This window comes from Marmota flaviventris, chromosome 18 (genome assembly GCF_047511675.1).
Source record: "Marmota flaviventris isolate mMarFla1 chromosome 18, mMarFla1.hap1, whole genome shotgun sequence".
NCBI lineage: Eukaryota > Metazoa > Chordata > Mammalia > Rodentia > Sciuridae > Marmota > Marmota flaviventris.
This window is the reverse complement of record NC_092515.1, coordinates 61,517,981-61,578,928: the sequence shown is the minus strand read 5'-3', so window position 1 is coordinate 61,578,928 and position 60,948 is coordinate 61,517,981. Positions and strand designations below refer to the sequence as shown.

General features: G+C 62.6%; 1 protein-coding gene across 1 annotated transcript; it reads right to left on the bottom strand.

Moving 5' to 3' along the window:
* Nucleotides 1–2,147: 2,147 nt before the first annotated feature.
* On the bottom strand, nt 2,148–50,156 carry Jph3 (junctophilin 3). Its single transcript, XM_027933240.3, has 5 exons — nt 49,775–50,156; nt 33,638–34,415; nt 11,100–11,224; nt 6,410–7,290; nt 2,148–2,228 (listed from the first exon to the last, which is right to left on the bottom strand). Exons 1-5 carry the CDS (start codon nt 50,154–50,156, stop codon nt 2,148–2,150), a joined length of 2,247 nt encoding a protein of 748 aa, XP_027789041.3.
* Nucleotides 50,157–60,948: the final 10,792 nt, after the last annotated feature.

Here is a 60,948-nt window from a genome sequence, read left to right as displayed (position 1 = left end):
CCTGCCTGCTGGCGTGCTCATCTGGCCCCACAATGGCCCACCAGGACCCTGTGGGGGAAGTGGGGGTTCTGGACAGGTGCAGCCACCGGTGCATGCACCAGCTGGAAACCAGCTATCTAGACGCCAGACCCAGTGGATCTTGGCCTTGCTCAGATCCTCGGACTGCACCAGGAACAGGGGAGATGGCTTCCCCTCTGCAGTTGCTGCAGACTGCAGACAAAGCTCTGGGCAGGGTCTGGTCTGGTCAGTGGTGTCACTGGCAGCAGAGAGTGCTGTGCTGGCCACGCATCTGCGAGCATGGGTGTGGAGGCACATGTGCCCCTGCCCAGCCTCAGGTTTGTGCTCTGCTTCTCACATACCTGTGGCATGGCCTGCAAGGAACCACCTGCGTTTGTAGGTCCCCTTTGTGTCATGCAGTTACTGGAATGTACAAAAGAAGTCTCATTGTTTTTACAAAGAGTTGCAAACAATTACAAAACACATCCCAACATGGATGATTCTTAGAGCTGCAAAGAGCAGGAATCTTTATTTGGTTCACTTCAGGTCTGCAGCAACCACTTGATATTAAAAAAGAGGAACGGAAAGATGTACAAAAGATGTAATATCCCTTTAGAAAGGAACATTGTCAGAAATGGATCATCTGCTGAGCATCCCTCCCTCACCTGTGCCCCCCAAACCAAACTGTGAGAAGGAACGGGGAGTGAATGGATAACGGAAAACAATAGAAACTGAATGTGACTGCAACATGCTCTAATCTTTAGTTTATTTCTGGTTAAAAATATAGCAATCCAGTGCAGTGTAGTAAAGAAGCTCTGCTCGAAAGGCAGCAGAGACGGCTAACGTAAGCAAAGCAAGGCAGGGTCCATGAGACGGACGGAGCGCCGGCCTCCCAGGCATGCGCGCAGGCTCCTGCCTACGGACACGCCTGGGCTGCCCTCGGCCACCAGACGGTCTGGCATCCCTCGTTTGTTTGGATAATGGAACGACCCTGGTAGAGAAGGCAGAAACGTAAGGAACCTGTTTTTGTTTGACCGAAACGAGTTGAACATTGCACATGGGGGAGGTGTCAGGTATGCAACAACGTCTAGGAAAGTCAAGCCACTGGGTTTCAATGACATTCCTGTCCCGGGGCCAGAACTGCGCTGGAGTAGCACTGAGGCATCTGGAAGGAATATGCATATCTGTTGGGGAAGTGGAGGCAGGCACAGTACAGAGACGTGAGAACCGTGGAGGTAACAGCAAGAGGTGACAGCTTCTGGGGCGCCACTGCCAGGGACGGAAGCCTGAATATACATCCTGCATACTAAGTGCAAAAGTGCCACATGCTCAGAGCCCAGGCATGATGTCAGACTGTCCATGGCACAGTGGGCCCCAGCCCTCACGCCTGGGGCACAGCCCCGCAGCACTTGGCTGTGCCAGCCACATCTGGGTCACCCCGGACGCCTGCAGCACAGCCTCCCTGTGTGTGCTGAGCGGCCGGCCGGCGGTGATGGTGAGAGAGTGGGGTGGGGCAGGGAGGACTCTGTGTTAAGACTCGGTGTGGGGAGGTGGCCTCACAAGGAGGCCATGGGGCAGTGCCAAGAGGAGGGAGGCCGTGGTCTGGTGTGTGGGAGAAGAGAAGCGTGGTTCTCCTTCCCCTTGAGGATGCAGCACAGATTTGAAGTAGAAAAAGGCCTGGGCTGCTCCCAGCAGGACAGGACACCCTGCTCCCCATGCTTGGCGCCCATGCTCAAGGCCAGCTGTTCAGACAGAGGAAAGCAAAGTCGCTCCGCCTTCCGTGTTAGCCTGGCTAGCTGGGTACCCTGTGAGCGCTTCCTCGACCGCCACCTCCGTCCACACCCAGCGGGAAGGGCGAGGACCACGACTTCTCTGCCGCTGGTGTGCCGGATCCCTTCTCTTTCCACGTCAAGCGGGAGGGTCGGCGTGCTGGCCTCCTTCTGCCATGCCACACAGCATAGTGTTACACAAGCAAAGAATTTTGGCTAAAATCCAAAAAACATTACCCAGAAAAAAAGGCAAACTGTGAGTAATACCCAACCGTGGTGTTCTTCTGTGAAAAGACTGGAAGTCCCGGGGCTGTCCGAGCGGGGCGTTCCCTTTCCAGTTCCCCCTTTGCATACCGGTGCTTCTGCGAGCGGGACAGTCTCTCAGATGAAGAAGTTGATGAACAGGATGGCGACTCCAATGTTGAGCAGGATCACCATGGCCACCAGGATGGGAGCTGAGCCCTGGAAGAGAGCACAGGTGGGTCACCATGTGTGCCGGCGTGGAGGGCCAGGACAGTGAGAGCCCTTTTCAAAAGCCCGGGCTCCCCAAACACCCTGTGTCACAGTGGTTAGTCAACAGATGCCTCCAGCTGCTAGGACATCGAAGCATGGTGTCACAGCACCCGCCGGTTCGCGGTGGCCAGCCAGCACCAGCTGTGCTCCCACGCCGAGTGGCCCTCAAGTTCAGAGCCCTTCAGCAGTCCTCCGTGAAGTCACCTTCCCATTAATTCACTCACACTCACAAGCCACTGCCCCCGAGCAACTGCAGCAGCTGACTCTTCTAGGAGCCCAGCTTCCAGGCTCCATTCAGGGTGCTTGTCTCAGGTGCAGCCCAGCCCCTCCCCATGCCCTGCATCAGTGCCTGGCCCTGGCCCTTAAATTGCAGGCTGCCCCTGTTGGGCAGGGACAGGTGGAGGCAAGGCCTCTGAGGTAGACCTCAGGAGAGGATGCTGGCAGCTCTGTCCTGTGAGGCTGCTCCTCAAGACCAAGTGTCACCGCAATGCTGAAGGCACAGTGACCTGCTGCACCGGGGAAGGGCGGGCCACCTCCTGGAGGCGGGCACAGCAGCCCAGCCCCGGGTGTGCCCATAGTGGTGGCCTGATCCCAGAAGACCTCTGCCCGCCCCACCACCACATACACACACTGGCTACACCCAAGTAAAGAAGTGGCCGGGAGCCTCCACATCTCCTGGAGTGGAGATGACCTGCGCTAGGGTCCCAAGCTGCTTCCCTGCCCCTCTCCTCCCCTTGTGTCCAAACGTCAGAGCCATGATGAGGTTGGCTTTCCCAGACTGAGCAGGCCCTGGTGGCATCAGGCTTGCAATACAGGCAAGGGAGGGGGCTGGAATGCCTCTCCCCAGAAAGGAAACGGCTGCTCCTCTCCTCTCAGATGAGGCTGGAGGAGTCTGGCAGTTCCCCCAAGGGTTCCCTCCTAGGTGAGGACCCAAGAGAAATGAAAATGAAACGCATCCATGCTGCTCGTGGCAACAGCACACTGGCCAGAAAGTGGCAGCACACCATGCGTCCCACACGTGAGCAGCCACGGCAGATGTGGCTGCCCGTGCAGAGGGTATCCACAGGAAGGAGTGCAGCTGGCGTGTGCCCCAGCAGTGGACCGGGTCTTGATGCTGGGTGAGGCGAGGCCAGCAAAAAGCTGCTCACCATATGATCCCATCAGTGTGAAACGTCCAGCAGAGGCAAGTCCCAGAGTGGGGACAGAGGGACGGCCCAGTGGGTCTGCAGTGTCTTTATAGAGGATGGCAGTAGTCTAGAGTCAGACAGTTGTGATGGGTACACAGCCTAAATACACTAAAACCACCAAACTGCCTGCCCTGGACAGGTGAGCCGTATGGTGCGTGAATTCTCAACATAGCTGTCAGCTAAAACGATGGGTACCCCCTCATGGAGGAGGTGGCTCCTTCAGAGTCCTCTAGATGCAGCCTCACAGGGCCACCTGAACCCTGGGGTGTCCTGGAGGCACAGCTGCAGCTCCTCCCCATGCACATGTGGGCTCCCCACCCCCAGCTGCAGAGGAGCAGCCTGATCTTGCCCTCGCCTTCCTCCTGTCTGGCTGCCAGCCAGCCTATAGCTCTTTCTGTCCCCAAGTCAGGCAGTTCTCCCAGCTGCATGGCCAGCTGAGTGACATGGTTGTCCTTGTGGTCAAGGAAGGTCCATCCCTGCCCCGGCTCCCGGTGCTCACCTTTCCAATGCCTGGGTGGCCAGGCCCTCGCCCTCCCTCTCCTGGCTCACAGGGCTGGGCGTGCCCTGTTATCCTGTCAAAAGGCTGCCTAATGCTGCTGGCTGTCACCCTGTGGTGACACAGCTCTTGCAGGGCCTGGGACGCTCTGTGAGGCAGGGTGCTGGTGGAGAGCATGCCACCACGCCGCTCCTCACGCAGGGTCTGTGAGAGCTGGACAGCCATCTCACCCATGATGGCAAAAGATGCCCTCAGAGCCCAGCCTCAGGTCTCCGGCCCACTTAGCTCTGGAGCTGGGCCTGCGTGGCCCCCAGATCCACCGGCCCACTGGGCTCCATCTGCATTGCAGGCAGGGGCACCCTGGTCTGGCCGCCTACCCTGCCCTGCAGCTCACAGCCTGGCATTGAGTTTGCTCACTGGACTCCTGGCAGCAGAGATTTGCTGGGGGGAGGGTGTTGGGAATCAACCAGGTTGCTGAGCCTTAGCTGTCCCCTGCTGTGGGGGAGTCCAGAGCTGGCACCTGTGCCACAGCCTTCCTTCTACAGGGAATCAGGCCCAGAAACACTCAAGGGTCTAGTGGAGGCTGTGGAGTTCACTTGCTGGCAGAGCCGGAGGGAAAGCCTGGACATTCCTGCCCACGATAACTTCACCCTGAATTGCCAGGACCTGGGGCCTTCCATGGCCAGGTTCCTTTCCACCCCTGCTGCCCTCGCAGCAAGGAACCCTGGACAGCCCCAGAGAAGCAGGTGGAGCAGATGCGTTCATCAGGGCGGGGACTGCCATTCTGCCCACTTACCCTGACGGTGGTAAGGGGTAGAGTCCCTGGATGAGGGGAACGCTGCTGGACAGGACATCCCACCTCTGGCCCTGCTGCCAGCCCAGAGCAGCCTGAACTGTGGAGAGCTGTGCCCCAGGGAGGGGATGCAGCAGGCCTCGGACCTCAGCACCCACGTCACCCCAACAGCCACTCACTTCCCCACCATGAATGTTGGTGGAGCAGGCCACCTCCCCTCAGACCCAGTGACAGCCCCCAGAATATGTCCCCAGGTTGTGGGAGCAAGTGAACAAGACCCTGCCTGCTTTGGGCAGGAAGCTGGGACCCCAGGGTGGGCCCTGGAGTCTCCATCTTGGCTCCTGGGGCTGAGGGGGAATACCAACCATGGCTGGGCTGCAGCCCCTGCCTCTGCCTGCAGCCACCCCACTCCAGAGCTGGCCGAGGCTGGCCCCACGTTGGCACGCCAACCAGAGGGGGCTTAGTGTCGAAAGCACCCAAAAGAGCCAGTGGGGCTCAGTGGGCTAAATATAGCGTCGATCCGCACCTCCCACCCCTGCCCATCACTCCTCCATCCCAAAATAGCCCCGCGCAGGCACCCTGCCTGCTGCGACAGGGAGGATGAGCGTGAGTGCCAGCAGGAGCCACGGGGGCTGCTGTGGGTGTCTAAGGAGGGGAGGCACTTTAGGGACCTGCGGAAGTGGCCTCGCAGGCCACAGTACCTTTGGGGGTACCAGAGACTATCGCTCAGGAGCCCTGCTGTAGCCACGGCAACACACCTGCAGGGGGCCCCCTCCTGAGCCCACACTGTGGGTCCCACCCCCGCCTGGGTGAGCCCATCTCCTGTCTGCCCTGTGGAGCAGCAGCCTTTAGAATTTTTTTTTTTTACCAGTGAAGAAAGAAACCAAGAGGTCTGGGCATTGCCTGTGCCTATGGGCAGGCAAGCTGGGGTCCTGCCGAAGACCTCTGGCCTTCTCCATCTTACCTACCCTGCATCCACATGGCCCCCAGCCAAGGAAGCAGGTCCTGGCTCCCCTCTGGGTATAACCTGTGCAAGACCCTGAGACCCCCAGCCCCGTCTGGCTCTGAGGCAGGGGCTATTTCCCCTCAAATGCCCACCCTCCGCAGGGAACTCAGGTGGGGAAGATCTGCCCGGATGAAGCAGGAGTCTCAGGTGAGGTCCTCAAATGGGAGCACGCCCCGGCCTCCCACAGGGTGTGAGCAACCTGGGTGGTCTGAGCCTGACCCCAAAGGCCAGGATGGGGCCTGAGAACCTATGGGGTCAACGGGCACTGCACTCCAGGGGGCACTGCACTCTGGGACTGTGCTGGGAGAATGGGGAGAGCGTGGCTGCAGGGTGAAGGAGGTCAGGAGCGAGGGGGACACCCAGGGGCTGTCCTTGGACTCTGGCTTCCTGGGAGCAGCACAGACATCTGCTTCCTCCCATGGCCCAGTGAGTGCCTGGCCCTGTGTCCGGCACAGATGAAAGGTCTTCAGGGCCAGCCCACTGAGGCACTCTGTCCTGGTCCTCTGCCTTCCTCTCGCCACTGACCCAGAGCAATAGGAGACCCACCCCTGGAGAGGCGCTCGAGAGAGACCTGCAGGGGGCCACAGGTCAGAAGCTGGGGGACAACCCTGGATTCCCACCCCTGGGGCCGGGGAGGCGGCCACTTACTGTGCTGGACTTGAGGTCATCCCCGTTCTCCTCATCGGACTCCAGTGCGACAGGCAAAGACTTCTGGGGTGGGGAGAAGGTCAAGTCCCAGCGCAGCAGCCGGGGCTCAGGCCGGTCCCCCAGCCGCAGGCTCTCCAGCTTCTGCACGGTAGGCTCCACGCAGGAGGCCGGCCGCAGGTTCTCCTTGTTCTGGGACTTGGACCTCAGTCTCTGCAGCCCGAAGCCCCGGTCCTCGGAGCGCCGGTCGCCCCCCGCGCCCCGGCCGTGGCGTCTCCTCTGGGGGTGCGGCTCTGGTGTGCAGGAGTCCATCCTCAGCAGGGGCTTCATCTCCAGCTTGTAGTTGCTCAGCTGCTCCTCGTCGGGCTCCTGCAGCTTGGCACCCCCGGAGCCAGGGTTGCCCGCCCGGTGGTGGGAAGTCCACGAGAATGTTGGGGGGGACTCCGTCCTCCGCTCCCGGGGCTTGGGGTTCCCGGGCTGCTTGTGGCCCGCGCCCCGGGTGCGGAAGTCCTCGGTGCCTTGGCTGCTGCGCAGGGCGCTGCTGCGGACGCCCCTGCAGCCCCCTGCCTTCTCCTCACCCCAGCTGTTCCGGGTGTAGTCCCCTCCCCGGCCCTCCAGGAGCATCTGGATGTCCCCGCCTCGCTCCTCGTCCACTGAGACCTGTCGTGAGAAGTGGGCCGCCCTGCTCCTGGAGGGGGCCGGCGGAGGCGTAGCTGCGGGGCTGGCGGGGAAGCTCTGCAGCGGGCTGTCATCCGGGGTCAGGTCTGAAGGGGTGGTGCCCTTGCGGTACAGCTCGGGGCTCTCCTGTTGCAGCGGTGTGCCGGTGGACAGCACCTCGATGTCATCGCAGGAGCCCTGCTGCTTCGGCCTCTGGTACTCCAGCCCTTGGTGACGAGAAAGAGACACAGTGGGGGTCACCCTGAGCCTGCTCCTCCAAGGCCCCGGGGCAGGAAGGCCCAGGGCAGGAAGGCCCAGGGCAGGGTGCTCCCTGCTCAGGGGAGGCGCAGGGGCCGAGGGAGAGACTGGTAACAGGGGCTCCCAGGGCCCTTTGGTGGGGCACGCTACCCACTGTGCACTCTAAGGATGCCTGGGCGGCCCCAGGTCACAGCAATGGCAGTGGACAGCCCTCAGCCTGGTCCCTCATCACACACTGGCTGGCCTCCTACAGGTCCTGAGGCTTGGTGACGCCAGGCGTGTCACGGTGTGTCACTACCAACCCCACTGCCTCAGGCGTGTGCCTTCCCCTGGGATTGGGGCCAGCATGAGGCCAGGTCCGGCCCCTCCCTGCATTGCTCAGGCCTCCACAGTGAACAGACATTTGCCTCAGTCGAGTCCCAGCCCGTGCCTGGAGGCGCAGACAGCCCAGGCACCCACACTTCCTTGGCCAGCAGACCTCCGCAGGGCTGGCACCCCAGCCTCTGATGTCTGTCCTCAGCCCCGCACAGGCCAGGCCCCAGTGACAGTGGCACAGTCACTTCACATGTCAACACAAGACTGTGTCCCTGATCTCATCTCAGGTGCCCAGGCAGCAGTGAGCAGGGCAGGGTGGTGACCCTGGCATGTGGCCCTGGACCAGGGACAGCCCCCTAGATTGGTGTCCCCGTGAGTCATGGGGATGTGGGCCAGGCAGTCTCCGAGCCCCTTCCAGTGACTGGTCCTCTGTGGTCACAGGGCTGGGGCTACCATGGTATCCACACAGAGAGCCAGGCTGGGGATGGGTCCATGCAGAACCACACCAGACCCGTGCGTCCACCTCCCAGCCTGGGTTCCCACCTCGCCTGCTTCTCTTCAGGGCCCCACTCTCAGAGCCCCCATAATCGTGCCTCACCACACCACCCCCTTGGTTGGGGTTGGGCTTCTGAGGGCCACCAACCCTGTGCCCAGACACCAGGGGTCTGGCAAGCTGGGACACTGAGTCTGCAGATGGCCCTGTGGCCTTTCCTGTGAGGCCTAGAGGAAGGCTGGCACCCCAATTGCCAGTACTGCCGTGTGGGGAGGTGGCGCTCAGCTCAAGCTAACGGCACAGAGCTGTGGCTCCTGGAGACGTCATGAAAGGATCGAGTATGTGCAGCTCAAGGCCAGAGCCTTCATCTTGTGTCCTGCTCTTTGGCTCTGGAGCATGGGCAGCATCACAGGAGCGCTGTGGGCACTGGACACTGCCCGGCAGAAAACCAGGCTCCTGGTTTGGATGTCCCCACTTCCCCGGTGAAGGCTGCAGGTCCTCCAGGTGCAGGCGGCTTATATGGGGTGGCCCTCTCCCCGGCTGAAACTCTGGGATTTGCTGTCCGAGCAGGTGCAGCTCAGGGTGGGGAGCCAGGCCCTGCTCTGCCTCCTGGCTTCCAGGACCTCGGGCCAGCTACTGCGCTCAACCTTGGCTTCATCTGCCAAGAGGAGATGCAGCTTCTGGTTGTGAGGAGTAGCTGCAAGATGCCCAGTGGCCTCAATGGCCCCCAGTCCCTGGCCTGGGCTCATTTGCCTGTAGTACTCTCTACACAGAAGACTCAGCACTAATCAGAGATACAGGATCCAACTCCTGGCAGGAGGCACTGTGGAGGGAAGGCCCAGGAGGGACAGCCAAGAACCCCAGAGGCTCCTGGAAGCAGGACCCGGTGGACAGGAAGGGAGGGCAGGCCCGGGTCCTCCAGGTCCCTGGGCCAAGGCCGGGCAGTGTCCAGTGCCCACAGCGCTCCTGTGATGCTGCCATGCTCCAGAGCCCAAGAGCAGGACACAAGAAGAAGGCTCTGGCCTTGAGCTGCACACGCTCCCAGTTTGGCCTCGATCCTTTCATGCTGTCTGCATGGAGCCCGGGCTCAAGCTGCCTCAGCAGCCCTAGCTTCAGTCCTGTCCCGAGGAAGAGGGACGCTTCCAGGAGCCAGCTTCTGGCCCGAAACAGCAGCCAAGGCCTGGCCAGCCGGACCCATGGTTCCGGGCCTAGCATCCGCCTGCCAGGGCTCCAGGGCCCACACCAGGGTCACGGGGCCACACACTATGCACAAAACAGCAGACGTTCTCTCTTGGGGGTCTGAGGGGTGGGGTTCTGAAGCCAAGCTGCGGGTGGGGCTCTGCCAGGGCGCTAGGGGAATCTGCTCCTGGCCTCTCTGCGGCTTCTGGTGAGCACCCCTGGGCTGTGGCCACACCCTCCTGGCTTGGGTGTCTCTGGGCGGTATTTTAAGAAAACTCCAGGCTGGATTTAGAGCTTTACTGATCCAGGATGATCCCACCTCCCCATCTTGGCCTTAACTGCATCTAGGTAGCCCTTCCTCCCAACACAGTCGCCTTTGGAGCCGCAGGTGGACGATGCTCCTGGGCCATTCAGCGCACCCAGGAGCCTCAGACACTGTGGCCCTCCCTTTCCCTCACAGATGGAGAAACGAGGCTCTGAGAGGCCAAGAACAGCCCCAGCAGTGGAGTCAGCTCGCGACCTGTGCAAGGGACCTGGGCGACCCATGCGTGGGGACTGTGCATTAAGTCCTCCAGGGTTCTTCGTGTGGCTGGTGTCACCAGGCGCCTAATGGTCTGAGCACAGGGCTGGTGGCCTGTGTCCACCCGGCTCACACACCTGGGCCCAGTGTGTCCAGAGAAGAGGCTGGGGTTGGAGGACGAGGGGTGGGCAACTCACAAGAATGCAGACCTGTCAGGACGCCACTTCCTAGCCCAAGGTCACAGCTGAGGTCCCATCAAGGACAAAGCAGAGCCCACCGACTCAGCCACAGGCAGTGGGGACCAGGGGTGCTCTGTGTTCCTGACTGTACCTCTAGCTAGGAGCAGCAGGCACCCAGCCAGGGAAGAGTGCGGAAGGAGGACGGCCACATTCCATGTCTGGGCCAGGAGCACCTGGGGAAGGCGCCCTGGGGCCAGTACAGGCAGGACACCAGAGAAAACAGATAGCGAGGACCAATTTGTCTGCTGGCCCAGGGGACCGTCCCTGCCCCGAGGCCAGGAGGCAGCTCAGGGCTGCAGGGTTGGATCCATCCCCAGACGCCAGCAGCTTTCCACTCAGCCCTCCCGTGTGCTGGTCAGAGGTGCAGACAGGAGGGAGCCCTGTCCCCTGGCTTCCCAGAGAGGCCAGGTTGGGAGCCAGTGGGCCAGGACTCTGTGACCTCTGCCAGCACAGCCCCTCCACCACACACCACAGCAGGCCTTCATGACCCTGGGCCTGTCGTATGGAGTCCAGAAGACAGCACACGGTCCACATGGGCTCCTGCAGGGAAGGCTGAGGTTCCTGAACCTGATGGGACATGGAAGGAGCTGCTGTCCAGTACTCAGAGCCTCACCTGCCAATGCAGCAGCCAGTGGCCACACAAGGCCATTTGCATCTAAAAGCAGACAAGTTAGGACTGAATGAAACTGGGCCCAGCTCCTTAGTCTCTCTCACCACGCAAGGCTAGTGGCTGCCACGTGACAGCAAACAGACGGAGATATCCATTATCACAGAATGTTCTAGAAAGACGGCAGCAGACAGGGAGAGGCAGCACACCTGGAAACAGACACATGGACCCTGGGGCCACCTGAAATTTTTGAGGAGGCCCTGCCGGGACATGCAGCGCCAGTAAAAGCGGTGGCCACCAGCAGGATGTCAGCTTCTGGGGCAGAACCCATGTGAGTCCAGCTGGCCTGGGGCACGGGGACACATCTCATGCCTGACCGCCCGGCGTGCACCCAGCCTTGGAAGCCTGGGGGGCAGCAGACTCACCGTTCTCCCGGTGCTGGAAGGAAGGAGAGAACTCTTTGGCAGTGATCCTGGCGATCCGGGCTTCCTCCTGCGCTTTCTGAGCCGCGGTGAGGGCGGCCTCAGCCTTGGCCCGCGAGTGGGAGGTCCTGGGGGAATACGGGAGGAATGAGAAGGGGGACGGGAAGCAGAGGTGGTGGGGTTGAGGCCTCGTGCCCACGATCCTGCACACCCAGCAAGACCGAGAGCGGAGGCTGGTGCACTGCGGCTGCCTTCGGCCCTCCGGACCTTTCTCATTCATTCAACAAACATCACTGGCACCAATCCCCCGGCCCGGCTTGTCAGATGTGCTGCAGAACGTGTGTGTTCTCGTTATCGACCAGCGTCCTGCATGTGGGCACAGGGAGCCCATGCCAGGGTGCCATGACAGGGGACACCAATGAGTCCTGCGGCAGGAGTGCCCCGATGCCCTCCTGTCAGTCACCCCCCATCAACTCTGGCCCAGGATGACCCTAGGTGTGGGCGGCTGTGGGCTGCCCCCAGCTCTGCTCTGGCGGCCTCTTCCCACTCAGTCCTGTCGGCTGGCCAAGGCCACAGTGGCCAAGGCACCACTGCCCCAGTCTGGGGACTGCAGGTCTAAGATCAAGGTGCCAGCAGGCTCCACGTCTGGGGAGAACCCGCTTTCTAGCGCACGGATGACACCTTCCCACTGCGTCCTTGCATGGAGAAAGGGGCAGGGAACTCTCTGGGGCCTCCTCTTAGAAGGCGCTGATCCCATTGTGGGGTCTGCACCCTCATGACCTGGTCACCTGTCAAAGGCCCTGCCCCTGACACCAGCATGCTCAGGACGGGGTTGGACGCCTGTTGGGGACACACTGAGTCCTCTGTAGCCCTAAGCTGCCTGATCCCTCTCCCTGCAGCACCTGTCACTGGGCGTCCACAGGCTAAGCCTGGAAACCCTTGAATCTTGGGAGAGACCAGGTTTGCTCTCTTCAAAATCCCTCGGTGCTAACAGGAACAACTTTCCCAGAGAAGGTGACTCTGTCATGTATGCAGACACAGAAATATAAACCGCCACCAGACATGCTTCCAGGAAATGAAGCAAGCTGCAGAGGGCCCGTGGGCTCCAGGCATTCCTGCCCTGGCTCCGCCGTGCTGGGAGGAAGCCCCAGAGACCCGAGAGAAAGCCCTGGGCCGGAATTTAGCACTGGCAGGATTCTGTCCTCGCACAGTTTTATTTCTTGGAAATGGGAGAATCTGTAATTTCTCAACATAGTTATGGCTGCATGTCCCATGGAGTATGAGGACCACCTTCTAGAAGATTCCTTGAGAATCTGGTGTTTGTGATCACACAAAATAGGGGCAGGGAGTCAGAGATAAACCTGTCAATTAAGCACTAATCAATACCTGACTGACTATCTCTGATGAGCCGGTGTCAAGCCATTGCTGCAGGCCTGCTGGGTGCAGATGATCAGCATGTGTGCTGATCATGGGGCTCTCTGCTGCAGTCCCCACCTGGGGACTTTGCGGGACATCTACACTCACCCTAGTCTGGCAGTCTCAGGGTGGCCACCCCTGCCTGCCGCTGCTCAGTGCCTCCTCTGATGCCCAGATGGACAGCCCCACTAACCAGCAAGAGCAGCGGGGTGCCCTGAGGTCTGCAAGGTTGCAAAGTGGACAACGCATTGGTCCAACATGGCCTGCCCTTGTGGAGACACCAGGCCCGGCTGGAGCCTCAGGGAGCCTGGGTGGCCAAGGACCCGGGGCAAGCGACGCACCCCTCAGTTCACTGACAGCCCAGCCGGGCAGCCTCTCCCTGCCATGGTCCCTGGGTCTCCTTGGCCACAACGGTTTCATTGAGAAAGAACCCACAGGCCTGCACCCGCCTCAGGGTGGTTCCCAGGCACGCAGAGCTGTGCCACTGTCCTGGGTGCTCCTGCCCCAAGGGGACCCGTGGCCTCTATCGGTCACCCCCTCCCAGCCAACAGTCCGTTTTGTCTCCACTCCTTCTGGAAACCTCATGCCAAATAGACTTTTGTTAAGGTTTTCTTTCTTTTTACTTTTCCCTCACCAAGTGGAAGTCACATGACCTGGAGGGACACCACCCACTGGCCTGACCAGGTGGAAGTCACATGACATGGAGGGACACCACCCACTGGCCTGACCAGGTGGAAGTCACATGACATGGAGGGACACCACCCACTGGCCTGACCAGGTGGAAGTCACATGACATGGAGGGACACCACCCACTGGCCTGACCAGGTGGAAGTCACATGACATGGAGGGACACCACCCACTGGCCTTCAGCGCGGGTGCAGCCATCACCCCCAAGGGAGACCCTGTGCCCGTAACTTTCCCTCCAGTCCCACCAGTGACCTGTGAGGTTCTAAGCCACCATTCAGTGCGGACAAAACACCTGCCACTGTCTCAGGACCCAGCCCCTTTGCTGCGCGTGAAATGCTGGCGCTGGGCCAGGGCTGACCTCAGGCTGCACCGCACGGCTGCTGGGCAGCTGGGCCCGGTCCCCTCCACTCCCGGGTTCTTGCTGGGAACTCCTGCCTCACAGGGTTGTCAGTTGGTAAGGGAGACTTGAAGCTGCCCAGGAAGCTCCCGGTCACCTTTGTCCCAGGGTCTGGGGTAGGCCCCCAGCAGGAGGCACACAGTGATCAAGAGACTGAGCACTGGGGAGGTGAGGCTGGGGACTCCGAGCCCAGGCTGCAGAGCAGAGGAGGCCCTTCTGGAAGAGCCAGGGCTCGCCGTCCTCGGGCTGCTCACCCTGCACTTGGCTCAGAAGAGGGGGCAGCCCAGGCCCTGACCCGGAGGAAGCTCCCCCGCCACAGGACTCCGGGGCTTCCTCACTGTTACTAATGCACACTCACTGTACAAATGACGGACTGTGGGGATTTCTGCGAAGACCCTGATGGGGGCTGCTGCGGCCACAGGAAGTGAGTGCAACAGTGTGGGAGGCCAACCTTACATGTGACTGAGTTACACTTCCCGGCTGGGTGCTGAGGCGCTCAGTCACAGAAATGGGTATGTCTTGCTACAGCCCCATGGGTGAAGCTATGCTCACCTGTTCCTTTGTAATACAACCCCTTGCCCTGTTTAGGATAGAATCTTCCATGGAAGTGCCTTGTGTGTGTCCCCTTCTCTTACTGTGCCCTTGGGTGTGGCCTACCCAGGTGTCTGTCAACCTGCTGACAGTGGACATCATGAAGATAGACTCAGCCCCCTGAAACCTGACCCCTTGCCTCATTTGAATAGCTTCTCCTCAATAAAAGGGGTCAGCGAGTGCTCTCGCTCTCTCTCTCTCTCTCTGCGGACCCTTAAGGTCAGAGGAGCTGTCACAGCAACCCCAAAGAAAAAGGTATTTGTGGCTCTTGTGAGGTTATTTCGTGCAGCCCAGTTAGCCCAGTTTAACTGGAGTGACCCCTGAGCCTTTTAGTCACGAGAACAGAAACCCGACACAGCAGAATCCACGCAGCAGGGCCCAGTGTGGCCCACGGAGGCACTTTCCCCGGTGGACCTGGATGGTGTGGGGCAGGTGGGGTCCAGCGTCTTCTCTGACAAGAGGCAGGGCGAGGCACTCCATGTGGCTGTGTTGACAACTCTTCCTGCTCTTCGTGCCCTGCACACAGGCTGATCATCTGCGCCCAGCAGGCCCTGTGGGTGTGGCCCCCATGACCAGCTCTGCAACCTGGAGTGGAGGTGGCCGCCAAAACTTGGAGGAGCTCCGTGACCCCGCTCTCTCTGAGCCACACTGTGGGAGGAGATATGCCTGGGACAGGTCTCCCTGCCCAGCTGGGATGGTGTGGGCTGACGTCCACAGCCAGGAGGAGGCACTTTACTGGCAGAGGCCAGCTGGGGCTGGGCATCCAGTGGGCAAAGGCAGCTGGGTCCTCCTGCAGGGCGCTGCACACACAGGCCAGAACAGGGAGTTCCCAGGCACAGGCTGGCCAGCAGGGAGGCCATGCAACCAAAGGAAGCTGAGGATGGACGATCGGAATGGTGTCCAGCTCGGACCAGAGCCAGGGGACCTGCACCCCAGGAGGAAGGCGTGTGTTTGCACAGCTAGTGTCACTGAGATGCCAGCACCTCCTGCGCCTGCACTGGGTGCCCTGTGCACATAGGCACGAGGCGTGTGACCACAGATGCGGGCACCATGAGGAGAACCTGTCTAGGACAGTGACAGAAACAGCCACGCAGCCCCAGAAAGGGTGCCAGGGCAACCAACGTCCGTCAGACACAGACTCGATAAAACGCTGCTGGAGACGCGGGTGCCCCGGCAGATGAGGGACGGTCGACCCCAGAGCTGGGCTGCGTGCACCAGGGGTCACCTGCCGTCTGCAGCTCTTGCCTGTTCCTGAGGGGTGCCTGTTGGAAGGCTGGAAGGAAAGGAGCCCCCAACAGGGGGCAGCCCTGCCTCCACCCTGCTGTTAGTCCAGAGAGACCTTTGACTTTTGCGCCTGTGGTGCTGGGGACGGAACCCAAGGCCTGGCGCACGTGAGGCAGGCACCCTACCGGAGCTACACCCAGCCCTTTTTATTTTGGGAGTTTGCTAAGTTGCCTAGGCTCGGAGAACCCATGATTCCCCTCCCCGGCCTCCCAAGTAGCTGGGTGACGGGCTGTGCCGCTGCGCCCGACAGAACCACGGGAGAGCAAGTGTCAGCCCAGCCCTTGGTAAGTGGCAGTCTGTCGGCACCCAGGAAACTTGGCGCCCTGCACCTTGGCTCTGCCTGGCTCTCCTCCTGGGGCCAGGCTCGCTGTGGAGGCTCAGGCTGGACTCCAGGACACCCGCCCAGGCCTTTAGGATGGGCAGAGGGGCTCCTGCCTCCAGTGCCTGCCCAGCACAGGGAGCAGGTACTACTTGGGGGCCAGGGCAGACCTGGGGGTCTCTGGCAGAGGAAGGCCCCGGAGCCACAGCGAGGCTCCAGAGGCAGGAAGTCTGCTCCAGGCGCCTTCAGAGTGCCCTCTTCACCTCCGGCCCCGTCTCCTGTGCCTGCCGGGAAGTGGCTTCCTGGTGGGAGAGGAAGGGATGCCCTCCACGTCTGTTCTGCACCTCTGACTTCGCTGCCACGGGCAGCACTGGCAGCTGAGCATGTGGCTCTTCTCCACAACAGCTATACCCCCTGGGACGTTAGAGGGAGGGCACACAGTGGCAGGTGTGCGGCCACGTCCTGCCTTCCTCTGACCACGGCAGGCACTGCTAGTCAACCGCAGCACTTGGGAGCCCACAGACCCCTGAGTCATGCTCCAGGGACAGATGCCTTCGTCCTCATAGATTTGGCCCAGGCCTCCCGCCGAGCCATGCAGGCCGGTGGCTCTTCCTGGACCCACTGCTCTCTCCCCCTCTCTGTCCTCCTCACCTGGCCTGACTCAGCTCTCCCTAAGACCCAGGTGCCACACCCCCACCCAAAGCCTCCGTGCACCTGCAGTTGAGGTGAGATACAGAACCGAGTCCCAGGAAAGCAGGGCCACCCTGACTGCGTCCCCATGGACTAGACGGTGGAGGGACAAAGCATCTCTGGGCACAATAGATAACGCCTTTCCCTTGAAGAAAAGCTGGCGGGCGAGAGCCAGGTCCAGGTGAGACAAGGCAGGGGCCAGTCCCTGAGCAGGGTCCTCTGCCCGGCACTAGCGGAGCCATCCACCCTCTCGCGGGCATTAGTCAACACCAAGGAGCTGCTTCCAGCTGAAGAGCTGCGCGTGGCCATCGAGGGCGCTAAGTGGAAGGAGAGCGGCGCGAGGCCAGCGCCACCTGCCTCCACCCAGGCTCCCGCTGAGGCTCAAGGACACCAGTCGTGGCCTCAGGAAGTTAACAAACACCAGCGTCCCTCACTCTCTTCTCATGTCACTGTCCTGCTTCGACCTCCTGGCCAAGGACTGCAGGGGACACCCGGGGAACCCCCTCCCTGAGGCTGCGGGGGCCGCCTGCTCGGCTCAGCCCCTCCCACGCAGCCCCCCCCCCCATGGGCTCAGGAATGCCCGCATTTTGCAAATGAGGTTAAGCTGCCTGCTGGGGGCCCAGGAAGAGTCCAGGACCCAGGGCAGGTGAGGGGCCATAGCTGGACAGTAACAGGGCCACCTGGAGGCCAGGCAGGGAGCCTCTGACGGTGTCCTAGATCCAGGTTCTCCTTCCCTCCCCATCCCCCGCATCTGTCCCCCTCATCCACACCCATCTGGGTGAACACGTGCCGTGACATCCCAGGGCTGGTGGGGGACAGCCGTGGACAGAGCATCGTGGCTGACTGGGAGCCCAGCCACGAGGGCACACCAGGAACGGGGCCACTGGGGGCACAGGCAGGGGGTCGAGTCCCCACAGCCCCCCGGGTGAGGAAACCGAGGCCCGTGGAAGTGAAGAGACGCAGCAGGCAGGCAGGAGGTCAGGCTGCAAGCAGAGGGACTCGTGGCCCGTCACTGCAGGCCCAGCTCACCCCGGGAGGACGGGCTCCATCTGCCTGTGGCTGCTCTCAGGTGGTACAAGGGGCGTGCGAGACTCCCAGGGGTTGAACTGTGCCCCAGGACAGACTTGCTGGGGCCCAAGCCCACGTGCCCACACGGGGACCTTGCTCGGGGGTCGCGCGGCTATCAGGGCAGATGCTGACCCCGCGTGACTGGCGTCCTCATGGAAAGGGGGGTTTGGACCCAGGGTCAGACCTGATAGGGCAGGCCGAAGACACGGAGCCAGCCGCCACCCGGGAGAAAGGACAGAGGTGGGGACAGGCTCTCCCCAGCCGCTTGTTTCCTGTTTGGTTTTGGCCGTGGTTTTGGCACTGGGGACTGAACCCAGGCACTCTACCACTGAGCGCCCCGTCCCCCATGTCCTTGCTAAGTTGCCCAGGCTGGCTTTGGTGTTGTGATCTCCCTGCCTCACCCTCCTGAGCACTGAGGTCATAGGCACATGCCACCATGCGTGGCCCCCAGCCTCCTGAAGACCAGCCCCACCAACACCTGGGTCTTGAACCTCTGCCTCCTGCGCACCCCCAAGGGGGTGTGAACCCATAGTGTAAGCCCTGCCTGTGGGGCTTCGCCTCAGCAGCGTGGGGAAGCCAATAGTGGGTGGTCTCCACAACAGTGTCACCTGAAGCCACTGCTCATCCTCAACTCTCCCTGGGTCCTTGGCCTCCAGCCAGCCCCGTTAACCCGTGGCTCAGCCGGGCTCTGACTAAACCAAACTCCAGGGCAAAGACGAAGAGTCCCCTGCCCGGTCAGGAAGCCTGGCCTCCCCGAGACTTTACTGGAGACCAGGAAACTGTCACCTCCCTGGATTGCCAAGGCGACCCCGCCTCCTGGAGGGAGGGGGCAGACAGTCCCACACAGTGGGGGTCAGGAGAGCAGCAGGCCCTGCCCCATGCAGATGCCCAGCCAGGAGCCCAGGGCTGCGGGGCCTGACAGAGGTCAGCCCCAGGGACCCGGATCAGGACTCCCCAGGCCCTGCAGGCCAGCGTCAGCCAGGGCAGATCCTGCCATGGCCATCTGCAGAGCCAAGTGCCAGCCCAGGGCCCAGGATGGGCAAGTGCTCCCCAGGCTCACAGCTGGCCAGCCACTGGTCACAGCAGGTCTCCCACAAGAGCCCCCATCTCTGCACCCCACACAGCTTGGAGCACAGCCACCAGCTGCCAGTGTCTGACCCAAAGGTCCACAGAGCTGGACCTCCGCCCACCGTGCTCTGGCAGTGATCCCCACATCACGGCTTCATGTTACCAGCCAGGTGCCGAAGCCAGAGATGGGAAGGCCTGGGTCTCAAGTCACTCATGAAGCCATCTTGCTTGAGGGCCGAGCTAGGGACAGGTGGGGACAGACAAGCCCAGCCCGGTGAGGAGCTCTGAGGGGAGACAGCACTAACGCACATGGACGGGGTTAGTGTGCAGGGGCAGCAGGGGGCTCACCCTGCTCGGGGAGGGCGTCCTAGAGGGGGCAGCAGTGAGAGGGTGGTGAAGGCCGGGGAGCCAGTGGGTGGAGGCCCAGGGGCTGGAGCAGAGAAGGGCCAGGCCAGCCTCTGTCAACAGGGTCCCCCTCCTCCCCCAAGGCCAGCTGGGGGCCCTGGAGGGCTGTGGACAGGAAGGGACCAGCTCAGGAGCAGTGGGCCTGAGGAGCCCTCGGCTGGCCGGGGATGGGCTGGGGTGAGCCTGCAGGGGCTCCCCAGCCGTGGCAGCAAGACTGAGGCGCTAGACACTGGCCCGAAGCGGAACTCCTGGGCAGCCCACACGAGTGGCCCGGGGCCCTTAGCACAGCAGCCAGGTCCCAGCCCTCCACAGCCAGCGCCCCCCACAGACAACCCACAGCACGTGTGCCCTCACCCTGGACAGCACCTCATGGCCCACCACAGCGTGCCGGCCCTTCCCACCCCTGCCCAGCTGGTCCACAAGGACAGGCGGGGGGAATTGTGGTGGAGGGACAGAGGATGAGGCCAGGTGCGCTTTGCACCAGACCTTTTCATGTTTATTTTGACACAGGACCAAACCAAGTTGTCCTGGCTGGCCTGGAACTGCCCCTGCTACTTCAGCTCCCAGTTGGTAGGGGTCACAGCGTGGCCACCTCATGCAGTGACGGGCAGGATTTTCAGAATATTAGGAAAGTAGAACCTGTCTCAGAGAAAAAGGTGTAGAACAGAAGCACAGGTCCCTCGTGCCATTACTGTGATGGCATTTCCCCAAGCGCATCCTGGGGCTCCTGTGTCCATCGCTGAGGGGCTCCTGTGTCCATCCCTGAGGGGCTCCTGTGTCCATCCCTGAGGGGCTCCTGTGTCCATCCCTGAGGGGCTCCTGTGTCCATCGCTGAGGGGTCCCACTTGACACCAGCCCGACTGCTCCTGGTGCTCTGTGCCTGCCCTGGGCAGCTGAGCTCCCAGTCTAACAACCTGGAGCCCCAGAACCTGCTGTCTGAGTGCTGGTCGGCTGATGGGACAGCACAGTGGGAATATCCACGCTGCACTCACGTGTCGCGTGGCCGTGACGACACGGGCTCCTAAGACTCTAGGAGGCTCCCTTCAGGCCACGTGAAGGTGCGCGGGTCACAGATGAGCTGCGTATTTCAGTCTCCCTGTCTCCAGAACACCTCGTTGTGCCGTGTGAATATTTAAAAATCGGACAGAATCTGAATGAGTGCGGTCAAGGTCCTCAGGATGAGGAAGCTCAGCCCCCCACCACCCCATCATGCTGAGGACCCCAGGTCTCCCGCCCTCAAATACCTGAGGAACTTGGGGCACAAACGCCACCACACCGTCACGTGCTCTGTCTCGGGTTTGCACCTTGGAGACGGTTCCACGCCAGCGATCGCAGACCACCACAGGGGTGCCTCAGGTCACGGATTCTGCCCGAGCTGAGAGGGGGCAGCTCTCTGTCATTTCCTGCCACCTGCAGTCATGGCCTGTGCAACCTCGAGGTTTGACCTTTGGCACAAACCTACCTTCAGGATCGGTTCCCAGAAGTGCGACTGTGAGTCCGAGATGTCCCTCGGCCTGCCCTTTGCTGGCAATGCCAGTGTTCTGCTGGAGACTGTGCCCATTTCTGTCCCCGGAGGGCCGTCCCCCACACCGTCTCCAGTTCGGTGGACTGCGACCTTGTCTCCATCTTCCAGCGCTCCCTGGGTGACAGGAGAGTCCACCGTGGTCGCGGCTGGCGGTCCTGCTGTCGGGATGCGGTGGATTCCCTCTTGCTGACGTGCAGGGTTTTCACAGTAAGGAGCCGGTCTGTTCCCTGCTTCCCATTTAGGCACATTGTCTCTGGGCGTTTGTTTCCGTGTGAGGCATGAGGTAGGGATCCGACGTCCTTTTCGCTCAGTGGGTCCCCGTCGGCCTGACACCACCTCCTGGATGTCACCCTCCTCGATGGGCCTCCTGCTCCTCTCAGCTCCTCCTGCGTGCGGTGCCCTCTCGCCACCACACAGAGCCTCCCTGCTCCACGGCCCCTGATCAGGGACACCCAGGGCAGACTCGGGAGGCCACGGCAACTCTAAAGAAAGCCACTTCTCCCACAGACAGATGTCACTGAGGGTCAGGCTCCCTCTGCCTGCCGGCTCTGCTCAGCATCCTGTCCCCGGACGTGAGGCTCACGGCCATCCTCCCCCATGCCACAGGTGAGACGCCAGGCCTCAGGAGACGGAGCCCTTGCCCGGCGGCTGATCACCTCTGGCTGGGAGCCCAGCAGCCCAGAGAGGAGGCCCTATTAGGGCCAGCTGCACTCTAGGGGTTGGGAGGGGGGGAGAGGGATGCATCCCAGTCGCCATGACAACCCCCAGGGCTCCTGGTGCAAACACTAGTTGGTTTTCAAACAGCCTCCACCCTCCTCCCCGGGCCTCCCCTCCCCTCAGCCTGCCTGGACCTAGCACCCCCACTTCTCCCTCACCCCACAGCGCCCCATGCACCAGGGATTGCAGGCAACTGCAGCTTCAAGAAGCCCAGGGACCCACTAAGCAAGGGGCTGTGTCTCCACTCGCCAGGCTGGGCCCAGGCCACAGGAGGACAGGGTCAGCTGAGGTCTTGGGCTCGAAAGGGGAGGCTTCCCACTCACGGTAGAGCACAGGTTCATCTAAGACAGCCCTGTCGGCCTGCCTCTCTAACATCCACCCGAAGCCTGACGTTGTATGCAGGAACCAGGGACGAGTCCCCACGGTGTCTGCAGAGGGCCCAGGGCCGCCCGGGAGGGACAGCTGTCCCACTGCCAGAACCTCTCACCAATGGCGCTCTGAGAAACCCTCCCTATGCACCCCTCAGCACAGTCAGACCCGGGCTTCTATCCACGTCTGTGTTCCTGGGTGAGCATGTCACGCCTGACAGATTCCACACACGCGCCAAGCGCGGGCCTGGCCGGGACGGCCCCACGGAGGTTTCCACCGAGGCTGCCTCCTCTGGTGGCTTGAGACCAAGCCCTGAGGGGCTCAGTGTCCTGTCAGCAGTGCCGGACGGACAGTGGGACCCCAGCGGCCCGATCTGGCCAGCCTGTGAACCATACAAGGCTCAGAAGGAGGACCACAAGGCTGACCTAGGAAGGGCCTCAGGTCAAGAGCCAGCTACTCCCTGGAAGGCCGGGCTGGCTGCAGGGACCTGGGACAGCAGGGACAGCAGTGAGAACCTGCCAGCCTAGAACTCTGACCTGCAGTTTGCTTCTTGGAGGGTCTTGAGCCCGGGGCAAATGGAGGTCTCCAGGTGGGCATCATCCTTCATGCCAGAATGATGCTCCACCATGCTGGTGGCCTGGCGGAGTCCCCTGGCCACTCCCTGCTGCCCCACCCTGTCTGCTCTTAGAGGTCTAGGAAACAGTGCCCAAGGTGAACTCCAGGGAAAGAGACCCACCATGTCTCCATGCCTGGGCGGCCAGACTCGAGGAGCAAGCCTGGGCCTGGACCCAGCCCTTGGACAGCAGGCAACACGGTGCCCACACCTGGGGCTCCAGACAGCCTGGCCTGGGCTCCGCCTGCTGCTCAGACACTCACTGCGAGACAGACAGGGGACCCCAGCCTTGCTGGGCCCCAGCTCCCCAGACAGAGCAGCCGGTCCCCAGGGCCCCCGCCCAGGTCACCCACAGGTGGCAGCTGACTGTCTCACCACTGTGCCCTGCTGCTCTGCTTCCTGCCCTGAGCAGGTGGCCCTCCCACTCCTCATGCTGCTCACCACCCCTCAGTCCCGGCTTCCTCCTCCCCCTGTGGAAAAGGTGCCCAGCAGAGAGAGAGCTGGGCACACTCCATCACGCCTCCACACGGGCCACCTGTGGGCCACCCTGCCTTGCAGAAGAGCTCTGGGAGGCCCCAGGAGGCCAGCCCTCTCCAGGGCGCAGCCCAGGGGCCCACAGGGGACGGGCCTCAGGCTCAAGTCCCAGGCCCTGCTCCTCCCACCTGTGGCAGAGCCAGGCGTAAAGGTACCAAGGCCCTCTTAGGCCTGGCGTGGAGGAGAGCAGTGTGGCTCCCAGCCGGGGCCCCGGGCAGCACCCTACCCCCCACCCTGCAGGCAGACACCTTGAGTCTCAAATCCCACTGACGTGACCGAGGGTCCTGCTGGAGTGGAGGGGCGCCAGGGGCTGGAGACCACCCCCAGCCCAGACAGCCGTCGCCAGGCCCCAGGCCACTGAGGCCCGAGACGGGAGCAGGCAGCCGGGACAGCTAGGAGCAGCTGGGAGCCGTTCCTGGCCGGCTTTCAGTCCCCAGAGGCAGCACCGCAGCAGGCCTGAGGACCGAGGAGGGGTTGTCACTGTCCGCAGCTCCCTGGGGACAGACCTCAGCTCGTGCCAGGAGCCAGCCAGAGCCTCGAGGGAGCATCCCCGTGGCTCTGCCTCCCCTGGGGCCTGAGAGCAGGAGTAAACACCAACCAAAGCCAGCAGGCAGGGGCTCTGTCACCCAAGAGGCCGCGGCACCCGTCAGCTCAGAGGCCCCGGTGGTACCCAGAGCAGCTGCCCTGAGGAAGAAGGTTAGCCACTCTGCAGGACAGGCTGGGTTTGTCCCACAGGCAGAGGCCCTTGCTCCTCCCTCCCCAAGTCAGAGGGGCGGCTGAGGCTGGGAAGGGCGTGGGCAGCTGGTGCTGGGCTCCCCATGCAGGGAGCAACCACCAAGTGCCAGCTGTTTGCCAGGAGCGAGACAGATGGGCCAGGAAGGGGGCATGGTTTCTGCAGGCTAGATGCCCTGGCTCAAGGCGGTGGAGGTTTGGGGCAGGGGTCACCCTGATACACAGCAGCAGTGGCCTGGGCCCTGAGATGCTTATGCAGGCACCAAGAGGGGTCCAGCTCTGCCACTAAGCATCTGGGCAGGTCCCACATGTACCCTGCGCCTTGGCTTCCCCACATGTGGCTGCAGGACCATGAGCACAGGAGGGAGAGCCACCAGCACTCAGGGTGCCACCCAGGGCTCACTGGCCAGCTGGCACAGACATCTCTCCAGTGACGGTGCCCACTGGGAGCCCCAGGACAATCCTGTCCAGCTGCCACGATGTCCTCCAGGCATGGACCCATTCCCACCCCTCAGCCAGCCTCCAGGAAAGGGTCTGTGTTGGCATGCAGAGGCCGCACCGGGCTCACACCTGGGGCTCTGGGGCCTGAGGCCCAAGCTGCCAGGGCACACCAGCCGTGTGGCAGAATGGCCGCGTCATGCAGGGACAGCCGGGGCAGGGTGAGTGTCCCTTGAGACGGTTCTGCAGGTGCTGGAGGACACCACGGGCCACTCTCCCCAGCAGGGCTGAGGAGAGACGGATGCGCGGGAGCCGAGGGCTGCGCCTGGCCGCTGGCCAGCACTTACGCGGGCCTCAGACGGGACGTGAGAGGAGCGCAGGAGGACTGTGGGCCAGAGGGCCCTGCCCGGGCACAGGCACGGAGGCTCTGTGCTCTTGTCCTTCCTAAGACAGTGCGTACACGGGGAGGTGTCCTGAGAAGTGGAGAGCAGAAGTTGCAAGAAAGAACCGCAGACAGCGGCGCAGACGGGGTGACAGCCCACAGGAGACGCCAGCAGCCTGGCCGTCGCCCCGGGAAGCCCTGAGCTTGGACTCCCCCCCCACAGCCATCGGGCCTGGCCATGACAAGAGGGAAAGTCACTGGTGACAGCACACAGGGCTGGCCACAGGGGCGTTCAGGACCCCGACGGGCATCGTTCCAAGGTCCAGATGCTCCAGTGCACGCTTCTCGGCGCAGCACGGCTCCCTCAACAGAGCAGAGGGCTCTGCTGACGGGGCACCTGTCTTCCTCACAGCCGCCCCTCGGGCACCCCCAGAACCCCCGGGCTGGCAGGGGAAGTGGCGCTGGGCGCATCGGGAGCCACCTGAGAATGACAGGGGCAGGGCTTAGCCTGTCGAGTGACCAAGAGGCACGGGCAGGACCTGGGCACGCCTGGGGCTACTAGGGGAGGGCAGCTGGGTTGGCCAGGAGGACAGGGCGCAGGTGGCACTTGGGGCTCTGGGCCCGTGTGTCCTGTGTGGCTGGGGGGGAGCAGCTGCGTGGTCACTGAGCATTTGTGAAGGAGTAAACGCATGGCCTGTGCCGTGCTCCAGCTGGCCTGTTGCCGCGTTCCCAGAACGGCCAGTCCTACCCATCCTGCGGGGACAGACTCCCTCAGCCGGGGCCATGCCACAGCCAGCGCGCCTTCCCCATGTTCCAACAAGAGCTGCAGCTCGTCCACCGTCACCTCCAAGAAACTCACCTTGAGCCTGCAACACCATCGCTGCTCTGCTGCCCAGGGCGGATCCACCCGCCCTGCCCACACGGCATCTCTCTGGTCACCACCGGGTGCCCAACAATGGTGACAGCTGGGACTGGTGAGCGCAGGGCTGGTGAGGTTGGCAGCACCAGCCCGGGTCCTGGCTGTCACTGAGGGAGACTGGGTGCCTTCACCAGCACACGACGGGGCCCCTGCAGGGTTTCAGCAGGTGGGGTGTCCCGGTCAGTGCTGCAGCCTGGAGGAGCCTACGCCTGGGACAGGGGTCCCGACCCTGCAGCAGGAGGTGGAGGCCCTGGGTCCCCGAGTCACGGTGAGAGAGCACGGCTGACGTGCACTCCAGAACCAGGGCTCAGGGCCTCTCTGTGCTGTGGGTACCAGGGGGGTCCCGGAGCCCTCCTCAGGTGACTGTGAGCACGCAAGTTACGAGGGAAACTGGTCATGTTGAGATACTAAGTACTGAAAGTCACGTTTTCCAGGTGCAGTTGTGCACCCGATGACCCCAGAGACTCAGGAGGCTGAGGCAGGAGGACCATAAGCTACAGGCCAGCCTAGATGGTCAGCCAGGCCCACCTGGTCTCGGTGGCACAGCCTCCCTGGGCTCGGTCCTCAGTGGGGGTAGTATGGCATTTGTGAGTTGGACACCTGCATCCTGACTGGCACATGAAGTAACAGCAAGGACGGGGGCTGGCAGGGTAGGACACAGCACAGAGGTGGCCCTGCCTTCCCAACAGGGAATGGCTAGCCCAGGCTCAGAGACCCTGCCGGGGGCCCGAGGAGCTGTCCGGGGTGCTGACCCTGCAGGCTCTCCTGAGCCTCTCCTCCCGGAGCAGGCGCCCCGGCCTCAGCTCCTCCGCTCCCCGGCCCTCTACCCCAGTTCTGCAAGATGCAGAGAATTCTGCATTGGATGGTGACAGCTGCACGACACATCAGACACCATGGAACTACACGCAAATGGCTCAGGTGACGATTTCATGTCACATGGATTTACTGCAATTCCAAAAATTGGAAAAAAATTCAGACCACCAGGGCCAGAGCACATGAGAGACTCACTTTCTAGAACTTCAAATCAACAGGCTGGTCTGCTGCTCTGGGAACCGCCTGAGAGTGGCAGGATGAACACCACCAGGTGGACACACAGGGTGACGACACGCAGCCTCTCTGGCACTCACACCCATGTGTGGCCATGACAGACACCACTAATCAATGGAGGCCTGCCCCCAGCCCAGATCGACCTCAGAATCCTTCCCAACCCAGTGCACAGGCAGCCACCACCAATCAATCTGAGATGGCCGCGAGCCGGTCGCCTGGGGCCAGGCTGCTCGGGCTGCTCCTCCAAACAAGTGCAGACACAGGGTGGGGCCGTCTGGGACCTCGCGTGGGTGCTCCAGCCGCGCTGCGCTAAGTGGTAACCGAGGTCGCTGTGACTGGCACCCCGCCAGTAGTCGCTCCCCGTTCAGCACTTCACGTAATTACTCCTCAGGCACCAGCCGGCCACCCCACCGGGGCCAGTCACCGACGGGATCTGGGCTGGGAAGGGGAGGACGCGGCTGTGGCAGCCTGGCTGCGGCAAGAGGCCCGACTCCCCAGGTCGGGAAGCGCAGCTGCTCCCACCACCACACCACCCACAGGGGCCCGCCCTCCACAACCCGTGACGTGGCGGTACGCTGGACGGCAGGCCAGCCATCCCAGGCACATCCTGGGTACCCGGGAGGGGGAGGGAGGAGGGCAGGGCAGAAAGGTGAGGAGGAAGGAAAGAGGCAGGAGTGGGAGGGAGACAGCGCGAGGGCAGACGGGAGGGCGAGGTGGGCAGGGGGGAGCCAGGGGCGGGCGAGTCCCCCACGCTGACCCTGACCTGGCAGGAGGGAGTCAGGAGCTAGCTGCGGGCCGGTCCCAGCCCTGGCACAGCCCTGGCATGGCCACTCAGCAGCTCTGCGGCCCCGGGATCCCCACGAGCCTGCTCTCACCGACCCACTCAGTTTGCTGAGCGACCCCTGAGGCCGGTTTGCTGTCTGCCACCTGAGCCCCAGTGACACCGGAAAGGTCTCCACGCTCACAGGAGCGGTCTGGAGCAGGTGAGAGGCCCTGCCAGGCCGGGCAGCACGGCAGCCGCAGCTCCAGGGCGCTCAGGGCAGACCCTGCAGAGGAGGGGCCACTGAGGTCCTGAAGAACGGCCCTCCTGGGAGCCACTGGTACTGAAGTCACGGATGGTCACTTGGGCCCGTGTGCCCAGGTCACTGACGCTTCCCAGGCCTGGTGGCCAGGTCCTGATTGTCCTCACGGCAGGCTGCGCCCACCCTCTTTCTTCCTCCCTGTGGGACACTTCCTCCCTGGTGACTGGTCCCAGCCCGGGGACGGGGCTGCTCAGACAGAGGGGCCTGAGCACCAGTGCTCTCAGGGCGTCTTTAGAACCAGCTTCTACCTCAAGTCAGTGCTACCTGTTTAACGTCACAGTGTTTGATGTGACACAAGGCTGCCTTTCTATTTTAAAGTACAGGGTTCAGGACGTGTGGTCCATTCCCTCCCAGTACTGAGCCACTCGAGGTCCTTCCAGCACGTTCTTCACCTGGACAGAAACCTGCCCCTGGGCCCTCACGGCCATGCTGCCTGCCCGGACACCCTGCTCCTCGTCTCCCCGGGGCTGCGGCTCTCTGGGTCATACAGGGCCCGCCTTTTGTGCTGTCCTCCTTCCCTGGGCCCCATGTCCTCAGGGCTCACTGTGCAGATGCCGTGACCTGGGCTCTGGTCAGTCTGCAGGTGCTGCAGGCTGACCCCGTCCCCCATGCTCCAGGGGAAGAGCCAGCCCCGCCGGCTGCGTTCGTGGACAGGGCCCTTCAGCAGGTGGCAGGAGGGCCTGGGTGGCGTCTGCCCAGACAGGACCGCTGGGCCTCTCGGAGGCAGGGGAGGAAAGGCCACGAGAGGACCTGGAGCTGAGGAGACCCTGACCCTGTGTGCGCCTGGGCTCCCAGCTTCGGAGCCAGGAGGGAGGCGCGTTCCTGTGGAATGGCCCCGGCCTGGCTTTTGTTTCCACCCGGGAGTGACTCAGACGCCAGCAGAGGGGGCACACAGGTGGGAGGGGCGGAGCTCCAGGCTCGGGCAGGGAAGTCCTGCAGCCCTCTCTCTGCCGTCCCCGACTGCGCAGCACAGACTGCAGGCCCTCCTGAGGCCCAGTGTGGTGTGCAGGGAGGGGACCCAGCAAAGGGCCCCTCTCCCCTTGGATGGCTGTCCATCAAGCCCTGCATCGGTCAGCTACCCTCATCCCCCAACTGAAAGAGACGCTCATGGTGCCCCACACACCGCAGCCTCCCCAAGGTCGCCCACCTGCCCTCCCTGGGGCATTCTCGTGAAATGCAAGGGGTGAGCTGAATCGCACCTGGCCTCCGGGCCCTGGCCAGGCCCAGCTTGGCACCCCCACCCCACCAACCACACAGACCACGTGTCCAAGTGGGAGGAGCCACAGGCAGGTGGCCAAGGGCAGACTGGACACAGGAAGCAGACAGCCAGGAAGAGAAAGCAGCCTCCCCCAGCTCTGGCTAGACCCCAGGCTGGACAGGACGTCAGCCCTCAGACCCCCAAGGGGGGTGAGCTGCACCGCGGCCAGTGCACCCCGCCTCACTGTGGGAAACAGAGGCTGCTCTGGCACGTCCACCACAAGGGAGGACAGCGAGGGCCCCTGCACTGGGTCTCCTACCGGACAGGGGACGGGGTGGGTGTTCTGGCAGGCTGCACCTGGGGCGCTGGGGGGGAGCCGCGAGATGCCATCTAACTCGGGTTAGAACTGACCCACAGGGACAGCAGCCGGAGACCCAGCTGCCCCAGGCAGGAAGTGGGGCTCCAGTACACAGCAAGCAGAGCAGGACCCTGGCTACGAGGGCCAAGCGCCCTGCGGGACTGGTGCCGAGGGCCACGGGGTCAGCTTGACCCAGTGACGTTGATGGAGATGACAGTGACGAGGGTGCATGGCCCCAAGCCAGGAGTCGTGCTGCCTAACTCAGGAGACCGCGAGGCAGCTGCTGTCAGCCCAGGCCGCAGGGCAGAGGGGAGGCCCAGGCCTGGCGCTGACCCACAGCAGCTCCGGCCATCTCCTGCTGCAACCGGTGGGCTTGGGGTCAGAATAGAGGGAACAAGGTCCCACAGTCACCAGATCAGTCCAAGCCCTGGGGCCTTTTAAATGGTGATGGCTTCTCTTGGGAAGCGAGAGTCCAGGCCGTGGGTCCTGCACTGCCCTAGGCTCCACCCCCAGGCCCAGGGCTCCCTGGACGTGGTGCCTCAGGACAGGCTCCGTCTCCGCGTCTCCCGCGGTGCCTTTCTGAGCCAGGCAGAGGCCTCTGTGAGGGGAGCAGTGGCCCTGAGCTGCCATCTGAAGCACATGGGCTCACAGGAGGGGACAGGGACGGTGACTGAGCTAACCACACCCGACAGCTGGTCCTCCTGGCCCACAGGGCGAGGACCAGGGGTGCTGAGGTGTGGGTGGGCACTGGCTCCAGCCCTCAGGAGCCCCCAGACTCAGGCCCGAGGTCTAGATTTCCTGGGTGGCTGGGGCGGGTCAGCCGGGAGGCAGCCAGGTCCCTGAGAGGAGCCCGCCAGCCCCTCACCCACCCTCCTCGTTGCCCGGGATTCTAACGTGCCCGTCTCTCTGCTTCGGTCTCTGACGGTGCCAGGCCACAGCCGCCCACCGGCAGGGCTCTGCTGGCCTGTGGCACCCTCCGTGGATTCAGGAGTCCCGGCCCGGCCTGCACCACCCCAGGCCGGGCAGCACCGCTGCAGGGCATGACACCAGGGACCAGACGAAGTGGCCTTCGCAGACCCGCCAGGCCCAACGAGTGCCCTGACGAAGGCCTCGCGCTCAGGCGTAAAGCAGGCGGTTCTCCTGGGTCTGAGGTCAGAGGGCAAAGTGAGCCCCAAAATAGCCTGGGCACAGTGAGCGCAGATGTTCCCCATCAAGAGAGGGGAGCGCTGGGAGGACAGGACACCAGTGGGGCAAACACAGGAGGCCCGAGCCACGGGAGCGGAGCCTGCGGACACTGCGCCTCCCTAGGCGTCCACGCAAAGCTCCAGGGAAAAGCGGCCACCGTCGGAGGCCAGTCCACGGCCGTAAAACAGAGCTCTCCCCAGGAAGGCCAGGCGGCTGGACACGCCGATGCCACAGTGGTCTCTCTGCCGACCTGGTGGCCGCTGGGTGAGCGACGGGCAGGTGGGGTACTCCGTGTGGACACCCTGGACGAGGCCAAGTCTCCTCTGGTGGGATGGAGTGGGAGGTGCCAGAGCGGCTCGCGCCCCGCGGAACGGTACCAGTTCACAACTGTAATTCACTGATTTCTGGGGTTTCCATACAATATCCTCAGACCACAGCTGAGGGAGGAAAGGGAGACCACAGCAGGACAGGGCTGTTGTCCTGCAGACACGTGGACAAAGGTCTGAAAACGAGCTACTTCCAAGGAGGCGGACAGCTCGAGTGGCTATTCACACAAACCCGTCACAGTCCTACTTTCACAAGGAAATGTGAGTGCGTCACTTTAATGGGGACTAACAAGGATGCCACCCTCCCGTTCCACATCTTCCAGCGTCTTATCTCCTCCAGCCCAGTCACCAGAGAGCCCGGGCAGCGTAGGGCACGGGGAAGTCACCCTCCCGCCTCTGATCCAAATGCACACACCACACAGCGTCTGGTCAGGGACACGGGGACACCAGCTGGCCACAACTCATGGAGGGACCGTCATGGAGCTGCACTCTCCTGACCTCTGCAGCCCACCCCTGCCCCCAGGCACCTGCCCACTCCAGGCTGCTCCTGTGGGAGGAGAGGTCTGGGGAAGCTGCTCCCCTGCCTGACCTCCTCGGCCCTCACCCTGAGCAAGCAGGGTCACTCCCAGGGGACAGCTGACTCAGGCTGCAGGGTTAGTGCCAGAGAGGAGGCACGCCCTGAAGCAGAGGCACTGGGCACGTCCAGGCCTCCCTGGCTGCCCTGTCCTTCTCCCCACCTGCCACGGGGACCCCAGAGAGTGTGTTGGGCAAAGCTGGGTCCTACGAGGTCTTTTTTGTTTTTTAAGACAGGGCCTGGCTAAATTGCTAAGGCTGGTCTCAAACTTGCCATCCTCCTGCCTCAGCCTCCACAGCTACAGGATCTCTGGCCCGCACCACCATACCCAGCCTCCTGCAGGGTCTCTCGAGGTCCCTGCCCCAGGCTGTGTGTGCGTCACACTGTGTCATGACAAGCACTTGCCCTGCTGAGTGGTACCCAGTGGCACACAGTCACCACCCCACATGTCCCCTCCATGAGCATCCAGGGGATCACCCCTCATCCACCCTCTGCAGAGCAGGTGACCTGCAGCAGATCCATCTGAGGGCCCCACTCATCAACCATGGGTGACCCCACGAGGACTGGGTCTCCCCACTGACTTTGCCGGAAGGTTCCACCTCACACCCTTTGCTATAAAGTCTGGGGGCCCACGGAGCAAATGGCCCCCAGCCTCCTGGACAGGACTGATGACATGGCTACGTGTGGCCACTGGCTCCCTTCCCTCCCTGTGACCCTGCCCTGTCGTCCCACCTTGCGACGGCCACTGCCTGGGCCCTAGCTGGCTATGGGCCGGTATAGGCCTCAGTATCCCCCTGTGGGACGGCAGTGATGACACCAATCTCAGAATCCAAGTTCCCCGTGTCCCTCCTGGTCTCCAGGACAGTGGGATTCTCCTGCCCTCATTGTGGCCATGTCCACTGAGCCCCAGGGAGGTCCTGGAGTGTCCGCAGAGGACCCAGGGAGGGCACTCCCCTCCCTTGGCCCAACAGCCCTGCCGGCAGCTCCAGTCATTGCCGGCAGTGACAGTGACCGTGTCTGCCCAGGCCAGACACTACACAGCTGCTGCAGGGTGGCTGGGTGGCCCTCATGCCCGGGCCAAGGCCCCGCCATTCTCCTGTGGCTTCTCTCTGGACAGTGGCCTCTGGTCTTCCCTCTTCCCCCAAGCCTAAGCCCATTGGGAAAACTCAGCTCTGGGTCCACAGTTCAGGATGGCGCTTCCTCCTCTGAGTGGCCGAGGTCATCGCCGCAGCACTGGGTCACAACCCAGGAGCTCAGACTCGCTTACCCCTGCTGGGCCTCCAGAGCAGGGCTGGAGAGGACATCAGCAGTGACAGCAGGGCCAGCCACACACCAGACCATGTCCAAGCTCAGAGAGGGTGAGCCACTTGCCCTGGCTGCTCAGCAGCCATGGAGGTACTGGACGTGGTCCACTGGGACCGAGACCAGAGGCTGAGAAGCAGGTTCCAGCAGCCAGCGAAGGCCGGATGCCTCCCTTCCCTCAGCCACACTCTCCCTGCCAGACCCTTCAACTTGCAGTGCCTGGGAGACCACCCTGGAGGGGAGTGACGGGTGACAAGCTGCACACTGGTGCCCACGTGTGCACGGGCAAAGCCGGCACTGGAGTCAGCCAGGCCCCGCACCCAGGGCCAGGCTGCAGAGCCGCCAGCGGCACTTCTGGAACCAGGCCCATCCACCTGCACGGCACGTGCTGCACCGTGGTGGGGCCGAACCCTCTCTGTGATCCTACCGACGCAGAAGATGGGCCTGGGGTCAGGGCGGCCAGCGGGACTGAGGGTGCACACGTCCAGCCTCAGAGGTACAGAGGCTGGGCAGGAGCTGGGGTGCAGAGGGCTCATCAAAGCTCACGCCAGTCTCTCCCCTCCGTCTGTCCACACGCGGATCAGAGAAGGCAGGTCCTCTCCAGCCCCAGGCTCTCCCTCAGACACCAAGGGCTGGACACTGTCCCAGGAAAGCAGGGGCCCTGGGAAGCAAGCGCACTGTCTCTGGCGCCTTCTGAGGCCCAGACGACACCACCCAGGACCCGCCGGGCCCGGTGCACCACCTGCAGTGCCTGAGCTCCCACGGGCTCCCACAGACCAGCTGGGATCAGCCAGGTCCTCACACTGGCCCCGCAGCGCCCAGGAGCAGGCCCGCGTCCTCCCTGGCCCTAGGCTCCTGCTCTCTGACCACGCCTAGAGAAGCCCTGAGTCCAGAGGGCACCCACCCACGGCCACCTCTGGACCTGTTCCTCGGGGCCCTGCAGCCCCGCTCAGCCCAGAATTCACCATCCCACAGCCAGGGCCAGGAAGCCGCTGGCCCAAAGCACCAAGTCTCGCCTGAGCTCCTCCCGGCTGCTCTGTCCACGGGGCCGTTGCAGAGCCTATGGAGAATCTCGGGGGCCAGTCTGGGCAGCCGCATAGCAACAGGCACCCCACAGCCCCTCTCAGGCAGCCGCCGTCCCCCGACAGTCCACAGTGAACACATTTAGATGCACGGACAGACGAGAGCCCGGGGAGGCTGGGGGCCCAGGCCCTGCCCGCCACCTGCGTCCCTGCCCCACCCTGCCCACGGGCCCCTAGGACCTCTGAGGTCCCACGTGGCATGAGGACCGGAGCCAGGCACGAGGGCCACCTACCTGGACGCTGCGATCTCGGCCTTCTGCTTGGCGATGGTGGCCGCCCGCTCGGCCGCCTCCACAGCCCGGTCCACCTTCTCGCGGGTCTTGCTGGCGCGCAGCGGGATGAGGTTCTTGCGCTTGCCGCTCACGAGGATGTTCTGCTTGTACTTACCCTCCTCCTTGGTGCCGTCGGGGAAGGTCATGCAGCCGTAGCCGTGCCGCCGGTTGCTGGCCCACTCGCCCTCGTACCTGAGCCCGTCTGAGCGCTGGCTCACGCCGAAGCCCGCACGCTTGTCGTTCTTCCACTCGCCCACGTAGGTCTCCGTGGTGGTGGCGTCGATGTCGTCCTCGATGACCGCCAGCTCGGCCTCGGCCTCGCCCAGGCTGATGGTGGAGTGGACGTCGCTGGCCGTGGAGCTGACCGTGCTCATGCCCGCCTCGCTGCGGAAGGAGCTCTGCTTGCTGCGCTGGCTGGCCAGGCTGCTCTTGGACTCCGACTTGCGCAGCTTCAGCCCACTGAGCAGTGAGCGCCGGAACAGCCCCTTCTTCTTGCTCTTGAGGGTCTCGGAGTCGCTGTGGGCCACCAGCACGAAGCCGCCCCGGGACACGGCCGGGCTGCCGGCCACCGCTGGGGAGGCGTCCGGGTGCAGCGCGGTGCCGTTGGTGTGCTCGCTGCGCAGGGAGTTGATGGACGTCCTCAGGGGCGAGCGGATCACTGCCGCCATGCCATAGGGGACGCTCTGCCGCACACCATAGCCTTGGCGCATGCCGCCGACCCACTGGCCCTGGTATGTCCCTGGGGAGACAGAGAGGGGTCAGTACCCAGGGCAGCGAGCGCCCCGGTTACGGGGACAGGCCAGCAGTCCCTCCACGGGACGGCTCTGCCTGCATTCCCACCTTGGCTCACGTGGAGGCCCACGGAACACAGAGCGCTCACCACCTACCCCCCCAGTGGTCACTGTCAGAGACACCTGCCTCTGCTCCCCACAGGAGGGGTCCACTCCCTTGGGACTGGGGCGGGAAAGAGGCATCACTCTGTGGCGCAACCAGGCACAGGACCCAGAGTGAGCCTCAGCCTGCAGCGCACAGGGAGGCCCTGGAGGAGGCCCACAGCCTGGGGTGGCCACAGCACCCTGCCCAGGGCAGCTGCAGGGACTCTGCTGGAGGCCCCCAGGAGATGTCTCAGTGGGGACAGGGCAGAAGGCAATGTGTGTCCTCAGGTGACCTCAGGCATGACAGTCAGCACACCCCACCACCGCGAAGAGGCCAGGGCTGGGGCATCCGTATCCCCACTCTCAGTAGCACTGTCCCCGGAGCCAAGAGGTGGAGGCCCCCGCACATCCAGGGGCGAGGATAAGGGAGTGCCACTCGCCCCTGCCAGGGACCCGCGGCTGTGAGGAGGGAAGCAGCCCATAGCCTGCGCCACGGGAGCCTTCGGTGTCATGCAACAGGAAGAGCCAGACACAGAAGGCCAGGGCCAGTGGGCCCAGGGACGGTCCCGGAGGCAAGTGGTCCACAGAGGAAGTCGAGAGGGGCTGCCCAGGCTGGGTGGGAGGGGCTTCTGCCGGTGGGTATGAAGTTTCTCCTGGGGCGATGGAAATCGCTGGGACGATGTGCCCCACGGCGACTGACCTAGTGCCCGAGGCTGCCCGCCCACACAGGCTGGAGGCCTGGGGCCGCGAGCAGCGCTGCCAGCCCGCGGGGGCCAGGAGTCCAAGGCCGCCTGGGAGAAGAGGTCAAGATGGCGAACCCCATGCTGCCCAGCGCACAGTAAGAAGGCCCGGCAGGCCTGGCTCTGTGACTGCAGGCCAGTTTCAGGCCTCGCGGACCTGCAGTGTCCCTATCTACACAACAGGAGCCAGCGCTCTGCACCACAGGTCACCGGAGCACTGCCTGGCCACACGCAGCCCGGCCGTGCTGGTCCTCAGTCATCCTCGCAGCAGGGTCCCACGGGGTCCCACGTCTGAGCAGGGCACGGCACCTGCGGTGGCCACACTCCCCGCCACTCCCTGCTGCCTGCCACCAGAGCCACCTCCTCCGTACAAACCCCCGCCCAGAGAGTAAAACCTCTAGGTTTGGGGAGACGGAGCCTGACACTGTGGCCCAGGACCCTCCCTACCTTCAGCACACCCCACATCAGAACGCGGCTGACCTCTCCAGCTTGTCTGTCCCTGAGCCTTGTCTGCAGACTCCTCTCACCCAAGCTGCCCACCCCCGTCCAACCCACCCGGCCAGAGCAGCTCCTGCCCCTGCTACACAACACAGGCCAACAGTGCCCCTCACCCCGTACCCACAGTCCATGGGCTGGCCGCCGTACAGGCTGCAGACGGGCTGGGGACAGCAGCAGGCCCCTGGGTGTTCCAAGTGCATCCTCCCACTCAACCAGGCCCTGATCTCCCTGAGGGCAGGGCCACGCCGCGGGTTCCTCACTCTCCACATGAGAGGTGGCCCAGACCTGGGCGAGGACAGGTGTGCACAAAGCCTCGACCTGGCCAGAGCCTCGGACAAAGGCCACGAGAGCCCTTGGCACCAAGAGGCGGTGGCACCTACCCTGCACCCCAGCTGCTGCCAAGTGGCTGGGGATGGGGGTCAGAGGTCAGCTTGTCCACACAAAGGGCCCAGGATGGGCATCCTCGTGAGTGGGACTTATCTGGAGCTGGGTACCTGCAGGAGAAGAGGGGTGTGGGGCAGGAAGAGGGCAAGGGTGGCCCAGCACGGTGGGACTTGTCCCAGCTGGAGGCGGGGCTGGACGGGGGCCCACCCATGCTGGTCATTTGTATCCCAAGGCTGGGTCAGGCGGGGAGTTCTGGACTCCGGACAGCGCTAACGGGGACAGAGACCTGCCCAAGGGAGGACGCTGGCAGTAGGAATGGCCTTGCCCGGGGACGGGAGGGCTCCCCTGAAGGAGCCAAGGCAGGCCAGTGGCAAAGGCCACGCCCGGAGCCTCTGGTGCCAAGGTCACTGGACATCTGGAGGAACCCTCCACAGGGAGAGGCCACAGGCGAAGCTGGACGGGAAGGTGGGTACAATCAGGAAAAGCCCTGGGGGGAGACAGCAAGGAACCAGGACCGGAACGCTCGAGAGAAAGAGGCTGCACCCCCAAACGAGAAGATGCAGAGAGCAGGTCGGAGAGAGAAGCCCCCAGGACCCACGAGAGGGTGGCCGGAGTTCAGCCCTGGTGAGCAAGTTGCAGGAGGAGTTCTAGATCTTTCAGAAACCAAAACGAAAGGAAGGGGTGGAAGATGCCAAGGAAGTTTGAGAACCACCCAGGAGGCCCGCGCAGGGGTCTCAGAGAGCAAAGGCACAAAAGGACCAGAGACACCAACTAGGACTCAGGGGTCCACAGACACCGGCACGAGCAGGGGAGAGAGCCCCAGCAAGACACGCAGCACGAGGTTGTGGGCCGCCCGAGGCCAGGAAAGCAGGCGGCGGGTGCTGGACTGAGCAGCGAGTGGCAGAGGACAGCCGACCCCAACCCAGCGGTGCCCCGCGGAAAGCCGCCCCACGCGGGCTCTGAGCAGAAGTGACTTCCAGTCCCAATGCTACGCCAATCCATCAACCAAGTCACCAAGTCACGCCAATTCACCTTCCATAGTCCTTTCTCCACCAACATGAGGGGCGGAAAGCGAGAGAAAGGGGAGACGTGAGACCAGCACCGCCCAGGCCAGGGGCTTCCGGGAGAGCCACGGGGAGGGCGGCCAACCATAACGGCACATCCGTGCGGGGGGGTTCCAGGCGGGGATCTGGAGGGTGGTCTCTGGGGAGCTGCACTGAGAGGAAGAATGGGAAAACGCAGCCGTCGGCGACATTTCTAGACGGGACAGCGCAGGCGAGGCCGGCCCGGGTGCTGGCCGTGATGGCGCAGTGTGACCGCCAACACAGCGGATCTCATCTCTGATTTTGTGGTCTAACAATACTGAGAAGGCCAAGGAAGAGGGTTCTCAGCAGCTGAGAGTGTCCCCCTGCCTCAGCAGAAGTCACAGGGGACAAGCCACCCGCTCCACGCACGCGGCAGAGGCACCCACCTCTGACGGGCTGAAACTCTGGTCCTGGGGAGGGGAGCTGCAGGAGTCCCAGGCCGCCTGCCTCCGAGCACCACCCTGTTTTCAACTCGCCTTTCACCGTAAACTCTGGGCACGTGGCCCCGTTAAGGGCTGAAGGTCTCAGTGGACAGGGGCGAAGGACACTTTCACCAGAGCATCCCCAATGACACTGCTCTCCTCAGCCGCGGAAACCAAGTGTCAGGGTCTGCACCTGGCCGGGGACTGGGGACCTGAGCCTGGCTGGCACTGTGAGGGCCTGCACACCTGGAGGCCGCTGGGCCTGGGACCAGCACCCCGTGTCTAGAAGGCCAGGGGAGAAAGCCAGAAAGAGCAGGCCAAGAGAGCAGGCCCGGGTCCCAGAGGAACCGCAGTGGGAGCCACCGCCGCAGGGCCAGAGGAGGCGGGGAGGGGCCAGGGGAGGGTGGCCACACCAGCCACAGCCTGGTGTCCAGCTATCACCACCACAGGGCCAGCGGGCATCACAGGCAAGACCAGACCCCAGTGCTCACCCCACTGGGGTGAGCAGCACACGGGACCCCCACGGTCACCTCCATGCCACCTGGCATTGGGAACCAGAGACGTGAGGAGCCACACAGGTGAGGCCTGACCAAGGACCACAGCCTCAGAGGCCCCGTCGGCATGAGGGTCGGCCGGTCCCAAGTGCCCCACGTGATCCTGGCAAAGTCTCCATCCTGCCTCCGCTTCTTCCTTTTCAACCAATACTTTCCTAGAGCAGCTTCAGATCCAGGGAAGACGAGCAGGCGACAGGGTCCCCCCCCCACAGGCTCTGCACCCTGCCTCACCGTCACCTGGCACAGTGAGGCTCCGGCCAGGGGCCCAGACACTGCCTGGGAACCTCCCAGAACACTGAGGCCCAAGCCGTAGGGAGGTTGAGGCTGCGGGGGGTGCGGGAGGAGGAAGGCCAGCCCTCGAGGGTCCAGCCAGCCAGGCAGGGTCCCGGGCAGCCACTCAGGCCCCTTGTGCCGACTCAGCACCCCAGGGGAGGGGTCCTTGCTGGTCCTGGTGCCCCCAGCCACAACCAGCCCCTGTGGGGAGGTGGGCTGGACGGGGGCCTCCTGAGGGTCCTGTCCTCCTGGGAGCTCACGGCCACCTGCCGCCTGTTGGCATGAGCACCTCACGGACAAAGTCACTCCGGGGTCAGGACTGAGATGAAAGCAGGTCACTGTGCCACCCGCAAACACCAGCCACGCCCTCCTGGCTAAGAGGAGGGCACTGCTCCTTGACCAGTCACGGCCTGGCCCTGGGCTCCCTCTCTAGAGGCGACGGAGACGCCCATCAGAGAACTGCCCCTTCCTGCAGCACGTCTGGGTGAACCCCACTGGCCCAAGGCCCTGGCCCTTCCACACACCAGGGAGTGCTGGGTGGTTCCACGGAAGTGCCCACTCTGGAGGCTGTGGGCAGTGTCAGGGGAAGCCTGGGCAGGCGCTGACCATCCTGGGGCAGGAGGCACTGAAGGGCTGCAGAGGCCCGGGGCCAGCAGGCTGGCCTCCGACTCACACAAGACCAGCCACTGCAGCTGTTCCTGAGACATGCCGACAGGGCCACCTGGACCCCCTTCTGCAGGACTAGGGTGACCATCTCCCCCCAGCACCGAGTGGACGGGACTCCGGGCCAATCTGAGGCCTGGAGCTGCAGTCCCACCCAGTGTCCACTGTCCAGGCGGGAGAAGGCCCTGCTGAGTCAGTTCCAGGTCCCAGAGCCGGGGACCCAGCTTCCACAGAGGGCCCCTCACAGCCCAAGGGGCCCTTCCAGGGCTGGAGAGGCAAGCAGGGGGTGCCCCGTGGCTCGAGGGGCCTGCGGTGGGCCACCTGGGTGCTCGGGCTGCAGGCCAGCGGCTGCTTCTCTCCCCTCAGCGTCCCCCCAGGACGGGCGCCAGGACTTCCCAGGGTCACCACACAGCTTCAAAGGCAACGGGAGCCCTCAGTGCAGCCTCCCCCCAGGAGACGGGGCTCCGCACCCTCCACACGGCCTCCTGGCCTCCTCCTGTCCCCCACCGTCCCCGTCTCCGGGCTCTGCCTCCATCCTGCCTCTCCCAGGACTCACACGTCCCTCCCTTTGCCTCTCAGCTGACAGGACACTGCTCCTGTGAGGGCGTCACGTCACTGCCACCATGCCACCTCCAGCCCCCAAAGAACCCTGACCTCTGCTACGTTTCTGCTGCATTCTCCTGGGGGTACAGGTAATGTCCTCAGACCAGGCCCCGCGGCCTGGATGCAGCCCCTGACCAGAGATGGCCAGTCCTCATGCTGGCCAGTCCTCGCGCTGGCCACAATATGGCTGGTTTGGTGCAGCCCGAGGGGGAAGGTCTGAGGGTCTGCCCCCACGCGCCTGGGTCCTGTCCCACTGCCTGGGGGGTGCATGAAGGCCCCTCCTGCCACTTGGGCTGCCCGTCCTTCCTCCCCACCCACGCCTCACCCCCTGCCAACTTCTCCTGCCACCCTCAGCCCAGGGTCACTCCTGAGGTGGCTTTCTCCAGGCCCCAGACACCCCAGCCTCTGGCCCCCTACTCTACCCTATCGGCACTGAACGGGGACAGGCACGGTCCCAGACAGTCCAACCCCAAGCGGCCCTGGGCCCTATATTTACCACTGTCCCAGACCCAGCTTGACACGGGCACACAGCTGGCGCTTAATAAAACGCCCTCCTTCCCCGACACCATGGCTCTCTGAATGCCAGCTGCGACCTCCAGAGAACTGAGCTGTGCAGCAGCGCACCGAGCCCGGCCTCCCTGTGAGTGGAGGGAGTGAGCCCAGCTCTGTCCCGACACACACTCTGAGCGCCTACTGTGTGCGCAGCCCCTGCCAGACAAGAAGGGCCCCAGCACAGCTGAGCTCAGTGCCCTGTGGCACTCACACGGCTCTGTCACCTGCAGAGAACCCTGCGACTCGACAGTAAGACTGAACGGACGCCGTCCCCGTGGGAGCTGCCCATCCGAGGACACACTGGCAAGGAAGGCGGCCGGACCGCAGCGCACTGCAGGAGGGGCCGGAAAGGGCACAGCCGCTGAGCGAACACGGGCACAGCCTCCAAAGGTCGGAGTTGCCATGGGGCCCGGTGGGTCCACGTCCCCACGGGGCCTGGCAGGTCCAGGGCCCCGAGGAGCAGAGGCTGCCAGGTGTTCACCCAGCCAGAAGGCAGAATCCACCGAGTGTCCAGGGAGACGGACATCCGTCAGCACAGAAGGGGTGGTGCCAGTCGCCCTGCTCAGGAAAGAGCCAGACACCCAGGGCTGCGGCCGCAGGACTCTGTCCCCGTGAAGGGTCAAACGGGAAACCTCAGACACCCACATCCCGAGGGGCGGAGACGGGGAGCAGCTGTTGGCACAGGTGTGACTCTCAAGACCGACCCCGTCCTGCTCCGTGCCAGGCCAGGGACAGAAGGCCTCACACAGAGCTGGGCAGGCGCTCTACCACTGAGCCACCCTCCCAGCCCTGAGCTGTACATTTCAAAGGGACCCGTTTTATATGTGAATGACATTTTACTAAAGATGTCATCAAAAAATGTCACCAAGATACCACCGGTCAGCTGTCCAGGTGTAGGCCTCACAGGCCACAACCAGCCCAGCCTCAGAGCCCCCCTGGGAGGGCTTCCTGGCCTCCCTCAGCACCAGGCCCTCCACTGAAACCCCTCCTGGGTCTCCCTGCAGGAAGACCCCTGCCACCTCCGCCTTGGGCACCCAGTTCTCATTTCCAGAAGCAGACTTGGGGGGAGACTGGTGTTTCTCTGGGGCTGGGGGTCCCCAGGATGGCAGCGGCACAGCATCCGAGTGGCCCTCTGTGGATCCTACGGCAGCCCGGGTCAGGGGCTGGAAGTGCAGGGATCTGACCTGCGACCATGTGCTGTTGGTCCCAGGCTCCCCTCGCCCCGCTGCCACTCCCTCCCTGAGCCTCTGTTTCCCACCTGTGACATGGGGGGTCTGCGTCCTCCCTGGGAGAGGGCCACCTGAGAAGGGGCGGCCCCTGCGGGAGAGGGCAGCCACCAAGTCCACATTCACACGCAGGCTGCTGTGCTGGGCGGTGCAGGTGGGAGAAGGAGGCCCGAATACGGAAGGCTGGCGGGCAGTGGGGTGCCCAGGTGCAGGCAGTGGGGTGCCCGGGTGCAGGCCGTGCAGGAGGGGCCAGGAGAGGTGCCTCACCCCAGGAACCTGGTTTCCCACCTGGCCGTCTGCTCGCTGTGCACACCGAGATGGACCTGGGCAGGGTCAGGCACTCGTGGAAAACACAGGGTGCCACTGGGGGTCGTGGAGGGGCCTCAAGGAGTCGAACCCCCAGAAATGCACAGAACATCCCAAGTCTGCAGGGACCTGCTCTCTCCTGGAAGAGAGGGAACAGCTCTGCCGAGGCTCCTTGAGCTCAGAGGACCCAGGTTCATACGCTGCCGGGCAGCAGCCCACCAGAGACCTCAAATTTCTTTTCTCTTTTTGGTACCAGAGATTGAACCCAGAGGCATTGACCACTGAGCTACATCCCAGCCCTTTTGATTTTTCATTTGGGGACAGGGTCTTACTAAGTTGCTTAGGGCCTCACTAAGTTGCTGAGGCTGGCTTTGAACTTGAATCCTCCTGTCTCAGCCTCCTTGAGCTGCTGGGGTTATAGGCATGCATCACCATGCCTGGCTCAAATTCCTTTTCTTTTCCTTCTTTCTTTTTTTTTAAATATATATTTTTGGTTTTGGTTTGGTTTTTGTACCAGGGATCGAACCCAGGGGAGCTTAACCACTGAGCCACCCTCCCCAGTTCTCTCTATTTTTTATTTTGAGAAAGAGTCTCACTAAGTTGCTGAGGGACGTGCTAAGGTGCCAAGGCTGGTCTCTCACCTGCGATCCTCCTGCCTCAGCCTCTGGAGCCACTGGAATCACAGCTGTGTGCCACCATGCCTGGCCTTTTAGATTTTATTTTGGTACTGGGGATGGAAAGGAAGCTCTCACATGCTAAGTGAGTGCTCTACCTCTGAGCCACACTCCAACTCTTCTTATCTCTTTATTTTCAGACGGGCCCTTGATAAGTTGCCCAGGCTGGCCCTGAACTGCCATCCTCTGCCTCGGCCTCCCCAGTCTGGGATCACGGGCGTGGCCACGACGCTCTGCAGAAACTCTGTGTGTATGTGTGGTGCTGGGGACTCGACGCTGACCTCTGCTCAGTCAGGTGAGCCTCCACCACTGAGCTCCGCCGCGGTCCTCCTGACTCCAGGATTTCCTGAGTGCACCCCAGTGACACACACCTGGGGTTCACGTCAACGTCATCGTACATCTTTTGTGAAGGAAGCACTGTGTCCACTGCATGAGTCACTTGACCCTGAGTTTTAAAACTCTACTGAAAGCAACAACTCTTGGCCCCATCACTTTTATCAACTCCTGGGACTGGGACACCACCTCTCTGCGTCTGGCGTCAGAGGTCCTGGATGGACCCCAGGGCCGAGGGCGCCAATGTGCAGAAACCGCGCCCAGAAACAGAGGTCCTCCGTCTGCACTGAACCTCAGCCTCACCAGGAGAGTCAGAAAAGAACCCAGCTCCTGGCTGCACCTGGACCACCTCAGTCAGTACCTGTAGGTGGGCCCAGGCGCGAGCACCACCTGTCCATGGCCAAGACCAACACTAGCATGTTGTCACAGACCTCCTTGAGCTCAGAGGACCCAGGTTCATACGCTGGGCAGCTCAGGAGCACGCAGTGGCGCCTGCCCTGGAGCCCGGGACTCTGCACCCTTGACGGCCCCCCAGGGGCCATAGGTGTTGACTCCCACACGCAGCCGGCGTTGGGAGGCACTGGCCAAGAGCCAGGGTGCTGAAGGTGGGGTACCCAGGCCAGCAGCAGCAGCAGCAGCACCTGAAACATGCAAGAAATACAGATCTGGGGGTGACATCCCAGGCCCAGAAAGTCAGAGGCAGGTCTGCAATCTGTGTCCTGACGCTCGCTCACCTCCCAGCCGCTGATACACACTCAAGTGTGACAAGCACTGGCCTAGGTAATGACCATGGTGGGCGCTCCACCTGCCCAAGCCCTGCACGGCGCCGCGGCAAAGGCCAGGAGAGTCTGCGCCAGGGAGCACCCGCGGCGTTCCTGGGAAGGTTTTAGGGCTCCATCACGGACGCCAGGAAACAGGCAGAGAGGAAAGGCCTCCAAAAGGTCAGCAGCCCGGGGCCTGGGGATGACCGTCGCCATGCCCATCCTTCCAGACTGGACTTGGGCTTCCCCTGCCCTGGGCACCGCTGCTGCTCCTGCAGGACATGCAGAGCTCTCCCCCTGTGGAGCGTCCTACAGATCCCCAAAGTCCAGCAAGGAGACCCCTTGTCACTTAGGAAGTCACAAGTCCTGGTTCTTGTATCTGTTTCTTCTTTCCCCATCGATGGTCGCAGCCAGCCAGGGACCACGCGCTGCCGAGCTCCGCCAGGAGGACTCTGAGTCCCAGGAGGACTCTCGGCTGGACCCAGGTTCCCCAGCTGTGTGACCTGAACCCAGGAGGACTCTGCAGCGCTTCTCGGATGCCTGGACACACCACATGGAGGACAGGGGAGAGGACATGGTGGGCCGCAGGCCACCTGTGCACCTGCACAGAAGGCCACTCAGCAGCATCAGAAGCCCCCCTCCACCACTGCCCACACCAGGAACGCATGGCCGCAGCCCTCGCTGCTCGGATGGCCCTGTGCAGAACACGGGGTCTCTCACGGCCAACCACAGAGCCCACGACAAAACAGGGACTTCACGAGAGTGCCAAAGTGAGGCCGTGACATCAGTCTCACGGTGAACTGGACGTGTGCGGTGACGGTGGTGAGAGAAGTGGCCAGATACGGCCACGTCCACTTGCATGTCCACTCACTCCACAAATCCCGTGAGTGACCGCTCTGTGCTAGCTCCACGTCAGTAGTTGGTCTCACAGCAGGGACCAGCCACACACACGCCCCCTGCATGCCATGTACACTCCAGGCCACGGCTGTCCAATGGGCCTTTCTGGAATGATGGAAGGGGTCAGTGTCTGTGATGCCCAGTGTGGCAGCACTCATCACAGAGGCTCCCGAGCACCTGAAATGTGGCCAGTGTGGCCAATGAGCCGACTCCTTAAACTTCACTTTAATTAATTTGAATTTCAATTCACAGAGCCACGTATGGCTGGGGGCGCGTGCTGAATGGGCCTCTGTGACTGGCAGGGGCACTGGTGCTGAGTGGGGAGCGATGCCCTCTCCCTGGCTGCCTCCCCGGCCAGCCGGGCACCTGCTTCACCGCAGGGCCCTGCACACACCAGCGGAGGCCGCCCAGGGCCCTGGAGGGCCTCAAGCCCCCAAGCCTGCTGGCGGGCGGCCGGGACACTCTCAGTCCACCAGTAGGTGGCGGCACCTGGCAGGCGCTCCGCCCCCTCAGAACAGACTGACAGTCGGGGACACAGGCAAACGCTCCTTGAAACAGAACCCACACGCGGACAGAGCTGGGCCGGGCACACTTCTGAGCCCCGCCCGCGGGAAGTCCTGGCCAGGTGGTCCTCAGCGAGGAGTGCCCAGGGTCCACGCGGTCCCCAGTGAGGACGTGTGCGGGCTCCAGGAGGTCACCTGCAGAGAACCGCACGGCGCAGGCCTGGAACGCCGCTCTCCAAGGTCCTGAAGAGCCCGCCGCCGCTGCACCAGAGCCCAGAGGCGGTGGCCTCTCCCACCAGGACCCTGCGCCCTGGGCAAAGCGACCCACAAGGGTCTACCGTGGACACTCCACAGGCATCCCTCCTAGCACTCACAGACCTGGACGTACTTGTCATTTAAAGGCACAAAAGTTCCACAAAAATCACTAGCTCGAGGCGGATGGCTGTTTAGACTGGGGAACTGAGGACGGCAAGGCCCCAGCCTCCCAGGTCTCCCTCTCCCCAGGCCCCGAGAGCACGCGGCTGGGACCCGCTCCTGTCTCCTGCCACCCTGAAGGCTGGCATCAGCCGGGACTCCACCAGCACCCTGCCACTCACTGCCTCCGGGTCTCGGCGGGCCCCTGCGGAAGAGCTGGGAGAGGGGACGCTGCTCACAACCCCCTTCCCAGCTGTGAGGGGAGGTCACCTGCTCACCTTCCCCCCTCAGCCATGGAGCCTCTCAACACCCCACCCGTGGCTGAAAGAGCATCACTGAGAATCGCCTCCCCCCACCCTGCGGGAGGGCTCTCGTGCTCTGCTCTGGGACGAGCATCTACTGGTGCAGTGTCTGTGTCCAGGGGACGCTTCCTCCTGACCTGGGCGTCTGGACTTCAACAAGCACCAATACTACACCAGTGGGCAGTTCATGTTGGGTGGAGGAGAGGACGGGGCTCTCTCCACAGGCACTAGCCGCGCGCTGAGTTTCCCACGGAAGCGAGGCGTGCCACCCGGGAGCCGGCGGAACTCCCCAGGCAGGCTGCAGGGAGCAGAGCACGGGGTGAGGGTGCAGCCACGGGGAGGGGGCACATGGCCGCTGGGGGCGGGGTGGGGACTGTGGCAGGTGTGTTGTGCGCGTGTGTGCGCAGGCGCCTGGGTGGCTCGTCTGGCTGTGGGTGTGTGTGATTTGTGTGGGTGAGGAGTCTGGGCCGGGGAGCGGCCCTGCGCAGGAGGGCGAGAGGCCGGGTGTGAGTGACTCATACCTTTCAGGATGTGGGCGGGATTATCAGAGGGGGTGACTTTTAGTCCAAGGGTTCTGCGTCCACAGCGCCCAGGAGACACATCTACCTGCACAGAAAGCACAGCGTCCAGCGAGCGGGGAGGCACGAGGGGACTCAGGGCCCCAGGCACAGGTGGGGTAGCCGGCCTGCACTTGGGCACTGCACCCAGAGGGAAGGAGAGATGGGAAAGAATAGGAATTCCACACGAGCGAGTGGGCAGAGGTGGCCTGAGCGTGGACCCGGCCCTCCCTCCCCCACATTCCTCACTGCGAGTGCTGGCTCCCCAGCCAGGATGGGACCTGCGGGGTCACCTCTGCAGGTGTGGAGCTGGGAGCCCGACACGGCACAGGCACCGCAGCCTGCTCGTGTGTGCACGGGCACCCCATCATGCCTGGCCAGTGGCTCTAATGGCCATCACGGTGGCACCACTGCCAACAGTGGCAACAAGGGCGGCCCACCACAGGCGCCTGCTGCGTTCCTGCAGGTCCACCTGCACACAAACGGCCACTCCTGGCCACTCACAGCTCTGTCACCAGCCCTCTGCAAACCGAGGAAACCAGCTCAGAGAGGTTAAGTAACTTGCCCAAGGCCACAGCACAGAGCTCCGGCAGGGTAAGGCTCCAAGGCCAGGTGGCAGATTCTGCCCTGCCGCCCAGGCTCAGGCACACCACGCAGGCAGGCGGTGGGAGCTGCTCGGCTCACTTAAGAGCAGCGCCTGCCTGAGCCGGGGGAGGGTGAGCCGGAGGAGGAGCTGGCACAAGTGTCCCCAGCCGAAGCGCAGTCCACACCAGCCCCAGCTCGATGTGGGAGACATTCGCCACTGCTGCATTCTCCATGAGGCCGCGTTTCCCAAGTCAGCACTGGAGCTGGGCTAAAGTTCGGGAGCTCTGCAGTTGCTGCCCCAAATTCCCACCTCCTGGACAAAAGCCAAGTGGACTGGCGGTGGGACCTTCCCTCCTGAAGGCTCCGTCTGTCCCTGACACAGGGGGGAGACGGCGGCAAGACCCCTGCCCTACTCTGGCAGGTGACCACACCCCACTGTGGACACAAACAGACTGCCCAGGCATGCAAGTCCTGAGGGGTCACTCCATTCCCCTGAGAAGCTGGGACTACATTCAGAGAACTAGCCCCAGATGCCTCAGCCTCGTCACCCCTGGGCAGAGGGTCAACTCAATGTTCCCTCAGGCTATGTGGCTAGCCAAGAGGGAGGACCATCCCCGAAGCTGGCACCTGTGCTCCCCCTCAGAGCGCCTACAGGAGACCCGAGGACCAGAGTCCCTTGAGACAAGGTGGACATGCCGGGCAGCTGGCGGGCAGGTGGGGTGGGAACAAGGGGGCGTGGCCCCGGACGAACAGAGCCTTTGCTGCCCAGACTGGAGCCCAGGACTCCAGCTAGTGTGGACAGCTAGGCTCACTGGCCTCGCCTGTACAATGGGCAGGACAAAGCAGGACACACAGGAAGCACTCTGGGAACTGGCTGGACGCAGGGCTGGAAAGCCCAAGGAGGTGGCCCCGAGAACCTGCCCACATCAACCTCGCAGGGACGAGCTCACAGCCAGCCCAGCAGATGCTCCCTCCCTGCAGAATCCCCAGGGGGTCTCCACTCTTCTCCCCAAACAGAAGCTCCCTGAGGGCAGGGACGCCCTCCGCTTGCTTACTGCTGTGTTCCCACAGCCCCGAGCACCTGGTCACTGCAAGTGCCCAAGAGGTATTTGTCCAATGAGGGAAAGAATTTCTCAGGCCACCGGAGCTGCCCAAGGCCTGGGGACATGACTTCACCCCGGGCAATTCCTACCAGCGTCACAGGCAAGGAGAGGCCAAGGCCTCCTCCCACCTGCCCGGTGAAGCTGGCCTGCCCCAGGACGTGGAGCACAGTCTGGAGCAGTCACCACTCACTGGGAGCCCCTCTGGAGGACAGTTTTGCAGAGCAGTCAGTCCAGCCAGAGCCCTGGGGGCGACAACTGCCCTGGGCTCCCCCAGAGCCCAGCTGGGAGCGCCAGGCTGCCTGCCTGCCTGCCTGCCTGCCTCTGCCACCCACAACTGCTGCCAGGCCTGCGTGTGCAAGCACGCGCGCACACACACACAGGCCCACGCCTGGCTCCGAAGCCTGGCTCCGAAGCAGGGCTGCCTGCTCCCTCCTGGCCCTCAGGCCCAGGGGCCGTGGGGCTCTCCGACCTGCTCCATGAAAACAAGAGCACAGGCCTCCTGGGACCGGGCTGGGCCTGGAGCCGGCAGGCGGGAGCATTATATAATTAACTGCCCAGACTCCGCCTCCTCTTTGGGTAATAAGGAGCCCTGCCTTTCAGTTGCATAAGCCAAAATAATAATTACTCTCCAGCCCTCCATCTCTCCTGGATGTGGAAGAGCAGAGCTCTGGGCTTCCTGCAGGAGGCTCAGGCAGGGCGAGCACACAGACGCTCACACTCACGATTTTATCCCCGGCAGAAGCACAAGTCATTGCTGCTGCGTCTCACTCCCTTCCCAGGCATCCAGGCCTGCAAAACAGCACAGCCGCCTGGAGGGAGGCGGGAGCCACCTCGGGGCAAGAGCTCCCAGTGGGGGAGGGGCCGTGGGCCCGCCTGGGTTTGGGTCTGGCTTCTGAGACCAGTCGCTATGGCTCCCTGCTTCTCAGAGGCATGGAGTTGTGGGTACTGGAGAGTCCAGGCAAGAGGGCAGCTGCCAAGCCAGCCAAGGCTTCCTGCACAGAAACCATCTTACAGGCAGTTCACTGGCTTCCGGCACCTGGCTCTGTCCGGCTGGGATGTGGTGGCATCTTAGAATGAAGACCCAGAGCCATTCCCCGACTAACGGTAAAAATGGTTCAGCCACTGAAAGGAGAGATTCCTGGGCTCTCGCTAAGCAGATGGCCTCCCTCCTCCCTCCAGCAGCCTGCTCGACAGTGCTAGCCCGCGTCCAACCACCAAGAAGTTTACTGCCTGGCTGTTTTGGTTTGGGTTGGCATCCCCCCCCCCCCAGTGCTCCCAGTCTCCCTCTCCGTTGGCTTGGGTTGGTTCAGGACTGAGGGAGGCCCTGGGCGCCGCAGGAAAACAAGCAGAGAAGCTGGTACCTGACTCCAGCCACACCAGGGGGGCAACAGTGTTGGAGGAAAGTGGGCCCTCTCCAGCCACCCCCTCCACCCCTAGTGGGTCCCAGAGGTGGCCACCGGCCCAGCCTGGCCTTGCCAGCAGGTCTCTGGCCTGCTCTTGGGTGATGCGCTCATCCACTGCTCAAGCAGCAGCCCTCAGCCTGGCTCTGCTGCTGGAGAGCCCCCGACACCCTTGAGTTGGCACCCCGGCGCTGCCCCCCACCAGGCCTGGGGCAACCTGTAGCCAGGGCCACTGAGGCCTCCAGAGAACCCAAGAAATGCCCTGAGCGCCCACAGTCCAAGGGGAGGGAGAGGCTCAACTTCCCTGGAGATAAACAGAGGGGGGATTGGGGAGGGTCCCTCCTCCCACCCGACCCACCCGGCCCCATCCCGACCCGCGGGCACCTACCTCCATCCGAGTAGGTCTCCGTGCCATAGCCGTCCTGCAGCCCGTTGCTCCAGGTCCCTTCGTATTTGGCCCCGTTGCCCGTGCACTCCCGCACCCCGTAGCGCCCCTTAAATCCGTGCGTCCACTCGCCCTTGTACACCCACTTCCCCTTGCTCTCCAGGCCGATGCCGTGGCGCTTGCCCTGCGCCCAAGTGCCCTGGTACGTGTTGCCGCTGGGCCAGGTGTAGACGCCCAGCACCTCGAAGCCGTGGCTCCACGAGCCGGTGTATTCGCCTTGGCCCTTGGGGCCGGTGCAGACGCCATGGCCGTGCGCCTTGCCGTCCTCCCAGCCTCCGCAGTAGGACCCTCCATCGTCAAAATTAAACCTACCCCCACTGGACATGCATGTAACGCGGCTCGCGAATCCCGCAGGCGGTGAAAAAAACAAGGCGAGCGACGAGCCGGAGTCTTGGTTGGCTGCTGGCTTTTTGTTTTGATTCGCTTTTCGGGGAGCAATGGAGAAGGCAGCGCGGCGCGGCCGGCGCGGCGACTCGAGTCAACGGGGGCGAGTGCTCATTTTCCGCGGCGCCGCGGAGCCTGACCAGCGTCTCGCGCTCCCGCTGGAGACAGGACCGGAGGGGCGGGGGAGGGGAGGGGAGCGGGCGCGGGGGGGCCGCGGGCGGCGGCGGCCCGGCTCCACCTCGGCGCGAGCCCCTCGCCGCGCCCGCCCGCCCGCGCTCAGCCCCGGGCCGCAGCCCCCCGCCCGCCCCTGCCGCGCTGCGGGCGCCCGAGGGCGGCGGCGGGGCCCGCGGGCGGCGGCGCGGGCGGCTGCACCATCGCGGGCCGCGGGGCCGCCGGGCGGCGGCGGCAGCAGCAATGCGGCGGGTCCGGGGCGGCGGCGGCGTGCGCGCCCGCCCGGCCCCGCCCCGCGCCCCCTCCCGCGGCCCGCGGCCGCCGCCCGAGCGGGGGTCCCGCGCGGCGCCCCGGCCCCCGGCCCCGGCCTGCGTGCGGAGGGCGGCGACCGCGTGACGGGAAGGCGCCCGGCACCGGCGCCCTCGGCCACCGCCCGAGTCGGGCGCAGCGGGCCCTGCCACCGCCAGGCGCCCGAGCCCCGCGCGCGTGGGTGCCGCGATCCGCCACTCGGACCCGCAAGGCTCGCGGCGAACCACAGGTGGCTTTTGCCTGTGGCAAACAATCCTGCCCTTTTCCTTCCAGCCGCTGCGGTCCAGTGTAGGCGAGGGGCGCGCGATGACCTCCAGAAAACGTGCACTTGGTGGGCTCCTTCCCCCCACGAGTTAGTGAAAGTCGGGCCACACGAGCAGTTTTGGAGCAGAATCGCCCAAATCCCGTGCGCCCTTGCCACAGGTACCCCCCACCCCAGGGCCGAGCGCTTAGGGGAGGCTCCCTGGGTCTCCACTCTGGCTCTCTACTCTGGCTCTCCACTGGCTCCCCCCACCGAGAGATGGTGCCTGATTCTTGGATCTGAGCTTCCTGGGGCGGATTTAAAGCACATTTCCTGGACCATGAATTCGCAGGCAGGAGCCCAGGTCCCCAGCTCTGCTAGTAAGGGCAAGGCAAATGGCAGCGGTGGGTGCAGTGGGCTGCAGAAGCAGAGGCGCTAAGGTTGGGCAGCCTCAGGTGAGCCAGGCCAACCCGGGCTCCCTGACGGGGCAGTGGACCCTGAGACCCAGAGCAGGAGAGGAGGCTGTTCCAAGCCTCTTTAGCCAGGGACCCTGCACCCAGCTTCCCAATGGGGGGCATCACCTTTGGTTAAGAAGCTTTGGAGAAAACCAGCCCCTAGACTTCCACCTCGGCCTCTAGTCCTGGTACAGAGCCCCTCCCTAAAGACCAGGCAGGCGGGAACAGGGCCTCCCTCCCTGGCTGGGGCTGTGTGAGGAGCACTCACTTCTGCCATTTACGCACTTTCTAGCTGACTCTTCTGGTTCTCAGGAGTTCCTCTAAGTGCTGGTAGGCAGACATATTGGGTCCTGTGCCCTTGGATCTTATTGGAAGTGACCAGACTGCTCCCCAGTCCACCCAGAACCTTTACCTCTCACCCACGGTGTAACTGTCCAGTTCTGCACTTTACTGGCTGACGTCGGAGATTATCTCTTATTTTGTTTCAGCTTACTTTATCTATCTAAATGGGTATGGAATAGTATTTCAGGGCTGTTTGGTGCTAATTAAAAATTATATGTTGTGACTCTGTGGGCAACAGGCTAAATACTTGTCCTAGCAAAATTTAGGTTTGAGTCCTGATCTCAGGACCCTCCAGCTGTGTGGCTTTGGACAGTCACTTAACATCTCTGAGCTCAGTTTTCTTGTCTGTAAAATGGTGATAATACGGATTCCCTCAGGGTTGCCGTGACAGTTCAAGGAGCAGGCTATGGGCACCCAGGAAGCCTGGGGGAGCAGGGTGCTGTTGTTGCTAGGAGGTGGAGGATTCCTCCAGGGGTGCCCAGCCTCAGCCTGCTCCCCAGGCCCTGTTGAGATAAAGGCTTCCATCTTTCTCAGTTCACTCTGCATTTCCTTCCTTCCATTTCATCTCCAACCTTTTTGGCTGATGCGACAGCCTTTCCTCACACAGCCGTGGATTGCAACTGAGATCCCATTGGGAAGTGGCAATCAGTTCCAAGCAAGTACTGGCCAGCGCCTTCCACCCACGGGCCGTGTGCACGCTCCCCCCTTGCAGTCCCCATCCCGCCCCACCTCCAAAGACCCTCCCTCATCCCCTCTGGTCAGAGGAACCCCAGCGTGGCGGGCCCCATTCTCTGGAATGCAGATCTGAGGGGCACTTGTGCAATCTGGAAATCCTTCTCCCATAAAACAGGGCTGGCAGTATTGATCTCATTCTGGAGGAAACTCTCAGGGCTGTAAACCCGGAACCACCCAGCAACCGGAAAACAGTCGGGAGCAAGAAAAACTACGCCCCACGCCCCACGCAGGGCTCCGCGGGCTCCGCGCCTGGGCCAGGTGACGGCCTGGCGGCAGCACCTCACACAAGTGATAGGGACTACAGTCTCCTTTCCTAGGCCCAGATGGACCCACCTGGCTGGGAAAAGTGCCCCCAGTGGATGGCGATGCAGAGGACGTACGGTACGCCTAGCTGCCGGGGTCCCCACCGCGCCTCTCTGGCCTCAGCTTTCTGGACGCAGCCCCAGAGAGGCTTCCTAGCTTTTCTATGTAAAGTCCCCTGCTCAAAGAACTTAAGCCACCGTCTGCAGTCACCCAAGGCCTTTCTGTCTGCACTGTGTCTACCACGAGGAGGCGGATTCCAGGCAGGACCTCCTGCAGTGTGGTGTTGACACTCATTCCACCACCAGGCGAATCTGGGGAATCTGGGCTGGCTGTGAGGAGGGCAGAGGTGGCACAGTGTGACTTCAAATAGTAACTCATGAGCAGTGACAGCCTCTACCTCACGCTCCTGGGACACTTGAACTTAGAAGAGTCCGCATGGTGAAAGGAAGCCCAAGCAGCCATGGACAGGCCCACAGGGAGAGAAGGCAGCTCCAGCCCACAGCTGGATGCACCAAGTATGGGCACTGCCTTGGGCAGTCCTCCAGCCCCGGCCAGCACTCCAGCTAAGCCACGAAGCAGCCCCCACCACATCTGTCACAACTGAAGTTTCTGAACAAAATAAATGTTTGTTGTGGCTTTAAGCCAGGGATCGCAAACTGCAGCCTGGACAGCAGATCGGGCCCCTGCCTGTGTGTACCAGTGAAGCTTGGCTGGAGCGTGGCTATGCCCTTCTCACGGCTGTGGGTCTCACTCTGACAGCAGAGGTGACCGTTGAGAGGGGCCATAGAGCCATAGGCCCAATCACTTACCTACTTACCTCTTGCTCTTTTCGGAGAGCATTTGGAAGCCCTGTATGCTGGTCTGCCAGGGCTGCCGCCGCACCTCCACAAAGCCGGGTTTGGACGGCAGACATTCACTGCCCACGGTTCTGGGGCCTGGACGTCCAGGTCAGCGTCCCAGCTGGCTGGGTTTCTGGTACGCACCCTTCTCCTGGCTGGCAGGTGCATCAGGACCAAGTCTCCCTTCCTGGCCCCTCAGCCTCTCCTCTGCCAGGCTGCCCTAGGTCTCTGTCCTCCGGGACCGGCTCTCTCTGCTCCAACCACTGTGTGCTCTCTCCATCCTGACTGCCCCTTGCCTGCTTCCTGACTCCTGGAAGAGGCTCGGCCGGGGTCAGCTGGGGCCAGGCCTCCACTCCTGGTGCAGCCAGCTGTGGTCCAGGCGTGGGGTCCCACTGTGACAGCAGGACAGCGGGAGGAGGACAGGATCAGCTTTTCTAGTGCCAGGAGAGGAAGCTCACTCTGAGCCAAGAGTCGGGACGTGTGTTCTGTCGATGGGACAGATGGTTTGAAACTGAGAGTGAAAAAGCTTTGGGAAATGGGAGGCTGATTTCACTTCTTACTTATCGAGAACTAGAACCTTCCAGAATCCCAGAGAGCACTGTCATCAGGCATTCAATTTCAAGATGAAGATGGTGAAAAGAGAAGTGGAGGGAGGGAGGAAGAGGAAGAGGAAGACAATGTAGAAGAGATTTGGATGGGTGAGCAAGAAGGAAAGGCTGGGATGGTGGTGAAGGGAATGGCAATGACGGTGACAATGATGACGGTTGTGATGATGGTGATGGTGATGACAGATGTGATGATGGTCATGGTCATGTCATGGGATGATGATGAGATGGTGATGGTGGTGAGGATGATGATGGTGGTGATGGTGGTGACGGTGATGGTGCTGATGATGGTGACAGTGATGATGATGATGGTGATGGTGGTGATGGTGCTGATGGTGATGGTGATGGTGGTGATAGTGATGATGGTGATGGTGATGGTGGTGATGGAGATGGAGATGGTGGTGATGGAGATGGAGATGGTAATATGATGGTGGTGGTGATGGTGATATTGACGGTGATGATGGTGATGGTGGTGATGATGGTGACAGTGATGATGATGATGGTGATGGTGGTGATGGTGATGGTGGTGATGGTGGTGATGGTGATGGTGATGATGGTGATGATGATGGTGATGATGGTGATGATGGCAATGATAATAAGGAAGGTGAAATGGTGATAATCATGACAATGATATGATGATGGTGATGACAACGACGACAATGGTAAAGAATCGTGTCTATGTGCTGGCTGGACTGAGCACTTAACACTTATTATCCTACTTAATCCTAAAACAACTTTATGAGACAGGTATTATTATTATCATTGTTTTAAAAAATAGAAAACTGAGGCTTAGACAGATCAAGTCACTTGCTCAAGGTGGAAATGCGCAGGCAGTTAAGTCTAGAGCACAAGTTTTTAAAACATTTTTTAGTGGTAGGTGAACCCAATACCTTTATTTTATTTTATGTGGTGCTGAGGATCGAACCCAGTGCCTCACGCATGCCAGGTGAGCGCTCTGCCACTGACCCCAACCTCAGCCAAGGTCAGAGCACATTTTTGCATCCACTGTACTCTTCTGTCTCAAGTGTGTAGATGCCCCTTTCTGCCTTAGCTTTTCCGTGGCTGTGACTAAAGGATGGGACCACAACAGTAAGGAGGAAGGTTTATTTGAGGGCTCTCAGTTCAGAGGTCTTAGTCCACAGAAGGCCGGCTCCATTCCTCAGAGGTTGAGGTGAGGCTGAGCATCCTGGCCGGACAGTGAGGTGGAGGGAGCAGCTCACATCGTGGTGATCCCGGAGCAGGAGAGACTCCACTCTCCAGATACAAATGTGTACCCAAAGCCACGCCCCTGCCCCCTCCTCCAGCCACACCCACCATGCAGTCACCACCAGCGGATCCCTGGCAAGGGTTAATCACTGACCAGGTGAGACTGTCACAAGCCATTGTTTCTCCCCTGGACCGTTGCAGCGTCTCATGTGGGAGCTGGGGGACATCTCCCAGCTGAGCCCTAACACCTTCCTAGGAAGTTCCAGCCGCTGTCTGTGGTCAAGCTGCACATTTGTCCAAATAGTGAATCACTCTATGGTGAATGTCCACGTCATGACCACCGAGTCGGGAATCAAGTGTTGTCTGCATCCCAGACCCACCATGCCTCCCGCCCACAGCCTCCTCCTCCCGGGGGGACAGTTCTCCTGCCGGTGGCTGTGCAGCCTGGGCACCGTGGTTAGCTGCACTGTTTCTGAACATGGCGTAACTGGAATCGTCCGTTATGGATGGTCTTCTGTCCAGCAACGCGGTTGAGACCCTTCTCTGTGGGTTCGCTCACTCTCTTCGCTGTGTGGTCTTCCATTGGCACATTCGTGCCAAACATCACTCTCCATGCCACTACAAGGAGACATCTGTGGCTGGGTCACCCTCCACCACCACAGTGAACACCCAAAGCAGCGGCCTCTACAGTAAGCTCACCAAGATGGAGTTCAAGGGCATGATCTACGCTGGCTCAGTTCCAGCAAGAGGCACCCTGGGCTGCATCCCGCCAGGCAGACGCCCATGGGTGGGGACGAGCTTGCACAGCCAAACGGAAATCAGAGAGAGACTGGGTTCCCATAGTGCCCTCCGAGGACACGCCCCCAGTGGCTCAAGAACTTTCCGCCAAGACCCGCCTCTCAAAGGTCCGCCACCTGGGGACCATGCCTTCAGTCACATTGGCCCTTGGGGGACACAAACACATTCAGTGTGTTTGTGTGGCCATTCACGCCTCGCCTGTGGTCTGGAAGGTGCCTGCACCTTCACCAAGGCCCCGCTGGACTCACCTGCAGCACCTCTCTCCAGGGCCCAGGCCAGGTGGGCGTCTCTCCTCAGAGCCCCCTCAGCACCCCATTCCCTCCCCGAGCTACAGCACCTGTCACTCTTCCATGTGCTAACTTTACTCTGTGGTCCTGGGAGGACCTCTCCCCCTCGGCACCCGGCACCGTGACGGGGGCAGAGGACGCAGCCTTGCATTCTGTCTGATGGATCGTGAACGGTGAAGAGGTGAGGAAACCGCTGCCAGCTCCAGGCGCTTATTGAATCAGAGCTCATTGCGTACAGCAAAGGGCCCGACCCCGGGTGCCTTTGGGACCCTCGCCCATGGCTCCTTCTGACCTACGTTTTGACCTTGTTGGACACCAGCTGAAATCACCAGCACGGCTCTTGGGTACACAGCCTGCGGGCTCTGGGGAGAGCTACGGAGGCCTCACTCGTCCTCCTGCTCAGCACGTGGCTGTGGAGCACCCAAAGGCATCTGAGAATCACTTTGCCCACGGTGGCTTCTACTTGTTCCCCCCGATCTTCCTCCAGAGCTAGTGTGTGAGCAGACTCTAGGACGAGGTGGCCCGTGGCTTCCTGGTGCCACTTTCCCAAACCGCCTCTCCAACCCGCTCATCCCATGGGGGACCACTGGGCAGGTGGGAGGCCAGGAGAGGCTGGGGAGGCTGCGGGTTCGTCTGAGGTGCAGAAGTCAGAGGCTGGGCAAGGGCTGTGTCCAAAGGTGACACAGTGACAAGGCTCCAAGGCTAGGGAGAGGCAGGCAGAAGTCACAGTAGTGGGCTGGGCCCTGGCACACCTGTGCCATCAGGGCCGTGGTCCTCGGGGCTCCCTGGTCAGTGCTCCCTGGCCTCGGGGCAGTGCTCCACCTCCTGAATCTCAAGGCCCTGCCACCCCGGCGTCTGCTGAGCCCTCTGCACTCCACCCTCTCAGCCCCTGCACCCACCAGCTTGGGCTGCTTTCTGCCTTCCCACGCCATGCTCCAGCCGTGGCCTCAGCTTGGTGACCCCTTCCTTCAGGAAAGCCGCCGGCCCTCCAAAGTCAGAACGGGTGCTCCTGCCCTGGGCTCTGTGGCCTGGGGCCGTCCAGATCACAGCACCTGTCTCATCCTGCAGGCCTGGCTGACCCCTGCCGGCCAAGTCCACTTGCAGCCCCACCTCAGCGTCTCTGTGCCCTGGACACTGGAGACACGGGCTGGGTGAAGAGTGGAGGGGGAGGTGGTGAGGAACCATCTAGGACACAGAGCCCGTGATGGGGGCTGGCTCCTCTTCCAGGCCTCCCCCAACGGCTCCCTCTGCCTACCCAGGCAGGAGAGCCCCTTTCCACCCCACCAGTGCCCACCTCACGCCTCCTCAGGCTGCAGTGACAGTGGTACCAGGACCCACTGCCCTTGGTGCCAGCCGCAGCCTCCTCCTCTCTTCCCAGCCGGGTGTCGGGCGAGCTGTGCCCAGGCGCTGACCACCTGTTTCAGACCCTGTCAGGTCAGCCAGAGCTCTGACCCACTCACCTACCAAGGAGAGATCAGCAGATTCCCTTTTGGCCTAAATCCCTTTGAGTTTTTCACAAGTATCATTGAGGAAAAAAGTTTTATTGAGATAAAATCCACAAACTGGACCCTTCACCCCCCTGAAGCCTGCCATTCGATGTCCTTGGTAATCCGTCCTCAAGCTGTGAGCTACTGTCCCGTGACCCACCTTCTCAGCACCCGGAAATCTCCCTCCCCCGCGCCACCCCAGCCCTGGGACCACCGATGGCTCTTCCCCGTGGGTCTGTGTGTCCTGGAACCCTGAGGCATGTGGCCTTCCGGGCCTGGCTGCCCTTACTCAGGCTCTGTCTGGGGTGGGTCCAGTCGTGGTGTGTCTGCTCCCGGCCCTTCTGAGGCCTGTGCTGTCACGCGGACCGACCACGAGTTACGTGCTCATCAGGGGTGGCCGGGGTGTCTGCCCTCTGGCTGTTGCGAACCTTGTACAAGGTTTTGGATGGACCTAAACATCGACCCTCTCTGGTGTGTGCCCAGGAGAGGAGTCGCGGGGTCCTCACTTGCTGCTGCTGTGCAGCCCAGCTGGGCACGAGGCTCGCCCCTCTGCATCCTCCTGGACACTTGCTGTCTCTGTCTTTGACGAGGGCACCTGGCAAAGGCAGTGCTCCCTCCGGGCGGTTGTGCTTTGAGTCGCCCTGGCGACCAGGGGTGCTGGGCGTCGTCCCCTGGGCTTGCTGTTTGACGCGTAGCCTCTTTGGAGGACCATCTGCTCAGCCCCATCACCCACTTTACAGTCCGCGCCTCACTGTGGAGCACAGGGGTTTCCTACACGTCGGGTCCGAGTCCATGTCAGGCCCACGAGGGAAGCACCTTCTTCCTTCTGAGAGTTTTCCCTCTTTCCTTGTTTGGAGGTCCTGGGGATTGATCCCGGGGCCTTGTGCACGCAAGGCCAGTGCTTTACCAACCAAGCCCTCCCCAGCCCAGAGCTGTCCGTTCTTCAGTGTGTTCCCAGCACAGCGTTTGAGATAGATATATATGTGTATATATATATATAATTTTTTTTTTTTGGAGGGAGGACACCAGGGATTGAACTCAGAGGCGCTTGACCACTGAGCCACACCCCAGCCTTATTTGTATTTTATTTAGAGACAGAGTCTCACTGAGTGGCTTAGGGCCTTGCTGTTGCTGAGGCTGGCTTTGAGCTCGCCATCCTCCTGCCTCAGCCTCCCGAGCCACTGGGATTGCAGGTGAGCACCACCGCTCTTGGCCAGCGTTTGATTTTGAGGTCTCTCTTTCCCTAGGTCGCTGGTTCTTCTGCTGTGTCGCCCAGGGACTGCCCAGCCTGTGCGTGGACAGTCCTGCCTGCCCTTCCCTTCCGCCCCTGCACTGCCTCCTCTCAGTCCTTGTAGGACCAAAGACCGCATGTGACAGCCATGCCCTCCAGGTGGCCTCCACACTCTGAGGATGGGGTCTGTGAGAAAGAGGATGTCAGTATCATCCCACCCCACGAAGCGCCTGTGGCCAAGAGTGACCGGCTCTGAGCCAGGCCATCCTGTCCCCACTGTGGCCAGAGCTAAAAGGACAGGCGAGGGCTTCCCAGAGAAAGGGCCCATCCCAAGATGCAGGATGGCCCCCGGGAGGCTGGAGGTGGGCAGCAGAATCACAGCAGGCCTCGGGTCAGCTCCAGCCTCTGGTGGCCAAAGACTGGCGTTTCCTTGAATCTCTGCCCACGTCAGCCCTGCGAGCGCCTGTCCCCCTGGAGCGGGCAGAAGCTGGCCTGCCTGGGGCCCACTAGGTTCTTGGTGCTCTGCCTCTGCCCCCAGACCCTTCACCCCAACACCAGCCCACTGAACGTCCCCTGAGAAACACGAAGCCGAGCTGGTGACCCAGACAACAGGCCTCGGCCAACGGGGCTGAGTTAGGGCTCTGAGAAGCTCAGCAGGTCAGCAGCAAGTGCCGATGCTGGTGATGGGGAGGTGGTGATGGGGAGGCCGTCAGCAGAGGAATCCCTGGGTCACTGGGGGCTCCCGAATGTCCCGACTCTGCGTCTTGCGGCTGTGTGGCTATGGGCAAGTTGCTTGGCCTTTCTGAGTCAGTACTTGTCCAGTGGGAAGAAGAAATCCCCTGCTCCCTGCCCAGGTGAGGCCAGGCACACTGCCGCTGCCACTGTGGCTGCTCACCTGGTGGCGAGTGATGACAGTTGCCGTTGCCAGAGGGACATGATGTGCAGGGACCACCCTGACCCTCGCCCCATGTGGAGGCAGCCAGGAGGTGGGGGCGGAGCTGAGACAGGGAGCCTGGCCAGCCTCCCATCCTGACACCTTCGCCCCAGGGGCCAGGGCCCCCGAGACCACGGCTCTCAACTCCGCAGAACAGCGTTCACAGCGTAGGGGCTCGTGTTGTGACCAGGAGTCATCATAGAGACTGAGCCGAACAAGACGGTCACAGCAAAGGACAGGCCATCGTCCACTGTCGAGTGGCAGTGACGGCGGGCGGCAGTGGTCTGGTTCACCCAGCCACTTCTCCGATGCCACAGGAGTGTCTTACTAAGTCAGGACGAGCTGCGGTGGCCGCCCTGTGTCCCGGGCTCCTGCCACTTCATCCAGTTGCCTTCAGGAGCCCCACTCAACGTTGGCGCGTGTCTGTCCGTAACTGGGAATGACAGCAAGCGTTCGTGGGCTCACACCGTTTGTGCAATGCCACAGAGTCACCTCCTTTCTGAGCAGTGGCAGGCAGAGGTGGCAGAAGGCCCGCCAGCCCTGGGGCCCGAGTCCCAGCCACCCTGGGTGTCCTGCTTCTCTGCATGGATGTGGGCGTCAGGAGCTCTGGGACACCGACGCCAAGTCCCCACGGCGAGTCACCCAGGGCAGGGGGAGAGCCTCGCTTCCTGTTCCGATCCCTGCCCTGGGTCCCCAGCACCACATCCTGGAGTGAGGGCCTCCTGGCTGCCCGCAGGGATGCCAGCTGAGAGGCACACAGGTTCCACCTCGATGGCAGCAGAAACACCAG

Coding starts and splice junctions, on each gene's coding strand:
- Jph3 (XM_027933240.3), bottom strand. CDS start 50,156: ATGTCCAGTGGGGGTAGGTTTAATTTTGACGATGGAGGGTCCTACTGC. Junction 34,416..49,774: donor GGAGACCTACTCGGATGGAG/GTAGGTGCCCGC, acceptor CTGTCTCCCCAG/GGACATACCAGGGCCAGTGG. Junction 7,291..11,099: donor CTTCCAGCACCGGGAGAACG/GTGAGTCTGCTG, acceptor CTCGTCACCAAG/GGCTGGAGTACCAGAGGCCG.